General features: G+C 33.2%; 1 protein-coding gene across 3 annotated transcripts; it reads right to left on the bottom strand.

The window, feature by feature from the left end:
* Positions 1–20,299: 20,299 nt before the first annotated feature.
* On the bottom strand, positions 20,300–66,792 carry LOC143075061 (uncharacterized). 3 transcript variants are annotated; one of them, XM_076250320.1, is made up of 6 exons: positions 66,717–66,792; positions 55,590–55,676; positions 24,448–24,558; positions 22,700–23,695; positions 22,140–22,233; positions 20,300–20,582 (listed from the first exon to the last, which is right to left on the bottom strand). In XM_076250320.1, the coding sequence occupies exons 1-6, from the start codon at positions 66,739–66,741 to the stop codon at positions 20,438–20,440; spliced, it is 1,458 nt and encodes a 485-aa protein (XP_076106435.1). In that variant the 5' UTR covers positions 66,742–66,792; the 3' UTR covers positions 20,300–20,437. The 3 variants fall into 3 exon arrangements, with proteins under 3 accessions (XP_076106435.1, XP_076106438.1, XP_076106436.1); XM_076250323.1 differs by having other exon boundaries at positions 66,610–66,726; XM_076250321.1 differs by lacking the exon at positions 66,717–66,792 and adding an exon at positions 60,432–60,581.
* Between the last annotated feature and the right edge of the window lie 5,297 nt (positions 66,793–72,089).

Raw genomic sequence — 72,089 nt, 5'->3', positions numbered from 1 at the left:
TGCTCTCAAAAAGTCTGTATGTTCTAAGGATTTTGTCCAAATGACATATTTTTGTGTCATCGTTTACAGATGAATACCATAACTTATTATACTTTAATTTCAGTTTGTTTAAAATAAATCTTTTCAAGTTGGATTTCATATCAAAAACTTGCGATAAATCTATGTTTAAGTATTTTGCTTATGAACTCATAAAATTAAATTAACTTTTTCTTACTATGGTTTGATAAGGATTTTGATACAAGGAGAGCTTCAGATAATAATTTGTCCTCTGTACTTGTTAAACGTAATAAGTATGAAAACATATTAACTATAACTTCAATAAATAAAGGATATCTCCCTAGCTCACCTGTCACTGCCATATTTGTGCTTCTCTTTCCTACTCCTAGTGAAAATTTACAGATGAATTGATTCAGTTTGCAGTTCTTTACATAATTTTAAAAATAACAATCTCCTTTTTCAGTTAACTGCTTTGAATCTAGAACACCCCAAATTTCACTTCCATAAGTTAAAATTGGTTTTACTGTGTGGTCAAATATATGAAGTTAAGTTTTAATTTTGGGTTTAAGACCTTTACATATTTTATAAATTTAAAAAAATGTTTGTAGTTCTCCTCTTTTATATAGATCATGTTTTATAACATGATCAACACGATTGGTGCCATCAGTGGAACAGGATCTACTTACCCTGCCCTGCACCTGAGATCACCCCCAGTTTTAGATTTTAGATGGGGTAAGTGTTGCTCAATCTTTAGTTTTCTTTGTTGTTGTTTTTTTTTTGTTTACTTTTATTTGCATGTTTGTCTTTTTTCTATTTAGCCATTACGTTGTCAAGTACTTTTTACTGTTCCTCTGGTATCTTTCGCCCCTCATGATTGGTGTAGGTGATCAATACATAGAATAGCCTTCAAATCTTCAGAGAAGTCCTTTCTATGTTGTTATGTTACACTATTGTTTCAGGTGAATGTGAAAGTCAGTACTTATTCGTACCTATTAAAACGTTTAACCCGCTGCATCTGTTTGAATCTGTCCGGAACTTTATGTGCAGTGGTTGTCATTTGTTGATGTGGTTCTAAAAAGTTTCTAATTTCTCGTTTTTCAAAAAGATAAGCCCTTTGGATTTCTCGTTTAAATAGTTTAACACTAGTCATTGATGGGGCTTTTTATAGCTTGCTGTTCGATTTAAGTCAAGGCTTTGTGTTGAAGACCGTGCGTTGACCTGTAATTGTTTACTTTTATGAATTGTGGCTTGGATGGAGAGTTGTTTTATTGGCACTCATACCATATTTTCTTACATCTAATTAAGCATCAATATGAATTTAATATGACTGTTTACTCAGAAACTCATAATATACCTTCATGATACTATTACTGTAGAGCTCACTAATCTGAATGTGGAAAAATTCAAAATTCCATTTTGAAGAACTCCCCCGTAGTATTAATATCATACAACCACATTATTGGCTAGTTGGTTGGCCGGTACAAACTCAAATGGTTTGAAAGATATCAAAGCTTGTTATGAACTCTTTTAGTTTATTTTGTCTATCACTAAATCATTTTCATAATTAGACATTCAAATGTCTACAACATTTATTCATTTATTCAAATAAGAATCAACAGATCTTTTTGTAAGTGTTTTCTTTCTACACTAATTTTTACAATACGACAAAAGAACGAACGACGAGACAGCACTGTTCCTATCCATTTTAGACGCCGGCGATTTTCTTGTCCCTTTTGCAAACGGTTATTAACAAGTAGTTGTTTAGTATGTCACATTTGAGGAAAAAAACAGATGATATAGTGATTTCCATTGTGATTTGTAGAATTGATAATATATAATGGATAAATTACTTGTGGCGTCCGTAAAAAAGGCAATAGTTCTATAACGCTGTTCAATAGTCATAAACCGATTGAAATTAAACAAATCCGGATCACACACTGAAATTTCGACATGAGGGAAATCTCAAAGAGAAGTAGCCGAGTTCATAAAAACAGAGTTCTAATAGAGTTTCCTAACATTTCTAATTGCACTATGAAGCTTAATGTTTTCAATGAAAGGTGAAAAGTCATGACACTGCATTAAAACAATGATGAAAATTCACTTATTTTTATATTTACAACATGTGCACATCAAACTTTTCGCCTCAGCTCTAAATTTTCTGTCAAACATCCCATACACAAACGGGTTGATAATGTTATTGATAATCATCATTTGTTCAATAAACGTGATAATAATCAGCTCATCTTCCGTTCTTTTGATCCAGAAATTACGATTAAAAAATAGCGATAACAGTAAAGCTAACTGAGGAATATAACAAAGAATGAATACTACGTTTATAACTATAATCATCAATGAAAAGCGTTTAGCTGCAGAAATACGTTCTTCTGGTATTGACGTATTCGTCCGCCGTTCAGTGACATCACAATTAGTAGATCTATTTTCATTGTTAGTTCCATTGGAGGTTTTTTCCAGGTCAGTTTCAGCTAGTGACATACTCACAGAATGAATGTTGGTAAAACTTGTGTCCAAGCTGTTTCTTGATGCCGACATTTGTTCGTTTGTGGCTCTCATCCTCAAAACATTATTCACTACAGTAAACATTTTACTTGCAATTATCATTTGTCTTCCAATCAACAAATTTAAAATGATTAGCTCCAGCATAACACCAACGATGATAAAAGATCGATAGAATATAAATGTTCGATAGGCGTTCTGATCAACTTTCATTATGTTGATACCACACATATATCCTGTCACATTTAATTTAATGTTTGGAATGCGTAATTGTTCCCTTATGATAATAAACGGAGCAGACACAGTAAGTGACAAAACCAATATTAAAAGCAGTGATATACGTCTCGTCTTCAGAGCAAGTTGAGGTCCAAATGGTCGACATACTTTCAAATACCGCTGCAGGGTTATGACTGCCAGAAGCAATATTGACGAAAACCCAAACATGTTGAATAAAAACATCATAATCTGACAAGAAATTATATATGTAAATTTAACAGGCAGTAAATTTATCCATAGATTTAATGGTGCTTTCAAAATGCAGACAAACATATCAACAAATGCTAAAATTGGTATAAAGTACTTCCCTTCAGTTTGTTTCAGTCTCAATTTATAGACAACCAACACAATCAAATTGCCTACCAATCCCAGTATGAAATATAAAACGAGAAATACGTCGTGTAGTATGTACTTTCTAGCTTCTACCAAATTCCAAGTTGTCAGTCTATCTTCTTCTGAATAGTTCATTTTATTCTCCAATCGAATTCATTATATATATTAAGTTAGGTACTACAATTTGTAAGTAAACACATAACATTAAAATAGTTGATATCTCATAAAGAGTCTACATGTGTATTGTAATTGCTTTATATTTAACAGCGGAGTAAAAGTCACGGAATAGCTGCGATCAAATAGCAAATGATAATAAAAAAAAGTAAATTCCATACATCGTATTTATGTATAGCTATGTCATGTGATATAACAAGCAAATACTGTGTTTATACAATTAAAAATTAATCCGTGATTTTAATATCAAAATAACCGAACTCTTGACATTATTTTGTTTTATAAGCTTTATAAACATTTCAACTCTTTGCATTCTCTCAAATTTATTAAAATGCTAATTTTTAAATCTTATCAAAGATACCATATACATCCCGCTCAAATTAATGACTTTTTCTTATCTATTTTCTTGTGTTTTAAACCATTTCGTGAAGTTTAAAGGGTATTCAAAGCAAAATAATTTTCTAAAAAACATATAAAGATCACAATTGGTACAATATCTCTTTTGTTTACTTATTATACCCGAACGTATTAACTTAGAAGTTTTAAATATACAAACATTGATGTATAGATATATAAACCCATTTATGATATAACATATTCACAAATCTATGAAATCGTAAAAGCTTGATAGCTATATTGATAAGCCTTGTTTGATCGACAGTGTAAAGAACAGGCATTAAATTACTGCAAAAAGTAAAATCACAAAAGATACTTAACTCCGAGGAAAATTCAAAACGGAAAGTCCCTAATCAAATGGTAACATCAAAGGATTTAACACATCAAACGAATGGACAACAACTGTCATATTCCTGACTTGGTACAGGAATTATCAAATGTAGAAAATGATGTATTGAACCTGGTTTTATAGCGCTTAACCTTTACAACACTCTATTTAAATAACATTAACATACATCAAAGAATAACCATCTTATATTAAATTGTAGAAAGAAGACATATAAAGACTTTACAATCTGTGTTATTGTTAGATTCATTTCTACTAGTATCTATTTGATGAGTTAAGCCTTTTTCAACTGAGTTCTAGAGTTCGTTCTTATGTTGTACTGTTACACCACTGTCCCAGGTTAGGGGAAGGTGGGGATACCTGCTAACATGTTTAACCCCGTCACAGTCTGAATGCATGTGCCTGTACCAAGTACATTTGTAAGGAGCTCGTAATTCGCTGGTTGTCGTTTGATTTGATTTTTTGTTCATAGTTTTTTGTACGTAAATTAGGCCGTAACTTCTTCTTCTTCAGGAAGTCCACCCTATCTGCAGGGTCACCGCATTTAAAAATTTTGTTTATTTTTAAAATTGCGTTATTTAAAATTCTATCTACTGGTTAAAATTTAAAATAATAATAACAGAGTTAGAATAGGATAAAACTAAAAATTAGTTAAAAACAGGAACTTGTATGTACACTATACATTTAAAATTATAAAATGGATAAAAGTAATATCTTATCTCGCAATCATACTACGCCTTATCTTTTATATTGGTATGTCATCGCATGTGTTGAGCTTATCCGGATAATACATTTGATTAGTTAATTCTGAGAGCACCCCAGTTTTTGGTGGGGTTCGTGTTGCTTAGTCATTGGTTTTCTATGTTTACCAGAAGTTACGATGATCTGAATTGTAAATCTACAAATGTTTATTATGGATTTAATCAGCCTGAGCATTACATCGATTCTGTGACAGTTCGCATTATCGAAAAATATACAACATGACTAAAAATTCTCTCCGTAGACAAAAGAAGGTCTGCTAGATTCGACATTTCGGAACTGATACACCATATGGTTGCAAGGACAAAACTGATTGTATAGGTGTTCTATCTAGTCCTTCCTGTACCCCGGTGAATGTGATAAATATTTTCAACTTTACTCCTCGACGTAGACGCAGTTTTGGTCATCGTCAATATACATCAAATATTCTGTATGATAAAATTGAGAATGGAAAAGGGGAATGTGTCAAAGCGACAACAACCCGACCATGGAAGAATCTCTATTAATGACTTGCTGTCATTTATACAAAATTTAAAGCCGTTAGGTATTCATCACATTCGCACGAAACTTACTTCATTTCCCCATTCTCTGGTCAATTTATGTTTAGAAACTACTGTTCCAAACCCCAATTCAAAGCAATACAAACGTAAGGCTATCATTTTGGATATTGCAAGTCGCAGACTAATCAAGCCAGATCGCATTGGAAAAAATGAAAAAGAGAAAAGATATTTTCTGAAATTTTCTTTTGCATAACAAAGGTGTCGATGGCGTTAACTATCTCAATCTCAGGATCTCAATATTGACGATTTCAAGTCTAAACCTCTTAATTGAACCTGTGCTAGTTCCCGATTCACATATAATCCGGCTGGGAACGATATTACTGGTGACCTCAACGTTGTCAAGAACACGTCCTACGTCAATCTTTAAAGACCCAAATGTTGGAAAACACTTGTCCTACCTTCATGACAAATATTGTGTTATCCCCGCAGATAAAGCTCCAAACAACAACGTTTTGTGTGTAAATCTCATTGCATAAATCAATTAGATACTGACAATTCACTTGGAAACACAACATATATCCCCATGATACTTACAAAGGAGGCAATTTAACTAAAAAGACTTATTTTACCAGAAGTGACGATGATCTGAATTTTAAATCTACAAATGTCCTCTATGGATTAGAGCGTAACCGTTGAAGATTCGTATACGTTGGAGAAACAAAAGGAAGGCTAAACAAACGTATGTCCGGCCATATATCAGATTTTAAGCTCAATGCAAACGACATTCTTTACCATCATTTTAATCAACCTGATCATTCCATCGTTTCTATGACATTTTGCATTTTCGAAAAAAATATACAACATGACTAAAAATTCTCTCCGTAGACAAAAAAAAAGTCTGCTAGACTCGACATTTTGGAATTGTTACACCATATGGTTGCAAAGACAAAATTGATGGTAAAGGTATTTTATCTAGTCCTTCCTGTAGCTCGTTGATTGTGATAAATATTTTCAACTCTACTCCTCGACATAGACACAGTCATGTTCATCGTCAATATGCATCACATATTCTGTAAGATGTCTCTATTAATGACTTGCTGTCATTTATACAAAAGCCGTTAGGTATTCATCACATTCACACGAAACTTACTTCATTTCCCCGTTCAAAACATCAGTCTCTGTTCAACTGAAGTTTGGAAACCACTGTTACAAACCCCATTCAAACCAATACAAACTTACAGCTATCATTTCGGATATTGCAAGTCGCAGACTAATCAAACCAGATCGCATTTGAAAAAATAAAAAAAAAGAAAAGATATTTTCTGAAATTTTCTTTTGCCAACAAAGGTTTCGATGGCGTTTACTTAGGCAATATCCGTCATCATAAATATGTTCAGTCAAAAATACCACCTTATTATAAAGATCTGTATGTACCAATCATTGCCTACACCTATATCAAACCAATTGAAACGAACATTTTCAATTAGCAGGATCTCAATATTGACGATTTCAAGTTTAAACCTCTTAATTGAACCTGTGCTAGTTCCCACTTCACATATAATCCGGCTGGTTACGTTATTACTGGTGACCTTAACATTGTCAAGAAAACGTCCCTGCAAAATGTGTTATCCAAAGATCCAAAATATCGGGAGCCTTAATCTAATAATTTCAAATACAACTTCAAAATACTGATGGATTCATTCGAGGATTATGCCAGACAATGGGCTAAACGCGAGAGAGAAAACATATATAATCTTTTTGAATTGATTAAGGCTGTGATGACGTTGATATAAATCAGAATTTAAATAAAATTGAATGGGTCAGTCAATAACCATGCTACGTCAATCTTTAAAGACCCCAATGTTGCAAAACACTTGTCCTACCTTCATGACAAATATTGTGTTATCCCCGCAGATAAAGCTCCAAACAACAACGTTTTGTGTGTAAATCTCATTGCATAAATCAATTAGATACTGACAATTCACTTGGAAACACAACATATATCCCCATGATACTTACAAAGGAGGACATCCTGGATAGTCAAAGGTCTTTTCTTTGTTCCTGTTTCCTTTGTTTGGAATTTCAACCAAAAATGAAGATCTTGCTCTTCTATCACTGTATTGGGTACTAGTTCCTTAACTACATAAGTGTCCTTAAAAACACCGGTATATTGCTGGGATTTCCAAATGCTCCTTGAAACCTCTTTCTAAATTATTAATACTAGTTGATCAGCAATCAAAGCCGGGCTTCAAACTTATTGTGAAACTGTTTATTGTAGTGGTGGCGTGAATCAGATGTGGATACTTACAAATTCCAAAGATCTTTTAGAATACATACAATTAAGGACTCTTTTAACAATATTTTACTTTTCTTCACTTTACAGAAGTAAATGATAAATTGAAATAGTCGGTATGGTTTTGTTTTCTAAAACATCAATGGCCAACGTAGATACAAGTATCTTGTCTAAGTGAGGGATAAGTCCTACTTTGCAAAGAATAACTCTGATTTAAACAAAAAATTCTCTGAAACTGACATGATCAGGATGTTTGATTTCTTGATTGACAACATATTTGTTACGTTTGGAGGACGTGGTTTTTTCAACAGACTGTCGGCATTCCAACGGGGACCAACTGCGCCCAACTTCTAGACGACTTGTTTCTTTATTACATGTATTACGAGGCTGACTTCATAACGGATCTTCTTAGGAAGAAAGATAAGAAGTTGTCAATATCCTTTTACTTTCCGCTATATAGATGATGTGCTCTAAAGAAATAATTAAAAAATTAAATGCATCTATCCCCTCGACCTAGAGATAAAGGATATAACAGATACAGTTAATTCAGCCTCATATCTTGACTTACATATAGAAGTTGACAATGAGGGTCGGTTGAAAACAAAACTTTACGACAAAAGAGATGAATTCAGCTTCCCAATTATGAACTTTCCATTTCTATGTAGCACCATTGCAGCAGCGCTTGCGTATGGAGTATATATCTCCCAATTGATACGATATTCCCTGGTTTGTATGTCCTATCATGATTTCCTAGATATATGGTTGCTGCTCACAAGGAAGCTATTAAACCTAGAGCTCCATATTTTTGAAGTTGAAATAACCGTTTCACAGATGATATCGGAAATTTTCCTCATATCGTAACTACGTAACTACAATCCCCTTCTCTTTTCAAGAATATAACCTACAAAATTAGACTATTTACCGGGTTTGTAATATCATGAGCAAGCGACGGGGGCCACATGTGGAGCAGGATCAGCTTATCCTTCCGGAGCACATGAGATAACCCCCAGTTTTTTGTGGGGTTCCTGTTGTTTAGTGTTTGTTTTTTTTATGTGTTGTGTGTTGTTTTCTAATATTTGTCTGCATGTCTTTTTTTTAGCCATGGCGTTGTCAGTTTATTTTCGATCTATGAGTTTGACAGTCCCTCTGATATCTTTCGCTCCTCTCTTTAACGCACTCTCTATACCTGTACATGTAACTACTTATATATCTACTCTGTGGTAATGTTTGTTTTATTCACATTAAAACAATCAAGAACAACAAAGTCCATCGCCTTCATAATCACATGTCTTGCACTGGATCTGTCCTTGTCGTGTTACGGGACATACCGCTGGTATATTACACTTAACGTCTTAAAATATACAAAAATAAATAAATCACGTTTAAATTAAATTCACAGAAATATGATATACAAAATGAATTTGTTGAATCTTTTCTTTGTGCCATATATAAAGTAATGACATGCATTATTATTCGTATTGAATTGCAAAATAAAAAGTGGAATTTCATACCATATAGAAATGCAGAATTAAAAGAATTATGGATTAAAAAACATAAATGGTATTTCGGTAATTAGATTCAAGGCTGCACATCGCATACTGTTTACTCCTTAGGCAAACTAGAAACAAACTGATATTACAAATATTGGATATATTTTTAACTTTTGTCCAACTCCATTACTCAATGGAGGTATAAGAGGTTTTAGAAAGAAAAACTGAGATATGAAAAGATACATGAACTTACCAGGTACTTTAACTGAAACGATATTAATAAAAAATTCAAAAGTCAATTCCTGAACTGAACGTTTTTAAACTTTGGGAATTCTGCAGCCATGGATTAAATTGTCTGCGACTAAACTAATTTGTTCTAATGTATACTGGAAATTATAATGCAATTCCGCAGTTAATGAATATGTTCTCTCCTTTACATTAGCAGGGGCAGGTAATAACTCAGTATAATTTATCACGTTGCTAATAAACTTCACCATAGTGTCGCGAAAGCAGACTTACGTCAACAAACAATCAACAACCTGAAAAAAAGCCACATGGAAAAAACGGAGATGTGCTGCTTATAATGAATACTGTATGACATAAAGTTGCAGTTTAAAAACAGAAATTATATATTGTTGTGGTAAATGACATTTACACGATGATGTGTTGCATAAGCAAAACAAAGAGACGTTTTCATCCCTTATTAAATGAGATGAACCAATCACCATATTTTGTCTAGTAATATGCACTGTTTTACCATATGGTTAACATGTAGAATTCCGATAATTTTGTTTCAGTTAATAAAGTTTGTTATTTTGTAAATTTGTTTCTCTTGTGTAATAATACCATTATATAGTAAATGCTCATTTCCGAATAAAAATATGTTTTTTCTTCTATGTTAGAGCGAAACAGCTAATGTATGCCTCTAAAAATCGTTGTTCAAAATTTATTGGCGGAATCATAGAAAAAGTATTATAAAATATGTTCATTTTTTTATATGAATGAGGCCGTTAGATTTCTCGTTTGAATTGTTTTACATTGTCAGTTAGAGCCTTTTATAGCTGACTATCCGATATGGTCTTTGCCTATTGTGGAAGGCCGTACGGTGACCTATAGTTGTTAATTTCTGTGTCATTTTGGTCTCTTGTGGAGAGTTGTCTCATTGGCAATCATACCACATCTTCTCTCTTTTATATCAATAAGTATAACTGTTTAATCATATTGATCAAATGCATATAACTACAGTCATTAGAATTATCTCACTGTCGGATGTCTTAATATAAACGTGAACGATATGGATGGTCCCATTTGCGAACATACATGAACAAAACGATTAGTCCAATGTAAAATGTATAATAAGATACTTAATGTTTTAAACGAAAATATGTATAAGTAGAAGTAGTTTCGGACTAACGTTACTAGTTACTACATAGTTAATGGTATATCATACTCATAACATGTTATAGAAAGTGTCATAGTTGTTTTTATACTTACTTATTCGGCATCCAAAAAAAAAGAAAGTTATAGAATGAAACAGGCAATACAAATGTTGAAAATCAATCAAAACTAAGAAAAAAGTAAGATCAGAAAAATACTGAACAATAAGTCCCGAATCAAATAGCAAACTCATCGTAATACCATTTATTTGACAAGTTTGCATTCAAAGGGTTGAATAATTGTCACAATAAGAACTGCTTATGGTCTTATAATCCTTTTTCAATTGCAAGACCAAAAATCTAAATCTGAAGATTATTTTCTCGGCAAACTTTAGTTTAATAAGGATAAGCATTTGCGCTTTATTTTATTTTAATTGGTGATACATAAACAGATATATTAACAGCACAAGGTAGATCCTCGTTTTGTGTTGTACTGTATAGTTTTTTAAAAAAATCATCTATATGGAAATATTGCACATTGTTCATAAGTTTATCATCTTCTTGTTCTGGTATTAATATAAATATTTATTGTTCATGATAATATAATTCATGCATTCTCTATAAAGAGGAAATAAAAGTAAAAAACGAATTATTGAATGAAAGCGCCATTATAACCCCTTAGATATCTACAAAATGTAGACTGTCACCAGAATATCTTAATATTCTAGTGTTCTTTTGTTTAAAAGCAACAATCAAATTAAATAATTGTAGGATTTCATGTGTGAATCTGATTTTACAAATCAATTATTAAAATTGTGTTGCTGGATATCTAATTTCTTTTTAACTAAACTGCTTGACAATGTGTAATACAGAAAAAAAATGAATTTGCATCCGTAAAAATCAGTATGAATAATAACGCGAAACAAAGCTGAATGCGTAACATTGTTATTTAAACATATATTCTTACCAGATTTTTCTACATCTGAAATAAAAATTTACATTTTTCTATCTGCACATTCTTTTAACAAAATATTTAAGCGACAAAAAAAAAGGAATTATAATTGTATACAATAAATGTTACAAGAATAAATTTGTTTTCCTTCTCTCACTTCAGATTCGATTTACTTCCTATTTATCAAAACGGTGATTTCTATCTTATATATATATATATATATTTACGCACCAAACTGAGAATAGAAAAATACTCCAGCCAAAAAAAAACTATAAATGTTTGAAAATGAAACTATACCACCGTGTTTCTTGCACCCATGCTAATTAGTGGCACTCGAGTCAAATTAGTTAAAGCCCACACACTCACTTGTGTTGTAAGAGTTTTAAAAACAATTAGATTTGTTTCTTTACTGTCTAAAAAAAATTGAAAAGCTCAAACTTTAACTAAGTTTGCCTAATTGGAATGGAACGTTTTTAATGTCACACCAGGCAAACAGTAAGAGGCTACCATTTACTGACATCTGAGTTAACACAAGCTTTAAGTCGGTTGCGTGGTGATACGTGTCGAATGCGTGCTGGTACGTGTCGGATCCGTGTTGATACGTGTCGGATATGTGTTGATACGTGTTGGATGCGTGCTGGTTCGTGTTGGATGCATGCTGGTACGTGTCGGATGCGTGCCGGTACTTGTTTAATATTATGTGAAACGTTTAAGACTATATCGACTTTGCATCGTTTTTCTCGTAGGCAAGGTACTGTCTTATCTATGGACTTTGACTGACATTTGGTTCAAGTATTTCTCCTTTTCAACGATAGAGAAAACATTTCTTAGACTGACTGTGTATGGCTAAAGTATTTACCCACAGAAAAAGAAACAATAAATTGGTTAAGACTTGTTTGTGTAACATCTAGTGGCAATGAATCTTTTTTGTGCAGGACACAAGCTATTTTGAAAAGATAGACATTTTTTTGTATTATAGGCTGAGGGTTGCCTATAATTGCTTACATCCACTTCGTTTGAACTTTGGTGGATAATTATCTCATTGGAAATCATACCATATGTCCTTATCTTTTATAGTGTAAACAGTAAAGTACAGCTAGTAAGGAAGTCATACTCTGTTCAGCTAGATCTAACATTTATACGTTCATGCAGCAAATCTAAAAGCATTCGTTCATTTACATACGAATAGAGTCACGTCGAGAATTTCGAGTAAAAGCTTCGTACCAGTTACAAATAAAAGAAACTGAAACCTTTAAGATTGTTTCCTTTCATAAATTAATTATATAAACATTAAAACATTTTACTTCAATTTAAAACGAGTACGCTATTAACAAATCACGATATGAAAAAAGACTATGAGATTATTCTAAATATCCAATCGTAACCATATTATTAACATATTTAAATCACATTTGTCGTTGTTAATGATGATCGCTTTGTTTTATAGGCAAGGAGACGGCTTTTTGTAATATACAATATTTGAAAGTAGTTTTTTGTTTTTAAACTTACACGTGGCTCTAATTTGTTGGCATGCAACATTTACTTCTTTCGCTTTTCACATGTTTCAGTCAACAAATGTAAAGTTAAATATTAATATTATTTTGTTTCATAGATTTTAATTTACAAAATTCATATAATTTACCGTTGGATACCAACTTCGTGGTTTTATATGATAAAGATGAACTACGATTTTATGCGTTCAATTGAGACTCGAAATTAAACTTCGGCAAAACAATAACATCAAGTATTGATCCAATTAAAATCTTCTTCATATAACAACTGCCACCAAAATTAATCTAAATGTATTGATAAAAAATTACCGATTCCAAGGTGATGCTCATTTTCTACATAATCAATACCAATGCACACATCACAAATGGTTGGCAGTTTGGCGTATGGGACTGAAAGTGAAATACAATTTTAAAGGTCAATCTTTTGAATTGTTTGTTTCTAAGTTGCTCATTTCATTTGCTGTAAAGTTAGTTGTAAACATTTAAGCCAAAATAGATATGGTATCAAAAGCAAACTACAGATTAATAACAACGATATTCAAACCTTATTTATATGTTGCAAGCTATTTATATCATAATACAACGATGTTGTATGATTGCCAATGAGACGACCATCCATTATAAGTTCAAATGCAGGGGATTTAAGTAATTTTAGGCAACTGTACGGCCGGAATTGAACAATGTAATAAATAACATACTATATAGACGATCATAAAAGGCCCAGACATAAAAGATATGAAACAATTCAATAAAGCGTCAAATTTATAACGAAACAGATAACGAAAAACAAATATAACAAACATGAACCAACGACAACCACTGAACTTCTTGTCCCTGACTTGGTACAGGGACAAAAAGAATGTAGCTGAGCTGTGTAAACATGTCTGTGAGCGCTCAACCCTCCCCGTAACATGGGACAGTGGTGAAACAGTTCAACATAGGAACACACAGTAAAAATCAGTTGGATAGAAAAAAAAATGAGTGTACTAGCTTTTACTGACAGCAAGTTCAAAGCCAATATATAACAACTACTGAACAAAATCAATAATCTAAGAATAAAATGTCAATCAGTACACCTTTGCGTACTGAGTTTTATATATATATATATATCGTTGTGCTAATGCTTTTTGGTTTTACCAATGTGCAAGATAAATGGTATGAGAACTAAATATGTCAATCATCTCTAATTTGTTGTATGCCTGTTCAAGGTTAGAGGCATGTTTTTTTTTTCATTTTTGCATAAAACCGCTGTACATTTGTTCATTTGTATTAATTTCGATTTGATCATACATATTTTAACTTTCACTGGCTATAAATGATGGTTCTAGCCTTTTTCTAGGCAGTAATGGCAAAAACAAAAGGGTTTTCATAATTATAGGATGATATTTTTGTCCAGAACTATTCTAGAACCCTTAGAACTGAACACTTTTCTTTCTTTTTTGTTACATCCGCCTCTTATATACATAGCCATCGCATAATGTGTTTCATCGCGTGATATTTTGTAACAATTAAATACCCAAGTTATTTGAAAGATAGAAAATTGCATCTCTATTAGTTCCATGAAATGTGTCTTGAATACATTTGTACAACCAGTTGGAACCATCGAAGAACCTGTTATTTGAATATATATTGAATTTACACTGATATCACTAGTAATATTTAGTCAGACTTTATAAATTCAACATTTATTTTTGATTGGATGAGTTAAATTATACTATTTGCCTCTATGCAACAGATTTCAGTCTTTGTTTTTGTTGCTTAAAACTCGCCAAATTTGTTTAAGTATGCAAACCAATTGAAGGAGAATGTATGTTTTGCTTGTGTTACATTAACTCCCATTGTTTTGTATTTCTGAAAATATGAACTTGTATGTTAAACAAATGACTTTATTAAATTTAACATGGAGATCTATATTTTCAATAAAGTTATTAGTCAATACGTATAACTAGGTTCCATGAAGAGCATTTAGCAACATATAAGAAAAACCTATGTCTTGTTTGTCCTAGACTAGGCATACATTTGTACATGTACATGGTTTACCTAGCTATCAAACCAGGTTTAATCCACCATTTTATACATAAGAAAATATATGTATCAAGTTAGGAATATGACCGTTGTTATGTAGTCGTTTGATGTGTTTTAGCTTTTCATTTTGTCATTTGCTTGGGGACTTTTCATTTTGTCATTTGATTGGGGACTTTTCATTTTGTCATTTGATTGGGGACTTTTCATTTTGTCATTTGATTGGGGACTTTTCGTTTTGAATTTTACACGGAGCTATGTATTTTTATGATTTTACTTTATACCTAAAACTTAAATGAACTTATTTTAACGTCGGTCAATTTTTCGTTTATCCCTTAGAAATTATTCATAGCTACATTTATTTATCATTATTCTATTTCGGTGTTCCTATTTAGTTAAACGTTGATGAATTGTATTTCGACCTTAAAATGACCATAAAGATTAAGGTATCTGATATGATAGGTAATATAAAGATAAGGTGACTGTATCATAGGTTTTCAGAAACACATAAAAACATAAAGTATAGTCAATGTAAAAAGACAATGTTTGTCAATAAATGGTAAATATATTGACATTTCTCTTTTGTCAAATAAGTTATTATATAACAAATTAGTAAAGAAAATAATTGTGAAACCTATTGGTATAAATGTATGGTTAAATGTATTACCATTAAAGACAGAATTTCATTTGAAACCATTGTACAACTTTATTTTTTACTATTTAGAAGAAAATAAACTGAAGATGTATCGATGGAAACTTTTACAAAGCATTTTACCTACTAAAAAGTTATTATTTAGATGGAAGGTAACAGACAATGATTTATGTAACAAATGCTTTACTGAAGAAGATTATCAACATTACTTTATGACATGTTCCTTTTTAATCGATTATTGGAGAAAAATTCATAATTTATTGCAAAAAGTAAATATAGAAAAAGATTTCACATTGAGAGATATTGTTTTTGGCTATAAAATATCTGATAAATATTACTTTGGCTTTAACTTTCTTATAACTATTATTGGGGTTTCAATTTATAAATCCTACTATGTATCTGATCAGAAAATGAAAAGATTTGATGTTTTTTGTCTATTCATTAGAGAATTTTCAAAACGAATGTATTATTCAAAGAAGTTAAAAGAAGATAATTTTTTAGTTAATGTTAAGAAACATTTATTAGATTGATGTTTTATTTATTAATATAATAGAATTGAAATTTATATGTATTCTTCACAAGGAGCTTGGACTTGTTGAAGACAATGTAACAAGCAACTGATGGAAATAAAGGAATTTTAAAAATAAAAAAAAAACACATAAAAACAATTTAGTTTGATTCCAACATTCTATTGTCATGTTCGTTTATTGACATCCTCATTTCAGATGATTAATTTTCCGGAAACCAAACGAAATGTTGGATAATTCTAAGATATGTGTCTAGAACACAATGCAAATGTATCTTGATACTAAATGTTTTACCTGTGTCGTTTTGATAATCGGTTGAACATTTGAACTTTAGCTAGTTAGTGAACTTTCTTAACTGTGTTTCCAATAGCAAGTTAATTTGTATCACTAGCAAACCCGAATGATATACAACACATATAATTGGTAAGACTAGTCCTGCTTTTAAACAATATCAATCAATTTCTGTATTCGTGCTCAATCAATTAGTTTTGCATACCCAATAACCTAAAATTCTCCACTTCTGTGCACACATTCGAAAGTAGCTTCTACCGTGCCGTTTACTAATGGTAATATTTGCGTTAAGTTCCCAGGTGGACTAAAAACTGTTGTGTGATAGCTAGTATCAGTTCGATCCTATAACAGTAATATGGTAAACCCGATTCTGCTTACTGCATGGAAATGCACAAGAGCCTGGAACTATAAACATATATTGTTGTGATGATGCTAAATGATTAGTAAAAGGTCGAGTACATTATCACGTTGGTCAATTGCTTTCTTGCACTGAGTCAATAGATTTGACTTACCGCGAACCGACAATATAGGATGATAAATTTTTTAACTTTCAAAAAGACACATCTGTATGATTTGTCTATCTTAGAATTAAATGCTGCAAAATTCCTTTACAAAAATAGAACCGAACAGATTTCATTTTGTTAATGAACACTACATCAGCAATATGACTGTATATTAAAGTTTCCATCTATAATCTGGCCGAAGGGGTCCTGTTCGCCTAAAACACAATACATCTGTTTTAAATATATGATTTAACTAATTTGACTTAGAAATTGCGTCGTGTTGCCTATGAGATAACAAATTCGTTAAATGGTTTAATTCGGTAGGTCACATTTATGAAAGGGAAGGGGACTTAGAATAGACTGCAAACAGTGTCGTCGGGTCACTAAAGACGCTATTTCCTCGTTTTGTAAAAATTAGTTTAAACGGGAAAGTCTGATAAAAAATATATTGATTTTTATTTAAATAAATGTATGAACGTTGTAGATTATAGAATATCACATTTTGAAAATGATTGAGAAATAAATAAAAGAGTACACAATATGCCTATTTTCAAAATAACAAATAAACTTCAAGAATTTTCAAAACTTCAAAGCGGTTTGTGTTAGTACCCACCGACAAAGGAGTCAACAATGTGATGGTGGTATGTCATAAATACTACATGGACGTTCTTAAGAATGAAATTTAAAATTCATCTACATTCAAGTCCGTGCGCTCCACAGAGAGTCATACAGTGATATGATAACCACATCACAGCTTATGGCTTCTACTGATCATTTGAAGATCCCTACTATGCATTGGTTACCTAAACTACACAATAAAAACAGTGTTAAAGATCCCTACTATGTATTGGTTACCTAAACTACTATACAAACAGTAAAGTATATTAGTTGTTTTCTACTCGTTTGATGTGTTTTAGCTTATGAACACAACATAGAAAAAACTATAAACGTCGCTGTTGAAATACATCCAATTGAAATATGATGTAACTACTTGCCAACCTTGGGAAATTATCAATTATAATATAGCGACTAATTACCTAACGTCTGGGCAGTGTATGCCATACCAAAGAATATAAATGCTTCCAAATACATTTTCTAATTTTGTAATCGACTTCTTTTCTTTCTAGATCTGAAAGACATTTGAAGAACTGGACACAGCGTGTCTTAGGAATAATTCAAATACGTAGTTTTTACGACATAAGTACGTCAGATGTTGTCCAATCTATATTTTTTTACTTACATTTGAACAAGTATGCACTTGATATACTATTGATTTTCCATTTCCATTGGTTGTAGAAAAACATTGTTTTATAAATATTCATGAGAATACAATTTCCTAATCCTTTCCTGAAGAAGACTAATTACAAACGGGATAACACAAACTATTTGTATTCTGTGATGTTGTTAACGGAGCCCGTAAATATAAATACGTTCTTGGGTAAATTTATCAGTCACTTCAAACCAAACTAAGTTCATTTCGACTCTGACTGTTTAGAGTCTGTACACAAATTCCATTTGATTTTGGATATGTCTTGATGGCGAGTTAAAGTCTTAGACACATTCTTTTGGAATAGTTGTTATCGGTTGTGAACTAGCTTTCAGTAACTACATGTATAGGGGCTAGGATGACAAAATTGTCCTCATTTTTTTTATAATTATAATTTATGTCCTGCATTTTTATTTTTCACTTTATTCGGTCTTGATTTTTTTTTTACCTAAATTGTCATCGTGCCTTCATTTTGGCATTGTGTCTCAAACCTTTGCTAAAAAGTAGCTTTTATCAATTGCAATCTGATAAATTATCTTTCTGTCTTTTATTTCAATTTAATTATTCTAAAGGCAATAATATTTTGTGATAATGATATCCGTAACCTTATACTTTATATTCACTTTATTTCCTAAAATCATTCCGGTCTCTATTCCTATATAACGATTGCTAGATCTCTTTCATCACGATGAGGCATCATGTAATTCTTTCTAGATTTTAATATGAACGTGAAACAAGATATTTAAATTTTATTTCTTTTATTATCAATGTGACTTCAGAACAATAGAAACGTTCGTCTTCCATTTTAGACGTTTTTAATTTTCATTGGCAAATAAACGGATTCAAACCTAGTATGGCGTTTGGCGTAACTACAAATTTTAATCCTGTTATCTTTGATGATTTTATTTACAACCACTTGGTCAATGCCACTGCTGGTGGAGTTTTAATTCCCCAAAGGTATCAAAAGCCCAGTAGTCACCACTTATGTGCTGACATGAATTATCATTGATATGGTCATATTTATAGATGAACTGTTTACAAAACTTTTGAATTTTTTAGATACTAAGGCTTTTTTAACCTTAGGAATTGATAACTTTAGCTGTATCTTACAAAACATTTTGCAATTTTGATCCTAAATGCCCTACAACTTTGTACTTTTTTTTGTCTTTTTTTAAAATTTTTTAAAACTTTTTTGGATACGAGCGTCACTGATGAGTCTTTTGTAGACAAAACGCGCGTTTGGCGTCGATACAAAATTCAATCCTGGTTTCTATGCTGGGTTTATTTACAGTCACTGGGTCAATGCCACTGCTGGTGGAGTTTTAATTCCCCGAGGGTATCACAAGCCCAGTTGTCACCACTTCTGTGTTGACATGAATTATCATTGATATGGTCATATTTATAGATTAACTGTTTACAAAACTTTTGAATTTTTTGAATACTTATGCACTTTTATCTCAGGAATAGATTACCTTAGCTGTATTTGGCAACTTTTAGGAATGGTGGTCCTCAATGCCCTTCAACTTTGTTCTTTTATTTTGACTTTTTAAATTTTTAGGATTCGAGCGTCACTGGTGAGTCTTTTGTAGACGAAACTCGCATCTGGCGTAAAAACAAATTCAATCATGGTATCTATATATGATACGTTTATTTACAACCAATGGGTCGACGCCACTGCTAGGGGAGTTTTAATTCCTCGACGGTATCACCAGCTCAGTAGTCAGCACTTCAGCTCAATTAGCATTCATTTGGTAAGGAATTTCGTTTTTATGACAACAATGATTTGGCACGTGGAAATATAAAATACTAGCTATTAGAGATCAATGATATTTGTGTACTCTGTTGAAAAACAAAGTTTTAATCATTCCTCCGTTATATTTAGGATTTTTTTATAGACTGTCAAACAATTGAGAGGTTATGCTAGCTTTAAAACCAGGTTCAATTCACCAATTTTCTACATAAGAAAATGTCTGTTCCAAGTAAGGAGTATGACAGTTGTTATCTATTCGTTTGATGTGTTTGCGTTTATGAATTTGCCATTTGATTAGGGACTCGTTATGAATTTTCCTCGGAGTTCAGTATTTTTGTAATTTAACTTCATACATACAAAACTGAAACAATTCATAGTTGAGTATAACAATTTAATGTGTAACATCAATACTGAACTCAATTTACATTTATAAGGTAAGGAATTTCATTTAAATGTCAACAAATGTAATGAATTGGCACGTGGACATATATAATACTAGTTATAGAGATCAATTGTATTGTTGTACTCTGTTAAAAGACGAAGTTTTAATCATTCCTTCATGAGATTTAGGTTTTGTGTTCTTTGGTACAATGTCTGGATGGACCATATCCATACTGGTAATACTTCCAAACTCTTTTTTCCTCGTCCTTTTCCTAAAAAAAAAAACACAAAAATAAATGTCCATAAAATATGCTATTATGAGCCGATATGTTTAATGACGTATTTACCAGTACTTCATACCAAATGTCAACAGGCACTTGTCTCAGAAAAAAATTTCTATATACCTTAATATAACACAAATCATCAGCGGTTGGCAAAATTATTACGATTAACATACTTGGGTAGGATTGCTACGGATGATTCCGACAACAAATGTAGGCATGTTATACACCAATGTAAAGATAAATCAATTTAGATTTACGATATACCAAGTGTTAGTGGGGTTGACAGCCTAGAAAGCGGCATACAACGGAATTTCGTCACCGCCTGACATTTTTTCGAAAATGCAAGTTAAGTACCTTGTGTTATATTAAGGTATATAGGAATTTTTTTCTGAGACAAGTGCCTGTGCAAATGTCTACCCTTAGAATATGTTTGCATCTTGATGAATATATAGTATTTATTTTGACATAAATTAAAACTATTCAAAATATCTGTTCATTCGAAAACAAATAATATGCTATATCTAGCTAGGATGCAATCGACGGCGCAGAGATCATATCCGTTTCGCTCAATACTTTGTAACACTACACTCAATATGACCTCATATTAAGTGCAGTATTGCGGAGCATGTATGGAACGGATATGAACTCTGCGCCGGAGATTGGCATCTAGCTAGGATGGAAATTGTGTTCAGCACTTTTGATTCAGTTGTTATCTCTGTCCTGCCTTTTTTATGTTTCCCGCTTTTTGGTTCTGCACTTTTTTATTAGTTTATCCTGCCTTTTTATACATTAATTGGCATCTTACCGTTTTTGTATAAAATATTCCATCTTGCCATTTTTTTTAACTCAAAACTCCTGTCCTGTCTATATTTTTAAAACCCCGCCACATTATTTATGTATGTGCCTGTCCCAAGTCAGGAGCCTGTAATTCAGTGGTTGTCGTTTGTTTATGTGTTACATATTTGTTTTTCTTTCATATTTTTATATAAATAAGGCCGTTAGTTTTCTCGTTTGAATTGTTTTACATTGTCTTATCGGGGCCTTTTATAGCTCACTATGCGGTATGGGCTTTGCTCATTGTTGAAGGCCGTACGGTGACCAATAGTTGTTAATGTCTGTGTCATTTTTGTCTCTTGTGGACAGTTGTCTCATTGCCAATCATACCACATCTTCTTTTTATATTGAATATAATACGTTATTCTGATAGGTTACACTGCAATCTCTCGTTATTCCTTAATCAACCTCATTACACAATAAATTTACCATTCATAATGCGAGAGGTCCCACAATAAAGTGAACAGGTAAATCAAATAAAAACTTGATAAAAATCGTGTTTTTATGATCCTAGCAAACAAATGTAATTATAAGTATTGAATGCATCTTTTTGTAACTTCATAGGATTGTAAAAAACGTTGACCGTGCTCACATTTGCATGTTTAGAATGAAACGCTTCTGCGCTTCATGCAAAATGTACTTCGGTCAACGCTTTTACACTTCAATGAATTAAATGTGCTTATATCAAAATACTGAACTGTTGCCTCTTACCTGACGTAATGCCTATATATTATATACAAAGTCGTCATGGCAATCAAAATAATGACAGTTATAATTGCAATGACCCAATAAGGAAAGGCTGTATCTGAAATGAAAACAAAACTGCGGAAATAGAATTTACAGCAAATGTATATTATTTCTATGAAACCCAAGCTTTTAAATCACTTAAGCACGCCTCGTAAACCAGTTTGATACAAAATACTGAAGGTTTGAATCAGAATTAAAACGTGTACATTTAGTATCTTATATTGTAATAAGCAATTATAAACCCGACAAAAAAAAAAGTTTTTTTTTCGTGCGACTGTCATCAAAGAAAATACTCAGCTTTCATGCTAAGATAATGTTCTAAATAACTCATCAATTTATTGAAAAGTAAACAATATTATTTTTTTTGCACAATTAAGGCATTGTAAAAATTAGCAAACGATAGTTCAAGCAGGCAAGCGACAAGCATCTAAGTTCATCGTCCCCTCTTTGCTTTAGCAAAGTCACCGGACACAATCTAATTAAGGATTTTTTCGTCTTTTTGTATATAAAGTACGTGTACGTACCATTATCTTTTTTGTCTTCCGGAATGGTACTTTCAAATGGAGGTGTTGTTTTTATTGTTGAATGTTCTGTATTACTTGATGTACTCTCAAACAGATCATTTAATGGTATTGTTCTGTGCTGTTCAGGTGTTGTAAAGGAAGCTAACACGTCTCTTGATATAAATTTGTTTGACGGTAATGTAGTATACAATGAAGTATGTGAGCTTGGTTCCGCTGCCGAGATCACCGAAATACCTTCAGAAGTGTGAAGAACTGATTTTGATGATACAATTAGTGATGAATACAGTATATGCGTTGAAGTAACTGACTGCAAAGGTTTTGACGAGACCATTATTGAGGAATTAACAAAAACATGTAGATGAGAGTGATTATTTGTTGTTAAATCAAGTTCGGAGGCCTCAAAATTAATACTTTTGCTAGCCGCGATGGTCATCGAAGAAGCTATAAAGTTCGAGTTGATGTGAGTTTGTTTAGTTGTGTGTTTGTCTGTATATGATGATGTGATATCTGATAACTGGCCAATAGTGGTTGTTGGTTGCAAAGTTGACAAAGATACTAGTGACGTCAGACATTTGGTTGGCAGTAGATCTGATTCTCGAGATAACTTTGATGTTGTGGATGGTGTTGAATAAAGCTCAAAATACGAATACATTCCACTTGCGGCATGACTAGTTGTTGATGAAGTGATGTAGGACGAAAATGAATCTATCAATTTAGCCATCTGTTTCAAACTGGATGGGTAACTGCTTACTTCCAATATAAAAGATGAAGCATGTAGTTTTTCGGAAAATTCGGTAGATATTAGCATTGGCGTCGATTGAAAATTAAATGTTTGACTATGTATGTATGCCGTGACCGTTGAAAACAGCTGATCATCCACAAAAGATGTCGTTGACGACATAACAGACTCTGATGAAGTACATTTAGCTTTATTGTCAACACATTTTCCTGTTTCACATCGGTAGAGAGCTTCGGGACAAGGTTGAACAAATATGCCTGTAATTAGTACGAAATAATAAAAACTATAACCTGTATTTGTGCACATTGTAATTTTCAGATGGATGCAAATAATAATACACGTAGATTGTTTAAAACAAAACATAACACCTTCAAAACATATTGCAATGCAAACAACAAGTATCTTTTGAATAGATTTTGTCATTTTTCGAAACCGAAATTATGTCATAACATAATTAAATCCATTACTTAAAGTTCCCAGCCATTTATAGCTTAAGCCATATTTATATTTTTTTTTCAAATATTTTGTTTGCAATGCTTTTCAACTTCGTAATTAATTTCTATTTTACAAATGTTTTGGTTCAAGCGCAACTGATGAGTATAAGTACTTAATGCGTCTGGCGAACCACATTAATAGTCTAATATCAACGGCGAGTTATTTGTAATGGTAACATATTATTAATTGTTTGTATTTGTGGCTAATATGTCATTCATATAAAATAGTCACTTGTCATTGGAGAAAAAAGTAAAAATAAATGAAGATTAGCTACTTTTTTCACGAAAATAAAAGATGTTTTGGACACTGTAGATTGTCAAAACAGATGGAAATGGATGATACAAAAAAGCAGCTTTAAAGATATTGCTGATACATTATCTAATGAACTATTAATGGAACTATTCAAACCATTAATTTTATTTGTAGACTCAAATATATAGGTTCACTTTTGGTTTGAGTTCTAAATATTTAATAAGAACAGATTGAAATTTCATATTATAAAATACATATTTACAGTTAACTTCATCAGAATAATCTAAACATTCAAAGTTATCGTCGCATCTGGCTTTGGCTGGAATACACTGTTCATTGGTACACCTGAACTGGTCAGCATCACATGATTCAACTGTCAATAAAGAAAATCTCAAAAACAAATATTTAGTTTGAAGAAAATGTGCATGGTATACACATACATTTACACTGTAAACATGGTGGATAATTTTCACACGTGTTCGGCCGATATATCTTTATAAAATCATTACTATTTAACTTATACCAATTATAACTTATGTGTAAACACTCTCTTAACACTATCCTTAACGTTTAAATAGACTTTACAAAACCTTTAAACAAATTTATAAGGGGTATAGTTACTGTTGTTAGGTCATTAAAGATTCCATATTTTGGTTCTAATATTTTGATTCACTTATAGGGTATTTGTATCGGAATTGAACATATTTATTCTAAAACCATTTGTTGGCATGACACGGGTTATGTTCTTCTAATATATTTTATGATGTAATAAACTCCTTACGGGCGGGATTGTGCTTGATATTCATATGATGAAGACATAATCTTTCAATCAGTTTAATTGAGGTCTGGAGCTGGCGTGTTAGTAACTGTTTGTAGTCCTTTTTAATAAATCATGTATTATTGTCATTTTGTTTAGTTTCTTTTGTTGCCTACAAAAAAAATGTATTCTGACATCGGACTCAGACTTCTCCTAAACTGAGTTTTACTATACGTATTGTTGTGCGATTTTTTTTTCTACATTGGCTAGAGGTATAGGGGGAGGGTTGAGATCTCAACTAGTATACTGTGTCATATTTGTTTAGGGGCTAGCTGAAAGACTCATCCGGGTGAGTGAGTTTCTCGCTTCATTACAGACCCATTAGTGGCTTTCGGCTTTTGTCTGCTCTATTGTCGGGTTGATGTCTCTTTGACGCATTCCCCATTTCCATTCTCAACTTCATTTGGCACTGGTAAAGAATTTCCGATTTAAAAATATAGGACTTAAACTTGTAGGAAGTGTTTGATTTCATATGGATGCTTACACTATAGATGTGTTTTTATACCAGAGGGCACACCTGTACTTATCCAGTTAATCCTTTAAATAACCTGAACGTATTGCTTAAAAGTAATGGTAATTCGTAGTCCTGTCACAAAATTTACACATGGTTTATGCTATTTTATCTACACTACGATTTTTTTTATTTTAGTTTCGTGTGTATAATTCGGAGTTTAGTATGACGTTCATTATCACTGAACTAGTATACTGTGTCATATTTGTTTAGGGGCCAATATTTTGCATTGAATACACAAGTTACTGTATATAACAAAGATAGGGGTACAGTAACGTAACAATCTAAACGCGTCTAACGACGTAAACTCTGACAGTATGTCTTTTGCTGCACAATATGTTTAAATTTTAAGCACTTTTGCGTTAAATGAAAAAAAAAAATGATAAGCGCAGCTAGAACACGAAAATCAAACAAACGGTTTGTTGATGAATGTATATTAATTAATTGAATCTTGAAATATACTTGTATAATAAAAAGCTGCCGGTAAAGTAAATTGTTTAGTTAACATTTCCCCGAGATGTCAACGTTTTATAGTCATTTGAATTGGGGTTTTGCTAAAGTACGATGGACTATAGTTGTTAACTACGTAATTTGGTATCTAAAGATAGTCAAGTTGTCTCATTGGCAATCATACCAGATCTTCTTACTTTTTAAAATAACATGTATAAAATATATTTGTTATTGATCCCGGATATTTTGCATCATTAAGTACGATACAATTTGTAGTAAGGTAACTTTGTCCTAATGTGAACAATTGTTTGCTTTTGGTCATTGCTAAAGACGGTAACTTGTTTATAGATTATCTTATTACTTATTTGAAAGTAGTTGCAAGACTTAACATGAAGTTGTCAGGGGATATTTTAGTCATACTATATTATCCATACTGCTTTAACTGCAATCTAGCCTAAGTGCTCTCGTTGTAGCTCGATGGTAAAAAAGGGGGGGGGGTAATTGATTCAATCCTCGGCAAGACAAGACTAGTCTTAGATGCATGATTTGTATCAGTTGTTACTGGTTTTGAACAAACTGTCAATAACTGTGAGTACTCTCAGATCTGTGCTCAGTGTCCTTTTGTTGTCGGGATGTTCAAGGACCCGGCCACGTCCACTCTGTGTTTTTGTTAGATGTATTTGTACAGCGGATGACCGTGAGGGCATTCCGGTGTATTGCTATCGCCCCGATTTCCATTACGTAATATTCGTTTTGGGATTTTAACCGATCTATAATTATGATGAATACGTAGACATCAAGTGCAAACTGGCATGCCTTATCGCTTGTTATAAATTCATTTCTTCAATGAATACACATCAAATAATTTTTAAAGAAGATAAATTAATAATATTAAAATGTCTTGTTATATATGTATCTACATATAAGTAAAAAATCATTAATAACTATGCACACGCATATCTCAAGAACGTTTGCAATCTCAAGGAACGATAACTCTGCATGGATGATTAAACATTTTTTGCGGGAAAATACAAATTCCTACTCAAACCCATTCTATTATTATAGAAGGTTGACGTGTCCACCATGCACTTGTACTGAACTATTATTAAAAATGTAGAAAAGAATGATATTCAAATGCATGAAAATTATATATACGTGTAACTGTAATATACAAGTATTACTATAATATAGAACAATAAACCAGAGTACACTAATTTTGTATCACTACAATATAATAGTCATTACGGTGAGGATGAATTCCCTGTCATTAATTTATCATCCACGAACAAAAATAGAATGGTACATTAACCTAACTTTCAGGTAGCCTTTTCAATAGTCGTCTGGCGCGAAAAGGACGATAACTCAATTTTAGAATTTAATATTTTTGGAGACGGTCAATTTCCGGAATTCCATGCTTGATCATCCCGATTTTTTCTTTGGCCGTTGACAGCAGAATTATTGCTGCATTCTTTGACAATAAGGTATATTTAACAAGGCAGTATTATCAATGTATTATCGTGGTATCAATATATGTTAGAAATGTTAGATACCTGAATTATTTGTAATTTTGGCAAGGACAATTCATCACGTCCCCTGAAAACATGATTTTGAAAAATATCACTTATCGGCATCTCCGGGCGGCAAGCCAGATTAATTTCCTGATAATCTTTACTACAGCATTCTGATTGTTATTAATTGCTACATATTACCGCTTTTTTGTAAATCGATGTTTGTTTACATTATCAACAAATGTGAGTAACATTCTTGGTCGAGTTGTCGTTCGTGGTGTATAGTTTGTTCCAAACCATTGTTTGTTTCTGGTACAGGTTGGCAGTTGTTTATCAACAATAATAAAGTTGTTGGAACATAAACACATGTTATTTTCAGTGTGTATGTGTGTTTTTCTTTCTTTCTAATTAGTTATGATTGTTTATAAAAACAAAATGTTTTTAAATTCATTTGGAAGACAGGATTGTCATGTAATTGTTATTTCCCTTGTTTAAAAATAGAAATTGCGTGTTTCTATATTTAACGATTTGCATGACACTATTTAGTACACATTTGTTAAATAATATAGTTATTGCTGTTTTGAATTCATTGTTAAAGAGAATTATATATGTTCTAAAATTCAATATTTGCATCGTTGCTTATCATTTATAACCTTTGTTGAAAGACTTAATCATTTAAGATAAGTTGTTTGAAAATATTGTCGGTTACAAACTTCCTTCTGTTGTTTGATTGAAAGCAGTCAATGGATAAAGATAAAAAAAAAAGCAGTCAATGGCGCTTTTCAAGGACTGCCAACGCTAATACTGTATATGGTTGGTAACAACATTGAATGATTGAGATGTTTATGAACTGACATTCAGTCCGACCATGGGAAGCTGTGCTCTGCCGGATGCGTGCTCAATTATTGTAGTCATTCAATGCTACATTTCTCTACTTTAGGTCTACATATTAAAAATTGTACTTATTGAAAAAAAAAACATATATTGTTTTCATTTATTTTATTTAGATAGCGCTATCACATTCGGCATCCATCGTATTTTTATTTATCAGTTGTCAAATTAGACCAATATGTGGTCTGCATCCCCTGCATAATTGATCCTTTTACATACATTTCAGACTCCACTCCTTTATTTCTTTAATGGCTTTCAGTTATTTGGTGGACACAGGGAATTGATTCCCAGTTCCCTCCCCAAACTCCTACTTCACTCCATATTCTGTTCCTCTGCACTCTTATTTTTTCATCAACAAGAATTATCCCTGTTTTATCAAACTTTTCTCACGATTAAGACCACCCTGCCTCAAGCTCTCATCCATCAAATTCTCATTTCTAGTCCTCTTATTCCACAGTTCCCATAATTCTGTTCAATCTGTTTAAAGTGTCCAAATGACTCGCACCCATTAACAACCAATCATTCGACAAACTAGATATCATTGAGATGGGAGCCATCTCTGTGGGACCCGCTGTGAATAATATGCATTAAAAAATTGTATCTTTACCATAGGACATGGGTTTGTCAACTGAAATCAAAGTTTTTGACCTTGACCTTTGACCTAGGAAGTTGTAAATAAATTATGACACACCCTTTGGTGTTGGTTTATAAACATGTCAAGTATAAACTTTGAAATCATAACGGTTCTCAAGATATAGAGCGGACACGATCTTCACCACAGGACACAAGGTTGTCAACTGAAACCAAAGTTTTTGACCTTGAACTTTGCCCTAGGCAGTCGTTTATAAATTATGACACACCCTCTGGTGTTGGTTCATATACATGTCAAGTATAAACTTTGAAATCATAACGGTTCTCAAGATATAAAGCGGACACGCTCTTCACCACAGGACATGGGGTTGTCAACTGAAACCAAAGTTTTTGACCTTGAACTTTGCCCTAGGCAGTCGTTTATAATTATGACACACCCTCTGGTGTTGGTTCATATACATGTCAAGTATAAACTTTGAAATCATAACGGTTCTCAAGATATAGAGCTGACACGATCTTCACCACAGGACACAGGGTTGTCAACTGAAACCAAAATTTTTACCTTGACCTTTGACCTAGGAAGTTGTACATACATCATGACACGCCCTCTGGTGGTGGTTAATAAACATGTAAAGTATAAAGTATGAAATCATAATGGTTCTCTAGATATGGAGCGGACACAAAGTGTTACGGACGGACGGACGGACAGACAGACGGACAGACGGACGGACAGACTGATCACTATAGGGCGACCCGCCTTTGGCGGGGCCCTAATTATATTAAACAACCTGATTTGTCTCCTATATGCAAAAATTACGAGTCAGGTTTTTTTGCTTTAATATAAATGACAATTTTTTTTCACACATCTCGTTTTTGAACTCCCATGCGTATTTGTTACTATCAACTATATGGCATCAATGCACACAATTCAAACGATCTTTTCACAAAACCACAAAAATTGCCTAGCAAATACATTCTCAGGATTTTTAATAAAGTTTACTTTGCGAACACAAAGTGAGGAATTAATTATAAAACAATTTGGTAACGCAAAATAAATATCTAAAAGATGTTTTAAAAATAGACTATAGTGGATGAGCTACCCCTTCGTGTAACAAGATTTATCTCTCCTGGGATTTAAACACATTGAGATATAGATTGAATTGTTTCCCTTTGATAACAACCAGTTCCAAAGCAAGATTATTTGTTTGATGATTTTTAATTGATTAACAATATTTTGATAAAGGAAAAGGATAATACTTTCAATTTCGAGGTCTCACAAAGGCTTTTTCACCTTCTATTCTAATTTTACATTAAAAACCCAAATTTAGATGAAAAGGCTATTTCAGGTATAGAGATGTGATTATTATTGAGACAAGTGCTTGTCGGAACAACCACAAGAACTTGCGGTCATCCGATGTTCAGTACTTCAGAACTTTGATTGTTTGTTATTCATCTGATGAGTTAAACCTGTTTAAACTGATTACTAGTATTATAGTTCACTATCATGTTGTACTGTTAAACCATGTCCAAGGTTAAGGGGATGGTTGGGATCCTGAAAATGTTAAACCTGCCACATTCTGTATATATGTGCCTGTCCGAAGTCAGGAGCCTGTAAATAAATGGTTGTCGTTTGTTGCTGTGTTGCATATTTGTTTTTCGTTCATCTTTTGTACATTGAACTCGTTTGAATTGTTTAAAACATTTGTTATTTCGGGTCCTTTTCTAACTGACTATGCGGTATGGGTTTTGCTCATATTGTTGAAAGCCGTACGGTAACCTATCGTTCTTAATTTCTGTGCCATTTGGTCTTTTGTGAAGAGTTGTCTCATTGGTAATGATACCACATCTTCTTCTTTCAAAGATCAAAACTAGTATTTTCATTTTCCTTGAAAGAAAATGGCTCTTACAATTTAATCCAAGGAGTGATCAGCTCCAGACCAAAATTAATTATCCCGCTTTTCGTTGTCATGTTGCCCTTAATCAAAGTGTATATTTTCTTTATTCCTTTTTCTTTCACTTTCTCATTCTTAGTTTTTTATTGGGTGGAAATGAAATTAAAGAAGAAAGCTGAAAAAAAATTTGAATTTTTTATTTTAACTAATTTTCATATGGAAAGAGTGATTAGGCCAGGTGCAGAAAGGTAATATTTACAGTTTTTGGAAACATCTATAGGGGTGTGGATGTGTAATTGGCTAAGTTTGTTTGATGTAATTAAACATGCAATTAATCTGAAAGTTGATATAATTTTGGACTTCTACATTACATTACACAAACACATAATTTGCTAAAAAAAAAACAGATTTTTTTTAATGCGACAAAACGTTATAAAGAGCTTAGACAGCGTTCACACTAGCATTTTTTTTTTTTATCTTTAATCATAACGATTTCTATCGGTCTAATCTGAACCACAATTTAAAACGCAATCGACCTAACCTTTTTACCCCTAAAATTGTAAACATTGTGTATAAATAGAACTGATTTATTAAATTTATGTGTTGATACACTAATACACACACGTGAAAAACCAACTGGATAAAGTTATTGTTTCTCGTAAATCACAAGTTAAAATTTGTATACCGGTGTTATTGCAGTTTTCTTTAATTTTGAAAAAAATAACTGTAGCAACGAAGTTGCAACACTCCGCCGGAAATATTGCGGTTCCTGCAAAGAAAATAAATCAAAATAAGAAAAGAAAACAAAGATTTCGCAAATCTATGCTACGGCGAAGACAACATGTTTTTAGTTTGTTTTAAAGGTCTTTTTACAGATAAATATAGCTTAAACAACGAACCTCTGAGATAGTTTTGCCGCTATACATGCGCATACATTATTTTCGATTTAATCGTACTAGTTTAAACCGATCTCTGCGTTCACATTTAAAGTAAGATCGGTTTACTTTAGATCGATTCAAACTAAACTACCTCTTTTGGTGATTTAGTTTAGACCGATTGAAGATCTATTCAAAGCGTTCACATTAGCCCTTAAACCGATCTAAAGTGATCCAGTCTAGTTTAAATCGATAAAAATGTCCTAGTGTGAACGGGGTCTAATAATAGAGGAATCAATTGTGGTCTGTGACCATCTGGTAGACAAGACAATTGGGTTCACGATATGTCCTAAAAAATGTATTTGTACGTTTACAAATTTAACACTTTAGAGAATGTGTGTTAGTCTGATAAAATAATATGTGTTTGGCCATGAATCTGCTGGTGTGCTATTATGTCATACATTGAAATAATACAACAACATTTAATTCTATGCATATGTGTTATATTAAATGACAAGGAACAAATCAGTAAATGTTTATTTGTATGAAATTATACCGCAGAAAGTACGTTATTTTTTTTCGTACAGATAGATCTATAAAATGGGTCAGCTTATTCAGATGCACAACATTAAAAGAAAAACAACAATCGCTTGTTTAATTTTTAACCCCTCACTCAACCCGATTCTGGATAAGAACACATAAGCTTGAGTTCAAAAGGAAGGCACTACTAGGCGGGTTAGTCGAAACGAAGGACGGTAAAATCGACTTAAAAATGTACATTTGAAGTTGACAAAAAATTGGCCTTCACTTACAACTAGCAATGATCTACCGATCCAATAATCATTGTTGCATGGGATATCTAAAGTGACGGGTAGCCTACGTGACGCTCTCCTAGCATACATGATGCATCGGATGAAACTCAAATTTCAACTACACGTGGCTGTGTACATGCCAAGAAATTGCCTCCGTTGAAATTCTGCAAATATCCCATAGAGCAAATTACATGGATGATTAATATTGACCATTTGGTATATGACCGTGTTCTAAGAGACACGTACATAAAGGTCATAAATAAATTTGTTGAATGAAATCAAATCTTTAACTACTAATGAGTGCCGTAGGGGTCCTACCGGAATTTTTAGCTTAGATTTCTTGGCATGTATATAGACCCCTCACAGTCAAACGGACGCCCCTCTTTGAGATTCACTGCCGAATGCAGATGTTCTAATGGATCATTTTTATATGGTACCCTTATCAGCATTGTTTATTTCAATTTCAAACTTTACATTCAGCATCATATATATGTTATGCATATAATGGAGTTATAAAAATTTAAAAAAAATACAGGGTAGGTTTTACATGCAGCTCGTCTACCGTGACGAAAGGTTGGTAGTTTTGACTCATATAGTGAAAAAATGTCTCTGCTTTGGGTACAACTTGCCTTTCAATTACGTGTCACCTTCGGTCCAGTCGAATTGTAACGTTGGACGGGTTCTTTTACTTTCAAAGAATGTGATACTGTCTCAAGAAGAGATACGGAGTGCAATTTGTCATTTTGGGATTTGTTTACGTTTTTTTTTACTGTCGGCTAGGTAACAAATTTAATATTTTAAAAACAAAGTCAGCGACCATAAAAGTATTCTATATCATTAGAATGAAAATTTATGTATCAACAACATTTTTTCTAAGAACATCTACGAGTTTGCAATTGGAGATTTAATGATTTTATATTAATTTTTTATATGCTTTCTAAGCAAATGTTTATATGATTTGTATTTATGCAATCAGAAGTAATTCAAAGAATAAAAGAGAGAACTGTATTATTTTTTTTTTATTTTCCGTTATAGTTCAAAGTTTTATGCGAAAATTTACTATTTCCTTGACCTTAAATCAAACAGAACGACTGTAATGTAAACAGTATACATTAGCCATGCTTTATATTAATTCACACCATGCTAAAGATACCAGATTGTTCTGCAGATATCGTTCTATTGTAAATATAAATAGAGATTTCTAAACAGACAGATGGAATCATTATACTGTTTCTAAAGTATAACTTTCAAGCATGCAAAAAGGCAAGTGATAAAATTGCTTTTCTGATTAAGGGAGCTACCATTTGATTTTTATGGGGGGGCTAGGATGAAAAATGTTGTCCTGCATTTTTTTTTTAGCTGTAATCTCTGTCCTGCCTTTTTATTTTTCACTCTGTTTGGTCCTGCCTTTTTTTTTTTTAGTTTATCCTGACTTTTTTTACCTAATTTGTCGTCCTGACGTTTTTTTTTTTGCAAGTGTCTCATCCTGCCTTTTTTTTTTACTCGAAACTCCTGTCCTGCCTATTTTTTTCAAATTTCATCCTAGCCCCCCCCCCCCCCCCCCCATAAATATCAAATGGTAGCTCCCTAAACGCTTTGAATGTTTAAATATACAGTTCGGATAGTAAGAAACTGTCCACATTCGACAAAATACAGGAACATTGCATTTAAAAGCTAATTTCTCCAGAATTTATTTTTACACTACTGTCATTTTCAGAAAGTCTTTAATTTGTACTTGAAATTACAGTTAGTTAGCTTCATGTTCTGTTTCCTATGCAGTACATGTAGTAAAAGACGTAAACAAATTCACGCGATGGAGTTACGCTTATTTCGACATTTTGTGGTATTTTGGCAACAACTAGAAGTTCAAAAGGCATTTATATATTGTCATGAAACAAAGTCGGTGACCCTATCATTTGTTTGACATTGAATATTTAGAACATTAATGTGTCAAAAAAACTGTAAGATGGAGTATTTCTGAACGGGATAAATCAAAATGTATAAAAATTTCTCATCAGTCTAAGTAATATTTTTATATGTATAAAGATTTGTAAGTTGTATCAAAATTGTCTTTAAAACGAACAAATATTGCTGTAAATATAATGATTTCATCGATAGGCGTTGAACGTTGTATATATGTATAACATCTTTCGGAGTTTGATCCTTTGATTTAAACCCCGTTTCCACTAGCAAAACATGATCGATCTTTACTGAGATCGATCCTTAGTTTTTAGATCGATCTTTGGTCTAATGTAAACGGAACAGCCATTACATAAAAGAACAACAATCACAATGCATTAAACTGTACTTTGAGAATTCATGCAATTGAAATTTGACAAAAACAAAGTGTATATTTATATTAAGACCTACAATTAAAAAACAATAAATACTTGTACCCAACATGCCGATTACACCTAACTGCGACCGAGCTTAGCGAAAGGTCGTACGACATAATCAGTTAAACAAACTTTATTAGATTAACTCTTTAAGGAACGATCGTTTCATTGGTCAATTCAAACCTTCGACCTCACACCTGCGAAAACAGAACACACGTACTATAACGTTGAATGGACTGATCAATATTCACGTAGCTGTCAAGGTCGTTTAAAACTTCCATCGTCGTATTCGCGTACATGATTGTGTTCTTGATTATCCAATCACAATTTTAGCTTTTATAAATGTGCATGTGAAATTCATTGGTTTTATAATTTTCTGCAATTGATAGTGAAATTTTAAACTTTAAAATCTTAACAGTTTTCACATCGAAATATATAATTCAAATGTCTCCTCTGGATCAAGGGAGGACATCACAAGTTCAATGTAGGATAAAAAAAAAAACTCAATTCACATATTTTTTTCATTGACCCCCCCCCCCCCCCCCAAGTTGCTCATCCTGCTTTTTTCGTTTACTCAATGGACCCAATGAATTAACGTTGTACTTGAAAAATGAAACCGTACTTTACTACAAACACTTTTTACAGCCCGTAACAGAGTAGTGATCGAATTCGCGTTTCTTTACCGTCAGAATAAGTTACGTTATCGACAAACTTATTTCAGAAGTGACATAATTTAGTTTTCTTCATCGACAAAATATTTCATGTCCAACGTGTAAGTTTTCATTGTTTAAGTCGAAGTTTTTTTAACACAGTAAAACATTTTTTATAATCAACCTCTGTCATTGGCATTTTCATTTTAATGGTAAAGGATTGCTCAATGTAGATATTATATACTGCTTGCACTGTGAATATTAATGGGATTCAACACTGTAATAGTTTTTCTTTCGTCTGATACAGAATACCCCATGTCTTTTCTTGTTCAAACCTATCTGTTTATTATGTCCCCTGGGTTATGTCAATCATACATTGTTGCAATACCGACATGCTTGTACTTTGTCACAAAAAAAACTGAAATAAATTTCCTTCACATCGAAGTAAAAAATACAAATGCACCCTTTAACATTTGAAATGTAGAAGACATAATTGCTCTATATCTTAAGTTATTGACGAATATTTGAAATTTAAACCTCTATAAGATGCGATGTACGGCATTTCATTTTATCATTGGTAATGATCCATATCTGACAGAGAAGAAATATTCATAATTATCAGAAAGTTTTCATAAATATTGTTAGATACCACTAATCGTTCCAACAATCAAGACAACAGAGACAAACAGGGGAAAAAATATGAAAATGAAAAGATATGACTTAAGTGTTAGCATGTTCAGGGAGACGGCACTCAATTTACAAAAAAAATAATTGATGTTTTAAGGAACTGTAGAGGTCTCCACAGGTTTTTAACAAGGGTAGAATTCAAAACCTTGAATATGAAAGCCTCGAAATCCATGATACTTTTTTCTGTGCGGTAGTTATATCTACAAAATCCAAGCATGTACACGACATATGATATTCATACATTATATAAAAAAGAAGATGTGGTATTATTGCCAATGAGACAACTATCCACAAAAGACCAAAATTACACAGACATTAACAACTATAGGTCACCGTACGGCCTTCAACAATGAGCAAAACCCATACCGCATAGTCAGCTATAAAAGGCCCCGATAAGACAATGTAAAACAATTCAAACGAGAAAACTAACGGCCTTATTTATGTAAAAAAAGAACGAAAAACAAATATGTAACACATAAACAAACGACAACCATTGAATTACAGGCTCCTGACTTGGGACAGGCACATACATAAATAATGTGGTGGGGTTAAACATATCCCAACCCTCCCCCTAACCTGGGACAGTGGTATTACAGTAAAACATAAGAACGAACTATAAAAATCAATTGAAAATGGCTTAACTCATCAGATAGACAAATATACAAGTGGACGTGGGCCGGTATGTATATTTATATATTGGGGATTTATTTTTGTTTCCAAACAGAATTCTAAGGTTATGTATAAGTGCCTCCGTTCACTGCACAATTGTAAATTGTCTTCCTAAAGACCAGCAAAAATAAATGGCCCAAGTTCACGTAGTCATAAAAGAAGTCGTATAATTTACGATAAATCGAACAAAAAATCAGAAATACGGAATATTATATGTTAATGGTTAGGAAATCTGTTTCCCCTACATGTTTTAAAAGTCAAAGAAAAATGTTTTCCCTGATACAAGCGTTTTAAGAACCAGCTTTGTGTAACCTATAGACAAATTCGACTGGATATAAGGAGGTTTTAATATGTTTACTCTGATTTGAAATGATTTTTAGTCCTAAAAAATAAAGGACTTCATTCCTATCAAACACCTTTTTAATTGTTTACCAGTATATTTCTTTTAGTTTTGGGTAAAATTGTAAAGGAAATAATAGTATCAAGACGTCCTTCCATAAATCTTTTTTTTTTTCTGTTCTGACTTTGAAGAAATGACTACTTTTCGCCAATCGAAATGGTGCATGGACATATTTTGTTTCATATTATTAGAATTATTTTCAATATTATCGGTATTAAACTTGATTATCGACACATGAAAGTTTGTCAGCATTGTCAATCTTTTTAACGTTAAAGTACCAATAGTTCGGTCACTACTCAATTAAGTTTGTCGATAATGTAGCTAATTTTGACGGTAAAGAAACATCAATTCGATCACTTCTCTGTTACGGGCTGTATATTCTTTGCCAAGTTTAAGGTATTCGAAAAAGGGTAGTGATTTTTTTCTGATTCCGTTTACGTGAGAAAAAAAATCCCGCAATTGTAAGTAAATTCATAACATGTAACCAACCATGCTTTCTTAAGAAAAAAAACAGAGATGGCAAACCATGGCACAGGAGAAATAAATGTAGTTTATAAACTACAACGATATACTCCATGAGGTTTTGCAATTCTCGGTTGGAAAACGAACCGTAAATTGTATATTGTAAATATGTACATATAAATAGAAACAATCAGTTTAAAAAAAAAGTGTTTATTCATTAAATGTATTGATAAAAAGGTGAGTTTCTTCATGTGCATGCATTTAGTCATCCTTAATTTCTTGATATTTTGTTTATCAGTTTATCATACATGTTTCTTTTTGTATCTAATTTTAAATACGAATACATACTACATATATACTTTAGCGGATAGTTCGACAATTTTTTGCAGCTCTATTCTTATAGTATAAAATCAAAAGATAAATGTTCATCCATTTAACATCGAAAACAGTACATTTATATTTAAAAAGAAGATGTGGTATGATTGCCAATGAGACAACTCTCCATAAGAGATCAAAATAACACAGAAATTAACAACTATAGACCACTGTACGGCTTTCAATAATGAGCAAAGCCCATACCGCAAAGTCAGCTATAAAAGGCCCGAAATGACAATGTAAAACAATTCAAACGAGAATTGTTCCTTATAAACTACGACATTTCTCAAAAGTATTAACTGATTATTTAGTTCGACACATGCAAAAGAAAGGGAAGTGCTATTTTGCAGGTTGCGGGTTGCGGGTTGCAGGTTGCGGGTTGCAGGTTGCAGGTTGCGGGTTGCGGGTTGAAGTTTGCAGGTTGCAGGTCATCCATAAATATTATATGTATTTTCACGGTTCATTGCTCAGTGTTAAGTTTTTGTGTTTTGTCTGTTTTTCTTAATTTCTTAAGTAATAGGTCAACTATATTTGTTGTACTGAAGAATTGTTAGCTGTACATGTTTGTCTGTCTGGCATGGTTCATTGGTCAATGTTTAGTATTCTTGGTAAATGTTAAATTTATGTGACAGTTGTAATAAAGCTATATATATATAATATCAATGACAAGTCAAGAAGGCCATACATTTTAGCGTGTGCACTTTTGTGCTTTAAATTTGCAGAAATAAACACTTACTGAAAACTAGTGGTTAGTAGAACATATAATCCTGATACAAAAACAACATGAGTACAACACTTGTACACAAATAAGAAGATGTGGTACGAGTGCCAATGAGACAACTCTCCATCCAAGACAATGAAGTTAAAGTAAGCAGTATTATTTTACAATACAGCCTTCAACACAAAACCTTCAAGTTGGCTTATTTTTGCGTCCTGGTGAAAATTGGAAGTGCAATTCTTATATATATACATGTAAATTAATATTTTGACAATACATGAAAGACAGGACCGAATACAGAAATTTTCAAATGGGAAGACATGTCCAAGTAATCCTGGTGGCTCTACAGAGTATTTCAAATTTTTTGCGAAAAATTGAGATTTGTTTTGGCAGAAGGGGCAGCTCTGTTTGATGGTCTATATTCAGTGATTCAGAATTTTTACTTGTCTTTTGCAATTATCATAGTTTCTCAACTCTCAAGCCAAACTGAAACTTTGTTTCTTTGAAACTTTTATACTCAAGGACAGCAACAAAAAAAAACCCAGAGGTACATGTATATGTTCAGCTCACAGGACATTTAAAAAAAATAATACTTCTTAGGGGCATAACTCTTTTAAATACGTCAACCTTTTTAGAACTTGTCATAGATGTTGCTGATATTAACCTATTATAGCCTATTTATAGAATAGTTTAATAAAAACAAATTGCAAAAGTTGTACACGTGGGAGCGATAACAAAAGCCGAATCCTCACTGAGACCGGCAAAGAAAGGACTAACAGACGCTAGGTATTTCTATTTCCCCTGCAACACGTTACTAAAAAAATGCCTTTCATAGCGTATTTATAAAAATTAAAAGAGCATCAAGCGAAAACAAGACTTTTGAATAGGTAGACTTTTGAGAAGGACCTTTGCTAAGAATGCAATAGAAGTTAGCTAAAGAATCCAGAAACACTGCTAATCAAAAATATATACAATGATGTACATATATATCTAGTTTAAAGGCAAAAAGTCTTTAATTTACCAACTTAAAATTAAAACCGTGTCAAGTCTTGATGCTTAATATGTATTAGTAAGTGGTGAGAATCTACGCGTTTGTTGAAGGTTTTACTCAAATGTTTGTTAAGCTTTCTTTTTTCATACGAAAATGTGTGTATAATATTACATAAACCCATCAAGATATTGTAATTAATGTAAATTGATAGATTTCTATTTTTAGGTGTAAGATTATTTACATAAGAATGATGTGTATTGTAATTAAATACCATGCCTTAAACATTGATCATAAAATTGTTATAACAAGTGAAACAAGTAAAATTATGTAGATTACACCATTCCATGCTTATACCCTTGTGGCAACCCGCAACCCGCAACCTGCAACCTGTAACCTGCAACCCGCAACCCGCAACCTGCAACCTGCATTTTAGACAATTTCCAAAAGAAATAATCTTCGCCGATGTAACATTTCAATATATTACAACAACATGCTTTCACTGAATTCATTTAGGTGCACATATGATACGATTAAATTTATTTTGTTTCTATCTTTGGGGGACGATTTCCACCGTTCATGGTACGCTTAGCTACTGTGTGTAAGTTTTATAGCATGAAAATAATAAAAGAGGAATGTCAGTGCAACCCATCATTAATTATTGTAATAGATCAATATCATGAGATACTTATTATAAGTGACTACGACATTGCTAGGAAATTAACCTATTGTCAGTATTAAACATGTTAAAGAAATAAAAAGTGGTTCACTATATTCATCCGTATAAAAGCACTAGTGTCAAGCTATCCAGCAATTCTCATCCTGCAATTCTCTTTAAGTAAAGCTATCCTGAAATTCGTCATCCTGCAATTGCGTTTGGAAAACAACTTGGGCGACAATTTTATTTTTCTTTAAAATCATAGTTTTTAACTTTTTTGTTCGAAAACGTGATTTTATATTGAAAATCAAAGATTTTTATATCCAATTACCAAATTTTTACTACAGTTTGTAGATTTCTAACTCATATTAACGGTTTTATAATTAGCATTTACAATAAAAAAAAATATGACGACCATTCAATCAAAGTATTATGTGTTAATTTAGGATGTGATTCGTAGTAATGCATGTTAAACCAACATTTGCGATTTAAAAAAAAAAAAATACAACTCATGATTAAAACTGAAATTAAGTACTACAAATATAGAATTTTAATATAAAATAATTTTTTTAATGGTATAACTTCATATCTCACATTTCCGACCCACTGTCTCAGTAGTTTCTTATGGCTAGGCATTATAGACGCTGCCCTGAGGAATAGCTATTGGATAGGACTACAACGTGAGGCTAAAGAATTTCTGGGGTAAGCATTCTGAGGGGCCGAAAATTTCGTCCGTAACACGGAAAAAAAGTCATATTTGCTGAAATATGCACTGGGGTCACCTACTTGTTCAAACTCGTCGCCCCGGCAGTTCTGTATGGCTAGGGATTATGGAACCTGCTCTAATAAATAGCTATTGGGTGCGACTACAACGAAGGGGCAAAGAATTTCTGGGGTAAGCATTACTAATGGACGGAAATTGCTTTCGAAACATGGAAATCCAACCAAATTTGATATAATACGCATTGGGGGCACCCACTTTCCGACCCACTGTCTCAGTAGTTCCTTATGGGTAGGCATTATAGACGTTGCCCTGAGGAATAGCTATTGGACAGGACTACAACGTGAGGCTAAAGAATTTCTGGGGTAAGCATTCTGAGGGGCCGAAAATTTCGTCCGTAACACGGAAAAAAAGTCATATTTGCTGAAATATGCACTGGGGTCACCTACTTGTTCAAACTCGTCGCCCCGGCAGTTCTGTATGGCTAGGGATTATAGAACCTGCTCTAATAAATAGCTATTGGGTGCGACTACAACGAAGGGGTAAAGACTTTCTGGGGTAAGCATTACTAGTGGACGGAAATTGCGTCCGAAACATGGAAATCCAACCAAATTTGATATAATACGCATTGGGGGCACCCACTTTCCCACCCACTGTCTCAGTAGTACCTTATGGCTAGGCATTATAGACGCTGCCCTGAGAAATAGCTATTGAATAGGACTACAACGTGAGGCTAAAGAATTTCTGGTATAGCATTCTGAGGGGCCGAAAATTTCGTTCGTAACACGGAAAAAAAGTCATATTTGCTGAAATATGCACTGGGGTCACCCACTTGTTCAAACTCGTCGCCCCGGCAGTTCTGTATGGCTAGGGATTATAGAACCTGCTCTAATGAATAGCTATTGGGTACGACTACAACGAGGGGGTAAAGAATTTCTGGAGTAAGCATTACAAGTGGACGGAAATTGCGTCCGAAACATGGAAATCCAACCAAATTTGATATAATACGCATTGGGGGAACCCACTTTCCGACCCACTGTCTTAGTAGTTCCTTATGGCTAGGGATTATAGACTCTGCTCCAAAAAATAGCTATTGAATAGTACTACAGCGGAATGGTAAAGAATCTCTGGGGTAAGCATTCTGAAAGGCCGAAAATTTAGCTCGAAATATAGAAATAAAGCCAAATTCGATAAAATATGCGTTGGGGACACCCACTTTCCGACCCATTGTCTCGGTTGTTCTTTATGGCAAGAGATTATAGACGCTGCCGTAATTAATAGCTATCGGATAGGACTACAACGTGAGGATCAAGAATTTCTGGGGTAAGCATTCTGAAAGGCCCAAAATTTCGTCCGTAACACGACAAAAAAGTCATATTTGCTGAAATACGCATTGGGCACTTTCCAACCTACTGCCTCGGCAGTTCCGTATGGCTAGGGATTATAGACTCTGCTCCAAAAAATAGCTATTGAATAGTTCTACAGCGGAAGGGTAAAGAATCTCTGGGGTAAGCATTCTGAAAGGCCGAAAATTTCGCTCGAAATATAGAAATAAAGCCAAATTCGATAAAATACGCGTTGGGGACACCCACTTTCCGACCCATTGTCTCGGTTGTTCTTTATGGCTAGGGATTATAGACGCTGCCGTAATTAATAGCTATTGGATAGGACTACAACGTGAGGATCAAGAATTTCTGGGGTAAGCATTCTGAAAGGCCCAAAATTTCGTCCGGAACACGGCAATAAAGTCATATTTGCTGAAATACGCATTGGGCACTTTCCAACCTACTGCCTCGGCAGTTCCGTATGGCTAGGGATTGTAGACTCTGCTCCAAAAAATAGCTATTGAATAGTACTACAGCGGAAGGGTAAAGAATCTCTGCCGTAAGCATTCTGAAAGGCCGAAAATTTCGCTCGAAATATAGAAATAAAGCCAAATTCGATAAAATACGCGTTGGGGACACCCACTTTCCGACCCATTGTCTCGGTTGTTCTTTATGGCTAGGGATTATAGACGCTGCCGTAAATAATAGCTATCGGATAGGACTACAACGTGAGGATCAAGAATTTCTGGGGTAAGCATTCTGAAAGGCCCAAAATTTCGTCCGTAACACGGCAAAAAAGTCATATTTGCTGAAATACGCATTGGGCACTTTCCAACCTACTGCCTCGGCAGTTCCGTATGGCTAGGGATTATAGACTCTGCTTCAAAAAATTGCTATTGAATAGTACTACAGCGGAAGGGTAAAGAATCTCTGGGGTAAGCATTCTGAAAGGCCGAAAATTTCGCTCGAAATATAGAAATAAAGCCAAATTCGATAAAATACGCGTTGGGGACACCCACTTTCCGACCCATTGTCTCGGTTGTTCTTTATGGCTAGGGATTATAGACGCTGCCGTAATTAATAGCTATCGGATAGGACTACAACGTGAGGATCAAGAATTTCTGGGGTAAGCATTCTGAAAGGCCCAAAATTTCGTCCGTAACACGGCAAAAAAGTCATATTTGCTGAAATACGCATTGGGCACTTTCCAACCTACTGCCTCGGCAGTTCCGTATGGCTAGAGATTATAGACTCTGCTCCAAAAAATAGCTATTGAATAGTACGACAGCGGAAGGGTAAAGAATCTCTGGGGTAAGCATTCTGAAAGGCCGAAAATTTCGCTCGAAATATAGAAATAAAGCCAAATTCGATAAAATACGCGTTGGGGACACCTACCTTCCGACCCATTGTCTCGGTTGTTCTTTATGGCTAGGGATTATAGACGATGCCGTAATTAATAGCTATTGGATAGGACTACAACGTGAGGATGAAGAATTTCTGGGGTAAGCATTTTGAAAGGCCCAAAATTTCGTCCGTAACACGGCAAAAAAGTCATATTTGCTGAAATACGCATTGGGCACTTTCCAACCTACTGCCTCGGCAGTTCCGTATGGCTAGGGATTATAGACTCTGCTCCAAAAAATAGCTATTGAATAGTACTACAGCGGAAGGGTAAAGAATCTCTGGGGTAAGCATTCTGAAAGGCCGAAAATTTCGCTCGAAATATAGAAATAAAGCCAAATTCGATAAAATACGCGTTGGGGACACCCACTTTCCGACCCATTGTCTCGGTTGTTCTTTATGGCTATGGATTATAGACACTGCCGTAATAATAGCTATTGGATAGGACTACAACGTGAGGATCAATGTAGAATAAACAAACACACAGTAATGCGCACAGAAAAACTCACTCTGAAAGAAGTCCGATGTCAGAATAGGTAACAAAAAATCTTGTCAAAATCACAATGATACTTAGATAAACAAACGATACAGGACAACTATAGCTAGCAGCTACTGACATACCAGATCAAGAATTCATTTAAATTGATTGATAGAATATATCTTTATCATTTTTTGTTTTTATGGGAGATATTTCGCTGGATATTTTGTTAATTTTTATTGTAAAAGGGTAAAATCAAGTCATGTTACTCCTATGCAATACGTCATTAAATTATATGTAGTAATTATGCATCACACTATAGGATTAATAATTTACTCTTATATATATATATCTAACAAGACAGTAGAAAAAAACTCGGATATATAGTGTCAAATACTCCCTGAAATTCTTTTTGTCATATATATTTTGTATTTACATGGTATCATAGATCTTTATTCGCTCAGTGTATGTTCACCTGTGTTAATCTTTTTGATTGAGTGAAGCCATTTCAAATGATATTTTACAGTGTCTTTCTTTGTTGGGATGTAACACTGTTGTGTCATATAAGGGTGAAGGTTTGGTACCATTAAAACTTTTAAATTCGCTGCAATTACCCGTCTGGAATTTGATGTTCAGTAGTTCTTGTTTTGTTGATTTGGTTCAAAAAGACCACTAAAACTCATACGGCGAAAAAATTACATTGTCATTTCAAACGGTCAAAAAACAAACACCAAAATGAGAACCAATAAAATGCCAATATAAAACGTTGTTAAGTTAGATCGAAACAAGAGGCTGTCAGAGCGACAGCAAACCGGATTTATTAACATTTGTTTGTGTCCTGGCATTTTTCAATATCACAAGAACCATAACTGCTGAACAGTGAAAGTGAAAATCGTCAATATCAAATTTGACCTCCGTTTTGTCATCCGTAATATCATATTAAAATTTGAAAAGCTTTGGTTGAATGGTTTATGAGTAAATGCAACAACATCACTGGAAACACAATTTTACAATCTTTCAAGAACCATAATTCATAAACGGTAAAAGTCAAAATCGTCATTATTGAACTTGACCTTCATTTTGTCATCAGGAACAACATATTGAATTTTTAAAAGCTTTGGTTGAACAGTTCATGAGTAAATGCATGGACACGACCTTTTCACTCTTTCAAGAACCATAACTCCAGAACGGTAAAAGCCCAAAACGTCATTATTGAACCTGACCTCCATTTTCTTGTCCGTAACAACATAGTAAAATTTTAAAAGCTTTGTTTGAACTGTTAGTGAGTAAATGCACGGACAACATTAGGCTGCCGCCTGCCCGGCCGCCCGCCGTACAACCCAAAGCAAAAAATTCTACATTTTTGTCACAAAAATCCGGTTAAAAAAAGGAAATAAGTTATACTGCTTTGGCAGAAACGAAAAACAATAAAAAGACAAACAGCAGTATACAATCACAACTTATTAAACAAGAATACAGAGCAATTCGATCCACACAAAAAAAACCCGTTGTGATATTAGGTGCTATGTAATGGTTAACAGATCCGAATCCATATGCAACACCTGTCGTGACAAAGGCATAGTATAACCATATCACAATCATTGCGGGAAACAATCGAAAATTTGAAATAGAAAACTTCAATATGATTGATTTTGTTAATTTTTTCTCAAACAGAAAAAAACAGATATTATAACACAAGATAATCAAGTTGTTGATGTGGATGAAGAAACAACCAGTTCAGCTCAAGTTCACGCGTCTAATAATGAGGATTCAACATCAAGTTTATCTGGGAACGAAAGCCTTAGTTTCCCAAATTTTGAAAAAAAATCAACCCCACAGGAGATAAACTATCAAACCAAAACTGAAGGTCATGGAAGTTCTAGCAAAAGTACTATCGATTATGATGTGGAGTCATACAAATTACTTGAAACTACAGCAGAACAAATCATACCAATACCACCAACACCACTAATACCAAAAATATCAATAAATACACTTAGTCACATCTTTGGCATGGACGTGGATACTCCCTTCTTCACCCGTGACATATTACCGCATGGTTCTTTTAAACTCACAGAAGATGAATGGCATACTTTGACTTCAAAATCCCTCGGTAGATCATTTCATCGTGGAAGCTGGCAGAGTGTTATGTTAAATAGTGTCTCAAAATTAAATCCCTACTGTACCTTTATGGTAAAAATCATCAATTGAATAAATTAAGAGACAGAAAAAGTAGGAAAGCAGCTCGGATATTCTCGGCGGACTTTAATTGTAAATTCACAGACTGTACTATGACCTGCCACCTGCAAATGGATACACAAGATGAAGTGCAAGTTACATTTTCAGGTAAACTTAGACACAATATCGAGGAACAACAAGCAAGGCCCATATCCGGAGTACAACGCACAAATTACATAGAAGAACTGACGAATGGACAGAAACCTTATAAGTTTTATTTGAAGAAGTTCAGCGAAATACCAGACGATGTTAAAATAGCCGGAAACATGTCAGGAATCGGAAATACTCCTAACGTCATTCGACAAATATCATCAGAGGCCGCAAAGAAAGACATCTTGGACGACGACGAGGTTAAAGGCTTAAAGCTAATGGCGTCTGATATGATACGTTCGTCACCTAGTAATCACATAGTGAAAGGATTTATCCAACATACTAGTATCTCCATTCTACCAAATTATGTCATGTACTGGAATGAGACAGGCGTTCGTTTGTGGCATGAACTGGCCAAGGGAAACACTGTATTCTGGGATGCTACTGGATCTGTCATCCGAAACAAAGGAGAAGAGAAGAAGTTTTTGTATTATGAACTCACTGTTGCCAATCCTGTCAAAGGACAACCATCAATCCCTGTTTCAGCCATGATCAGTTCTAGTCATGACACTCCGCAAATACATTACTGGTTAGGAAAATTCAGACTAAACGAAAAAAAAAATTCGGCCATTTCAATACATCAGTTCCATCTGTTATCATTTCTGATCGATCTCTAGTCTTTCTTATAATTGCTTTGCTGGAATTCAACAAGGAAACAATGGGAGACTTTACGTCAAGAATTTGGCGAATACTTGGTGGAAACGGAAGAGAAGGGGATGATGAGAAGAAAATGATACCGCATGGATGCTTGGCGCACATGATGAAGGACTTCAAATCTCTGTGCAAAAAGACATATCAGTCAAATTTTGAATACGGAATGTACCTTCTTAGTTTACTGGTAAATGTAGATAATCTTTTGACAGCCACAAAAACTCTGAAAGCCATCATGTTTATACTACTTTCTAGTACCCTAACTCCAAAGACATTAGATGCTGCTTCATATGTAGATAGCAGAATACAAGCACTACCGGACCAAAGTGATACATCCACCGATAATGTAGATGATAGTGAAGAAGGTTGTATTTTCGAAGAGAAAATAAATCCAAATAGATACACTGAAGAACAATTCATAATGAGAGGAAAGAACGATTTTTTCAATTGGGCTACTAATATAAGAAAAGAAGTGTTAGGAGAGATAAATGAAGAAGAAAATGTACCTGAAAAAAATAAGAGACAATCTGAATCGCTTGCCGACAAACTTATTCAGAACTACATTTCATTTCTTCATTCCCGATTTGGTCTAATATCTTAATAGGCCATTTGCAGAAAAATAGCGAAGGATGCTTGCCAAATGATCCAGTACAACGAAAAACAAATGCCACAGCAGAACAAAGATTCCGTGTTTTAAAAGACGTATCTTTATCTGGACAGAAAATCAACAGGATAGATGTATTTTCACAGGAATTAAAAAACCATACCGAGGCAATTCAAAAGCTTGGCAGCCTGAAGTCTATAAAAAAACCACGTCAACCACTGAAAAAATCCACAGTACTAATTGAAGAAAAATGGGACAAAAAGACACCAATGAAAAGGGCTATTTCCGGGAAGTATCAGAGTAAACCAAAGAAAGTGATCAAAACAGTTCCTCTCATTTCAAATCTGCCATCAAATACTGCCATAAGACAAAGACGTTTCCCGAAAATTAAGAAGCAAAGTTACGAGGAAAATAGTATTTCATATCCAGACACGAAGACAAATGAAACAGAAAATTTGAATACTCGTCCAAACGTACAGGAACAAAATGAAATGACTGATCTTGGGAAACCGCCATCTTATCATAGTGCAGATACAATAAGAAACAGGGCTTTAAGGTTATACAATGAAGACAGCAGATATTTAGTCACAGCATTCAATTTGGATAATTCACCATATCTGAATGAAATTTATACACAGATGTCTTTACAGTCCTGCAAACCTTATATGATACAGTCTTTTAAAGATCAACATTCTCAACTGAAGAATACAGAAAACAACTGTTGGTTTAATTCTGTTGTGCAGTTATTGAAGAATAGCTATTTGATGATGGATGTCAATGAAAACTTTATCAATGACTTGTCTTATAGAGAGGGACAGCGACATATTTTAAAAGTTTTCCATAATGCTGCAATTGGAAACGAGATCACGTCAAACCAGCTTGAGAATGCTCTTCATGAAGCGAATTTGATATTTGGCATGTAACGTGGGAAGCAAAACGACGCACATGAATTTATCTGTAAGGCCTTCTTTGAAATGAGCGAAGAGAATGATGCAAATGTCCTAAAGGTATGATTAACTACTTTGTCGTCATTGTTTAAAAAAAGGATACAATCTTAACATAAGATTCTTCTTTTTTTATAATTATTAAAAAGTACTAGTATAACTTTTCAGACAACAGCTTTGGTGCTTTCCTAGAAATAAAATGTTCCCGGACTGGTCAGGTATAAAAGTTTTGACATTTTGTAATTTTACTCGTCCATATACCTTTTTGGAACTACACGATTATCATTTTGGGAATAAATTAAAGTATCTGCAGTATTATCACTCATTAGTGTCTGTAGATGCAACGTCAACCTTCTCTAAAACGGAACTGTTTTAAAATATACTTTAATAAATATTAACCATCTATATTTTCCTATCACTACAACTTTACAGACTGTATAATGTTGATTTGTGTACAGGTATGAATCTAGCTATATAAGATCAATAAGCATATATAAATTAACTTATGGTTTCTATTTTCAAAGATGATTGAAGCAACCATGTGCATGAACTGTGGAGATTCAATGAACAGAGAAGTCATCTATAACGATATACAACTAGAGGTTGCAAGTCACGATGTGCAAGGTTATGAAAGACTTACAGTATGTGTTTTATTCATAAATACAAATGAAGGTTTAATCCTTAATTTCTACATAAGTAAATGTATTCTTCAAGTTATATACAGGATAGTTGCTTTCCATTCGTTTGATGTGATTAAGTGTTTGATTTTGACCTTTAATCTAGGACTTTCCAGTTTAGATTTTCCTTAGAGTTCAGTATTTTTGTCATTTTTTCTAGATACATATACCGTCATATATATTCTACTTACTTTTCTTCAGTGACATGCATGGTTTCCTGTTATTGTCGGTAATAAATGTACGGTGTAAAGAGATATAGTCATTTATTTGAGACGCGTCAAAAAAAAGTTGTGGAGATAAAGATATGGTCATCGACGTAATTGACCTTAAATGTTATTTGAAAACGGTCCTGTTTAATCTTAAAAAATGCAATAGCTAAACATAAGTATAGTATCAGTTGCATCAGCATTTTTGTATAACGAGAACTTTCTGAAAAACAATTTATATTCACCACGTTGTTTTCCTTTCATGCAGGTAAAACTTTAATTTCGTTAAGAATCAATGCATATACCCATCTAAACGGGTTATGTTTGATATGAAATAAAAATATGTCTAAACTTAGTTGAAGTTACTTGAAAACGTCTCTGATCACCACACAATCATATTCCATCATTTTATCAAAAAAAAAAAGATTCAATCAATAGAACTCTGTAAGTTCCCAAAATTACTGTAATTTTCTTGTTTTTTTTTCAAATTATCGCGATGTATGTAAGAATGGTAAAAACTTCTCTAATATATGATTTACAGTAAGATCTACCATAAAGACAAATGATCAAACATTAGGACAACTCCTTATGTCCATATGTTTCTTTAATGAGGAATGTTACCAATTGTTTATGCTTTAGGCAAAATAGATATTCAATTGAGAGAAATTTTTTACAGAAAAAAATGGTAATTGTTAAAGATGCACATCTATTAAGGTGAGCGACAATGAATCCAATTAGTTGAAGCATACTGTATTGTTCATAGTACATTCAGAGATGAGACACCTTTAGTTCTATCTTTGTAACTCTTCATTTCGTTAATATTTCCGCTTTCGTCAGTTTCCATTTTACTAATCAGTAAATAATTCATGTTACAAATTCATTTTACAGGAATTACTCGACATCTACTTTACTGACGAGGAATTGGATGTTAATTTGTGCTGCGTCGGAAGCAAGAAGTTCAAAGGCTTTCGCATTGGTCGTCTTCCCCAAGAAATACTCGTGACTGTGTTAAGATATAAGATGAATAAATTAGGAAGGGCATTAAAAATATCGACTCCTATTTTGATGGAGAATGTAGTTAATTTCGGAAAGTATACACAACCACAAAGTGATGTCTTGTACAGGTTAAAGGGTGTCATTCTTCACCATGGATCTACTCCTCGTTCTGGTCATTACACTACCGTCCTCGTAGACTAGGCGAAGAAGGTTGAATTAAATGACTCGTCGTTTACGATATATGAAGGTAACAAGATAATGACCAATAGCTACATTGCCTTGTATGAACAAATTAATTCTACCGAAGACATCAGTTATTCAGTGTTATCGGATGCCACGCGTTACCTGTGTGAATTAGAGTCATTCCGCATACAAATGAATTGTGAAAGTGAGGTTGATGGAATAAGCGTCAGGAAAGTCAAAATACTACGCTCACTATCGGAGGGTCACGATGATAGCAAGTATGTCACAGAACTGTTGAGACAAGGTGTCAAAACTTTAGCCAAAAAACCTATATCCTCATCTATGAAAGATCAAATAAACTACATCTTGACTTATTGTTTTGGACAAAACCCATCTGGCTTCAAGGAACACTTTGGTTTAACTTCTATCCAAGTTCTATCCAAGTTCTGAAATGTCCAACATGCGACTTCAATGATGTTGTTATCGATTCATCGGACATTACACATTGGAACAATTCTGTTGAATCACAGAAATTATGTGTTTTATGTCGGGGGAACTTACAAACAGACAGGAAAATTGTCACATACATTGGCCAAACTTTACTGGTAATGAACTTCCCAGGATTATTGAATGATATATTTGATATCATTCCAACATATACAAATTTCAAAATATCGTTCAATCAATGTCAACAAAGCAGAGACACGTCACTTTCAGTGATGAATACAATTTTTTCTGTTCAAACAGATAATTTCACAGAATTAGAACCCACTAATTTTCTGGTAGGAAATGAGTGTATTTCACTTGCATTAACAAGCGAACAACAGAACATTATCGCACACTTTGATGCTTTTTTTATGAATCAGAAGATCCAAATGGATAGAGATGAAATGTTGAAATTTCTTTCGGGCCACTTCTCCGACAAACATATTGACTGTTTCTTTATGACAATATGTAATGAAAATCTAAATTATAGTTTTATTCCAGCAGCATGGTTCCGTTAAAAACTTCTTCAGTTTTCAGTTAACCCGATAGAAAGTAATATGTCATGGTTCGACAAAGAACTTGTATTGATACCTGTGAATACTGATAACCACTGGTTATTGTTGGCGATACAGGTACAGAACAGAGTTATTTTGTATTTGGATCCTTTGGGTCACCCTGTTCGATCCAATATCGTTAACCGTCTATACAATTTTACACTCTTCCAGAGCTTGATTGAAACAAAGGAATCTCCAAACGAAAACTGGAATGTTCTAGACCTAATGAAGAGTGGTCATTTCCCTAGGCAGAGTGATTTCTCTTCTTGTGGTGCTATGGTGTGCTTATACAGTAAAATGTTGGTATCTGGAGTCACTGTAATGGAAGCTGGTGCCTCTGGTAAGGATGTCAGGATGTTTCTTCTTAATGAAGTAATACAGTCGCTCTACAAAAACAACGAAGATAGCTTTGGTCTGCAAACTATTATGTATGCACATGATATGGATGACATAGTCCATGGTATTGTGACCAACACCGAAAACAACGAAAGGCACAATAGGTTCATGGAAAATCCTGAAAAAATGGACCTTGAATGCACAACAGGCTTTGGTTCCACATTTCTATCACGAGAAGAGTTGGAGATGATCAAGAAGCACAAGGCGCTATTTTGTACGAAAAAAGTCTGCAAAGATGTTTACATGTGATACTAGAGTTTGCACATTCGTTGATGCTACGTTTCTCAACAACAAGTAACAATCTAACATATGGACTTATATATTTGTCTGAGGTATTGGTGAAAGAAGTTGTAATAGAACTTCTACATCGTTTACACGAACAATCAAAGATTGATATCAATGCTGATTGTATAAAAAAAATTTTCTAGAAATTTTCGGCCTTTAAGAATGCTTACCCCATAAATTCTTTTCCCTCACGTTGTAGTACTATCTAATAGCTATTCATTAAGGCAGCGTCTATAAACTCTAGCCATAAAGAACAGCCGAGGCAATGGGTTTGAACAAGTGGGTGACCCAAATACGTATTTATCAAATTTTACCATTTTTCCGTGTTACGGACGAAATTTTCTGCCTTTAAGAATGCTTACCCCAGAAATTTTTTACCCTCACGTTGTAGTACTATCTAATAGCTATTCATTAAGGCAGCGTCTATAAACCCTAGCCATAAAGAACTACCGAGACAATGGGTCGGAAAGTGGGTGCCCTCAATGCGTATTTTATCGAATTTGGCTTTATTTCCATGTTTCGGACGAAATTTTCGGCCTTGAAGAATGCTTACCCCAGAAATTCCTTACCCTCACGTTGCAGTACTATCTAATAGCTATTCATTAAGGCAGCGTCTATAAACCCTAGCCATAAAGAACTACCGAGACAATGGGTCGGAAAGTGGGTGCCCCAATGCGTATTTATCAAATTTGACCATTTTTCCGTGTTACGGACGAAATTTTAGGCCTTAAAGAATGCTTACCCCAGAAATTCTTTACCCTCACGTTGTAGTACTATCTAATAGCTATTCATTAAGGCAGCGTCTATAAACCCTAGCTATAAAGAACTAACAAGACAATGGGTCGGAAAGTGGGTGCCCTCAATGCGTATTTTATCGAATTTGGCTTGATTTCCATGTTTCGGACGAAATTTTCGGACTTTAAGAATGCTTACCCCAGAAATTCTTTACCCTCACGTTGTAGTACTATCTAATAGCTATTCATTAAGGCAGCGTCTATAAACCCTAGCCATACAGAACTACCGAGACAATGGGTCGGAATGTGGGTGCCCTCAATGCGTATTTTATCGAATTTGGCTTTATTTCCATGTTTCGGACGAAATTTTCGGCCTTTAAGAATGCTTATCCCAGAAATTCTTTACCCTCACGTTGTAGTACTATCTAATAGCTATTCATTAAGGCAGCGTCTATGAACCCTAGCCATACAGAACTACCGAGACAATGGGTCGGAAAGTGGGTGCCCTCAATGCGTATTTTATCGAATTTGGCTTTATTTCTATGTTTCGGACGACATTTTCGACCTTTAGGAATGCTTACCCCAGAAATTCTTTACCCTCACGTTGTAGTACTATCTCATAGCTATTTATTAAGGCAGCGTCTATAAGCCCTAGCCATAAAGAACAACCGAGGCAATGGGTTTGAACAAGTGGGTGACCCCAATGCGTATTTATCAAATTTGACCATTTTTCCGTGTTACGGACGAAATTTTCGGCCTTTAAGAATGCTTACCCCAGAAATTCTTTAAACTCACGTTGTAGTACTATCTCATAGCTATTTATTAAGGCAGTGTATATAAACCCTAGCCATAAAGAACTACCGAGACAATGGGTCGGAAAGTGGGTGCCCCCAATGCGTATTTTATCGAATTTTGCTTTATTTCCATGTTTCGGACGAAATTTTCGACCTTTAGGAATGCCTACCCAGAAATTCTTTGCCCTCTCGTTGTAGTACTATCCAATAGCTATTTATTAGAGCAAAGTCTATAATTCCTAGCCATACAGAACAGCCAAGGCAATGGGTTGGAAATGTGAGTTATGAAGTTGTATTGTCGATATACCATGAACAAATTTATTTTACATCAAAATTCCATATTTTTAGTCGTTGATATGAGTTTTGAAAATCGCAAATGTGGGTTAAACATGCGTTAATACGAATCACTTCCTGAACTTAATAGATAATACTTTATTTGAATCATCGTCATGATTTTTTTATTGTAAATGTTAATTACAAAATCGTAAATATGAGTTAGAAATCTACAAACTATAGTTAGAATTTTGTTAATGGGATATAAAAATCTTTGATTTTCTATATAAATCTTGTTTTCGAACAAATAATGTCAATAACTATGATTTTAAAGAAAAACAAAATTGTCGCTCAAGTAGTTTTCCAAACACAATTGCAGGATAGCTTTTCATAAAGAGAATTGCAGGATGATAATTGCGGGATAGCTTGACACTAGTTATAAAAGCGACACATGTATTGTATTTTATCCTTATATTTCTCATTATGCGGTACAAGATAATTGAGTTGCTGCATGCATAAGGAACTTCGAATATTACTTTATACAAAATATCAATATATTATTTCGACCCCACTTTTTGAAGTTAATAAAACATTTATTCAATTCTTTTGTCCAAAAGTTTGTAAACTTTACAAATCCTTGTTTTTACGTTCGTAGTAACATAGTATATTCCATTGTCGGTCACCTGTGTCAATTCACGTGCACACTGACTACATTGCTGTTGTATTTGAATCTTTCGGCCAATGAAATGAAACGTTACAAGTTGTTTGTTTATGATACGCCAGAATGTTATCAATGAACTATCAAACGCTAAACTTCACTGCACTTCACTGTAATGACAAATAGTATTTTCCTTCGTGTGACGCTAGCGCTTTGCAATGTAGATAATTTCATTCCTGTAGTTCTTTTGTTATGCTATGCTATATGTTTACACTTTTGTCACATATTTTTTAAATCTATAGAATATCAATTTGAAAATCAATTTATTATGTATGTGAAGAAAGCATAATTTTTACTTACTAGGTATTGAGTTGTTGCAAATACAAAAACACACAAGTGGAATATTGTTCTTTCCTTCATGAACTCTGCACATTAACGTCCTTAATCCTAAAATTAAAATTCAACAATACTTCGGTTTATTTTTAAAGAAAATGATATCAACACATTCTTTTTAAACATGAATTCTATCTAAAAGAATAAAACATCCTTATCACTAAGATCAAAATCGCACAGCAACTTGACAGCTCTTCGTGTAGGTAATATGTATGGTTCTATCAAATTCTCGTTAACGTGTTTGATAACGCTTGTACCTCATTTATTTCCTGTAGAATTGAAAGACAGAAGAATGCACAATGTTTAATTGATAGTCTAATGACCCTGGTTACATGCATTGAGAGTTGAAATTGCGGTTAAATTTTGACACTCCAAGGTCTAAACGGTACCACTTATAACATGTATAAAAAGAACATACATAATTTTATACAACATAAACAATGTGATATTAAGAAATGCATGTTTATTTCGATGCAGTTTAATAGTGCAGTTGTAAGTGGAATACTTTACGTCTTGAATTCAATGATACTGTAAATATTTAGAGATGTGATAATTAAATATTGAAGCATGTTCATACTAACATATTTGATGCATATTTTAGATAAAACAAAGTATAATTAATTTCATTACTGGATTTAACATGTGCATGTAGAAGTGTAATTGGCTGATACATAAAAGTTAGCAGGTGCGCTAAGCAAAGGAAATGAAAAGTCAGAGAAAATAAGAATTTTTGTTTTGCTCTAGATCTGTACAATTTGTTATCGTGAGAATCTCGAAATTTGTTCGACTTTTGTTGTGGTTGTAATATACCTTTAATAACCATTTAAAATGGGTCACTGTTATTTTCCCTTCATTTTCCTATATACATGTTTTGTACATGTAAGTTTACAAAAAAATACATCTCAAAAATAAGGAAATATGATATGATTGCCAGTGAGACAACTGTCAACCAAAGTTTAAAAGGAGTGAATGTAAGCAAGTATAGGCAACCGTACGGCCTTCAACAATGAGAAATGTCGTATGGTCGGATATAAAAGACCCTGACATAAAAATACGAAACAATTCAATTGAGAAAAAAGACGGACTATATATATATATATATATATATATAAAAACGCCTAAAAAGTGTACATAACAACACCAATAACATAAAAAGGAACTATAAATGTAGTTATGTATAAATATTTCGGATAGCAGAGTATATACCGATGAAGGATATCTGTTATCCGAAATATTTATAAATAACTACATTTATAGTTCCTTTTTATGTTATTGGTGTTGTTATGTACACTTTTTAGGCGTTTACATAATTTATTTTATTGTGTACATGTATCGTTACTTGTAACGATCCAGCGACCACGTGGGAAAAATCGTTGACTATTATTCAGACGTTTTAGAATATAACTTAAACACACTAATTAAAACATTAAAAAGTTCTATTAGATGTTAAATAGAAATACGCAATATTTCGCTAAACAAATAAGCTTCATCAGGCGTGTGCATCTCTCAAGGTGAAATCGGATGCATGACAAAAAAATATTTTTGTAGCTTAATCTATACAAGAGTTGAGGAAAAGTGTAACATATTGATTGATGTTGCATAAAATATGTTTGTAGCTACAACTACATGAACTTGGAATAAAAGTTTAACACATTTATAGATGTTCGATTAATTGTATGAATTTCTATAAATTAATTTGTATGATTTCAAGATAATTATGGTTTTGATTTGTTTTTAAATCTTTTTTCGTCTCTCTCGTTGAGTCCATCAGGTTCAAGAGATCGTAAATGGTGCATCCAAAATCTCTCTCTTTTTTGTCTTCCTTGTGTATCCCAATTTTGATTTTTCTCAATGATTTGAAATGTGACGTTTTCAAAATAATGTCCTGCTCTTAAACGGTGTCTTGTAATTGGGCAGTTCCTTTCTTTTGTATAAAATGACCGATGGTTATTTAGTCGGATGTTAAATGGTGTTTCTGTTTCACCAACATATTGTATTTTGCAAGTTCCACACGTTAAAACATAAATGCAATTTTGCGTTTTGCAATTTGATGTTATGAATATGTTGTATTTTTTCTTTGTGACTGTGCTGACGAATTGGGTTTCGATAGTGGCGACTCTGCAGCACTTACAATTGCCCCTTCCGCATGGTGTATAACCTCCGATTGTTGATATCTCCTGTTCAGATACTTTGGATGTTACTAGAATATCTTTGAGGTTTTTGGGTCTGAGGTAAGCCATAACGGGAGGTGATGAAAAAATCTCTTTTAAGGACGGATCATTTTCAATCAGACGCCAGTGTTTGTGGACAATTGATGAAAGATTTGTCAGGTCAGGATGAAAGCTAACAACAAACGGGATTTTATTTGTCTGGGCCTCTTTTCTTTGTATTCAAGTAGGTTTGTTCGGTCTTTTTCTTTTGCTTTACCGAAAGCTTCTGAAATATTTTTGTTCTTATAACCTCTTGATTTAAGTTGCTGTCTGAGTTGCCCCAAACAATGGTTTGATTTTGATTCCGATGAACAAATCCGTTTTAACCTGATGGCTTGGCTGTACGGAATGCTCCGGGAGCAGTGTTTCGGATGGCAACTCTTCGGAGAGAGAAATTGGTGTTTATCAGGTTTTTTTGGTGTGAAGGTTGGTTGTCATGACTCCGTTTTCTAAAGTTATGGTGGTGTCGAGAAACGCAATTTTCTCATTTGAAACTTCAGATGTGAACTTTATCGATTGATGAAAGTTGTTACAGAAATCGAGAAATTCTTGCAGACGTTCTGCAGTTTCGTTCCATTTGATGTCGATGTCATCAATATAACGGAGCCAAGACAAGGGTTTGTATGGTACATTCGAAAGGATGCGTTCTTCGAGACTCCCCATGAAAATGTTGGCAAAAGAAGGTGCCATTTTGGTTCCCATACTGGTACCGTCAACCTGCAAGTAGTGCTGGTCGTTGAATACAAAATTGTTGTTTTCCAGCACTAGTCTCAGCAACTGAACCAGACAGTCTGTTGGGGATGTTTATCCTTACGATTGTTCCATACTTGTTCACAAGCGACTATTCCTTCATTTTTGGGAATATTTTTGTATTCTTATAGACTCTATATACTCTCTATATATATATAGAGTCTATAAGAATCTACCAACCAGTAAACTTAATAGGTATTGGATCATCAAAATTGACAATACTACAAATGTACACAAACAGGAAAAATTATATGAGTCTAAAAGATTGTGTAACAATACCGATAAATAGATGGAAAACAAAACACTAAACAGTGTTGAATATCATCGCACAAAGATGGAAAAAGTGAACAGATGATATAAATTATACAATAATTGCAAATATTTCGGCTCAACAAATGGCCTTCTTCGGTGCAAAAGTTTTAACAATACTGATATATAATGTATAAGGTGTAAACATAGATCAGTAATAATACAGGTAAGTTTTGGTCGATTGATTTTAATCCAAAATCCTGAATATAATATAAACACTAGACTGTAAATTTAAATGTGTCGGTTATTGTATAGAAAGGTATATAATATGAAACTTAGAGCGAGGGGCTTGCCCCCGAGCTCTTAGTTTCATATTATATACCTTTCTATATAATATCCAATTTAGCACATATTTACAACTTGAGTAATCCTGTAATTAGTGTAATTTTCATGTTTTGGCTGACTAGATGTAGCTCATTAACGTAGTTTTGTAAATCTACTCACTAGTATCATTGTAAAAATGGGATTTCAAAAGACCCTTGACTTTAGAATGAAAAGAAGCTAGGTAGCTGCTGGTGTAAGTATGTTTATTGATATAAAGCGGTGTTTTACTATACATGTACTTGTGTACATGGTAAGATGACAAAATAAATTGAACAAGAGCAGACAATTCTTAAATTGCAGTGAAAGCTTTAACTTCTTGAAAACATTTTTTAAATTCACGTAAAAACTAAAACTATATTGAAAATGCTTTTGAATGAGTACAAACAGTTGGGTCCCCCTCCCATACATTTTTTTTAATCTTTGGTTGAAACACCTTTTAAAAAAGGCTGGATCTGCCCTTGGTATGTACCCATAGGTAGTCCAGTGGATAGTTTACATTCATGAAATATTTGTCACTGGTCATTAGGCAACCAATAATCGACCAATTTATGACGAAATATATCAAATTGCTTTATTAATAATTTCCCTTCAAAAGATTAATGGTTGACTCGTTTTGTGTACAAAGTAATTGCATGGAAGATAAAGGATTACAGATTTTAGATGGAGTTGTATTTTAATCAAGGTATAAAGAACCATAAGTGTTACTCTTTATTTTAATGAAAGAAACTTTTAATTGTAAAAAAAAAAATGGATCAAAAGACGATTAGTAGGATGTTAAGAATCTGTTTGAAAACTAATTACAAACTATTTAGTTAAATTTGGAACACAGAATTTTTTCAAAATAGCCAGTAGCAATTGTTGTTCTAATATCTTGATTACGATACAATGAAATCTTACCCTTGTGGTCATTCATGCGTAGTTACTTAGTAAACGGAAAAAGTATGTACTATGAAAATCAGAAGGCAAATTCAAGCAATTTGATTGGACGAGAAGTTGTAAGTATGTGCTAAATATATATATTAAACTTCGTATCCACTTCAAAAAATAAAAGCAGTGATATATGCGTTCATTTTCAGAAGGTTGAATTGTCAACTAAAAAATTCAAATTCGTTTCCTATCAAACGACAGTAAAAACCTATAGCGTGATCGTAAATTATTTTAAAATCATTAACCTATTATTTAAGAAACTTCTACGAATGAATGCTCATCTACATACCTTTAAATCACGTATATAATCCGACAAGATACAAGGTTTCGTCTAGGTTTCAAAAGTTAATGCGTAATTCGAATTAAATTGAATCTCTCATAAATTCAATAACATCATTAATCATTTGTGTTAGACATGTTTTCAAATAAGGTAATGTGTATTACCTGTTGTGTTATTTCAAATACCATACCATGACAATATTTCAGGATACCTTATATTAAACAAGTTCGGTAAAAAAAAAACTGTGTATGGCGAAACACGGTTTATTGCGGATTCCGTCGTTAATTTACTGTCAGAGGAAATTCTTTTGGTCCAGTATTTATACATTATTTTTTTCTGTTGAAAGTAGCATACCCAGAATTATTCAAATAGCTAGGTTTGTGGGAGAAGAATTCAATCTGAAATTTAATAAACTGTTTTAGGCATTGCTATCATGATATCCCAAAGCCCACTGAATAAGCACAGAAATAAGATATCGGAAGTATTTATCGAGTGACTCACATTTGCAAATGTAAAATGACTCTAGTACCAGTTCAGCGTGGATGCCGATGTCGATAATCCTAAGGATATTACAGTTTCAATCTATGTTGAATATAGAAAGTTCCTTTTTTGTGTCAATTTACAATGCAATAATTCTCTTCATTCAATACCAAGATGGCGCCTCCATGGACTCCCAGGAATTTCAAACCAAATACCTCAGTGGCGCTCCTGTGCTCAATCACGCGACACTTATGAGTAGGAGAAAATGCTGTTCGGTTAAGAGTCCGCAGAATGTGTCGGGTGACATGTTTTCCTGTGGACTGTTACATTGTTGAAAAGCACTTCTAAATCCTACTCAGCATTTATGTTCTCGATTGCATGTTATACTTCCAACTGGACGTTTACCATGCATTCAACCTATTTGAGATTTGTGATCCATATGGTATTCTGTTAAAGTTTAATTTTCTTTGTGCTGAGTTGCTTTTATATTCCTCTATTCGTTATACTTTGTAATAAGGGAAAACATTTGTTGTATATGTAAGAAAATGAAGAAAATTAGTTATCAGAAAACAGGAGCGATGAGAGATAGGTTTTTAATTAGATTGACGGGTGTTACACGGACTCTTTTTAGACGATACACGGACTCTTTTTAGTTGTTACACGGACACTTTTTATGAATAGAATCACTCGTACATGAACAATGAGTTCATGGGCACTTTAACTTTCAATTAGATTTGAACTTTTTGGTTCACCGACATATTTCCTGTCTTTTTTTTTAATAAAATATTAACGTTATCGTCAATATTTAAAAAAAAAAAAATTCCAGTAAAATACTATTCAAATCAGTATACTAAGAGATTCGTACATTTAACTTCAAAAAAAGGGGGGGGGGGGTTTTCTCCTACTAGAAAAAGATATTTTGATCCCAAATTTATGAGAAAAAAAAATACTATGGTCAAGCAGATAACAAATTAATGATCTGCATGATGCCTGATTTTTCGAATACCGTATATATAATAGTGCTAATTTAAACAAAAATATACATATATATTTGGGTGATGGTGTTGTAAAGGTAAATAGTTAATATATTCAGAAAAGTACATACCCCTCCCCCTTTTTATGGGGGCATGGACATGAATAATAATTTTGGATAATGTTGGAAGTGAAGAAATGATGATACCGACGTATATTTCAATTAAAAAAGACAGGAAATATGTAAATAAAAATCAAATCTCATCAAAAGATAAAATCCCTATCAACTCACCAATGCACGATTGATCCTATAAATAAAAAGTGTTCGTGTAATACATGTCCAAATAAGCAGCAACTCTTGAAGAAAATCATTCAACAGTTATGTCCTCAATTTTGGACGGTTGTCTGCGATTGGTCATATAGCAACACGTGTTTAATTAATCGCGATTAAACACTTGCAGAGACCGAGCATGATTTTATTTTTTTAAGTATTTATTTTTTTCTTAATATATACAATATTAAACAGAACAAAATCCTTTTTTTCATAACACTTCACTCACTAATGAAGTAGAAAATTCATTCTTTTGATACATTTATTTATATTGTTATTGAATTTAATTATTGGTTGAATTCAAATCTATCAGGGGCAGATCCAGTCATTTTAAGAAAGGGTTACCCAACCCAGCAAAAAAGAGGGTTCCAACTATTTATCCACATTCAAATGCATTGATCGTCCAAAAGATGCGATTCCAACCCCCGGCACCCCTCCGCCCACTGAATATTAAATTCATGTATTTGACAGCAAACGTGCGATTTTCACGAAATGTTTAAAGGGGGAATGGGGAAATAAATTCATCAAGGTGAAGATCACAGCCTAGTTTATTTCAAATCAATTTAGGCCCCCTCCCGCTTTCCGTTTCACCCTTAAAAATTAAACGTTATCTTACTTACCACTAAAATATTTCTTTAATATATTACTTTTTAACGAAGTTGCATTTAAAAAAAAGTCTCAAACGTGATAACATTTATCTTATACTTGAAATGGTTCTTTTGTTTTTATCAAATTATTAGATTCCTGATTTTTTTTTCTAGAAAAAAACTCCGTTGAAGGGAAATGAAAAAAAATGTGTTTATACTATAACTTACATTTATTAATTTGAGGCCATTTAAGTTTCTCAAATGTTTAGTCTTGCAAAATGTAATACTTCTTCCTTGAACGTTGTACAAGTCGGATACAAAACAAAAGAAACAAAAAAAAAAAAAAAAAAAAAAAAAAAAAAAAACAGGCCAGAAACAACCTGCCGTATAGTTTTTCTGCACTTCGGACCTTGACCTGAATACTCGTGCAGAAAAACTATCCGGCAACGGTTGTTACCGGCCTGTTTCTTTGTTACCTTTGTATTGTATCTAATACTTAGGTATGTATATGTTTAGAAATAAATAATACTAGTAAGACAATGTAAGAGATGCGAACCGGGTTTTATCGCGCCTAAAGCCATCCAGCTGTGAAAAATATACCGGAATAGGTGAATATTTAGGACATTTCACCAACATATCGTGCAGGTGATTTAAAACTAGCAGGTAAAATGGTGTTGCAGAAAAATATTTATTTCAACAAATTATTAAAGCCGACTTGCTCAAACAATAGATAAAGTAAGAGAAGGATTTGATAAAGTTTAACTTGCGGAGGAAAGTTTAGTTTAACACTAATAAATTCAATAGAAATAACTTTTATTTCAAATGTATTCCATTTAATTTCTTATAAATTGTAGGGATTTTTATCCTCGGTTTTATTTATCCATTTCCATGACGCTTCATCACTATTTAATTACGTACATCTTGATATAGATTAAACCATTGGTTTTCCCGTTTGACAGGTTTTACACTGGGGCCCTTTGTAACTTGCTGTTCGGTGTGAGCCAAGACTCCATGTTAAAGACCGTATTTTGAACTATAATGGTACTACTTTTATAAATTGTGACTCGGATGGAGAGTTGTCTCATTGTCACATGTGACATCTTCTTATATCTCAGTATCTATGGCTCAAACCGAAACGGAACGGGATGGAAAAAAACACACTTCTTTTCTAATATATTTATAATATAAATTTCAGTGAACGAGATAACCTGAAGAGTATTAGGTTGATACATGTATCCTGTATAGCTTAACTCTTTTAAATGTCTCAAATTTTATTGAAACGGTTGTAAAAAAATGATGATAAAAATAAGAACTGGTTAATAGATAAAATGTAAACGTGTCTCCAAGTTATTATGTATAAATGACAACATACATCTTAAGTAAGTACCAGAGAGAGCTATTATATATTGCAATGATGGTCCCTCTGGTATCTTGCGTCCCTCTTTTATAGTGCTTACCTGTCAATTTAAATTTCAAGTTACTTGTATTTTATAGTTCCTTTTATTACTTTTTATGAAGATAAAATTGTTGTTCCATGCACTACGTTTATTGATTGTTATCGTCAAACAGATTTATTGAAATTTTCTCGTGTCTTATGCACCCAACATCAAAGTTTATAAATAGAACGTACTGTTGCAGAACTAGTATCAGAACTAGTTATAGTAGTTCCCATCTATATGAAATTACTACAAAAAGCAAACGGAAACCCCCCAGTTTCAAACAAAATGAAAAATATATAACTTACATGTAGATATAATTTTTGCGTGTTTGAAATACAAAATTGAGCAAAACTTGTGAATACTTTTCGATGCCCCATTTGAATTGAAGGACATTAATTTCCTCCCACCAACCATTCAGGTTCAAAAATGACCAGTCTCTTATCAAGATTTATCATGGTTTTCTATATATCCAGTAATTAATTGTTTAACAAGGTGACTTTTACTTTTAAATAGTGCAAAGGAATCAGAATTTCCTGAGATTATTAAAAGTATAAAAAAAATGTCTAAAATTTAGCTTCTAGCATGATAACCATCGAATATATTTTTAAAAAATAACATATTTTTTAGTACACTATCACACTATTTTTATTCAAAACTATTATACAATTGTTGGGTGCGTGAATAGAAGACCATAATCTGAATTAACCTTCAGGAGAAAAAAACATAATTCAGAAACTCAACTTACAGGTATGATATATAGTAAGGAAAATGGATTGATATTTAGGTGTTTAACATACAGAAGCAAATATTTCGTCCATTTTTCGGACGATTTACAGGAAGAAGGAAAACCTTTATAAATATCTAAAAAGCAAATATATATATATATTTGAATTCAGCTAATGTCATACTGACAAGAGAAGCTCCAAGTGACGAGTGAAGTGTGCGAAACAAACTCAGAAGAGTCATACATGCTTTGAAAACAAGAAGATGTAGTATGCTTGTCAATGAGACAACTCTCTACAAAAATCAAACGACAAAGACATTAACAGACGAGTATAGAATAAGAAGATGTGGTACGCTTGACAATAAGAAAACTCTCCACAAGAGACCAATGACATAGAAATAAACATTATAAAAATAAGAATATGTGGTACGCTTGACAATGAGAAAATTAATCACAAGAGATCAACGACTTAGAAATTAACATTATAAAAATAATAATATGTGGTACGCTTGTCAATGAGAAAACTCTCCAAAAGAGATCAATGACTTAGAAATTAACATTATAAAAATAAGAAGATGTGGTACGCTTGACAATGAGAAAACTCTCCAGAAAAGATCAATGACTTAGAAATTAACATTATAAAAATAAGAATATGTGGTACGCTTGACAATGAGAAAACTCTCCAAAAATGATCTATGACATAGAAATTAACATTATAAAAATAAGAATATGTGGTACGCTTGACAATGAGAAAACTCTCCAAAAGAGATCAATGACTTAGAAATTAACATAATAAAAATAAGAAGATGTGGAATAGTTGCCAATAAGACAATTCTCTACAAGAGACCAATGACATAGAAATTAAAATAATTAAATAGTTGGTACTAATATATTAACTACAATGTATGTCCAACTCAGGAGTAATATCATGTACTCCAGAAGGAATGAACACACAGAAATACCCAGTAGAATTCACTTCGTAAATCAGTAAATTAAGTCGTGGGATTACCAGCGATTCTTGTAACGCACTTACTAGGCAGCGAGTAAAACAAGAAGGACTAGTTCATGTGCTAGAACTACTGCTATTTTAATACTTATAGATTATCGTAAATCATCTCAACGAGATTGATTTTCTCGCTTGAGCAGGGACGACGAATGCAAGAAAAGCAATCGAGTTTAGATGACCAATGATAATCTGTTTGTAGCTATTTTATCTATTTTACCTATGACGACGTTGTCAATTTCATGAGTAACACCACGTGTCTCCTGAGTTTCTAGCGATAATTTTCCATCTCAAGCGAGACCCTCGGTATTAATAACATAAACGGTACCAATTTTTTCTCTTACTACAAGATGTATATTTCAATAATAAATGTCTTTTTATTGATGCTTGATTCATGACAATCACAAAACACTTGAAATCTGAGCAACATTTAGATTATAAATAAGTGATGTAATTGTATATAATTATCTTAGTTCGGTACACTTTTACCTAATCCAGTGTAAATTTGAAAAGCCTACTGACTATTCCTTTTTAAATTCGTTAGTTATTTGCAAAAATGACGAGATATTCATTACAATTTTGATATGTATTTTCTACATTTTAAGGCATGTCACACAATAGACAAAAGAAATTTTGTATACAAGAACTTACCTTCGGTAAAATCTTTAAGGAAACAATATATCGAATATTTTAATATTTCAATATTTTGTTGCTGATAATAGATCGAAAGTCAGAAAATTTATTTAAATCTGTTTTACCTGATGTAATAACTTCAATAGCCATTCCTTGAATACACAAAATAATATACACTAATTGACAGTTGTTTATACAGATAACGTTATACAAAATCAAAATACTTTTTGCGTTCTTTTAATCTTTGGGTCACTGATTGCACTGCAAGTATTACGTAACACTTGCATTGTTTAGACTACCTTTTTATTCATTTTAAATACGTGAATCATGGGATATCTACATGTAAATGTATATGTGTAGATCTAGTTATATAAAGGTCAATAAATAGGAAATTCATTACAATTGAGAATGGAAAAAGGGAATGTGTCAAAGAGATAACAACCCGACCGAAGAGAGGAAACAGCCGAAGACCACTAACGGGTCTTCAAAACAGCGAGAGATCTGTACTAGTTCAGTGATAATGGACGTCATACTCAAGTCAGAAATATATACGAGAAACTAAGATTAACAAGAATGTGTCCACAGTACACGGATGCCCCACTCGTACTATCATTTTCTGTGTTCAGTGGACTGTGAAATTGGAGTCAAAATCTAATTTGGCATTGCAATTAGAAAGATCATATCATAGGAAACATATATACTAAGTTTCAAGTTGATCGGACTTCAACTTCATCAAAAACTACCTTGACCAAAAACTTTAACCTGAAGCGGGACAGGCGAACGAACAAATGGACGGAAGAACGAACGAACAGACGCACAGACCAGAAAACATAATGCCCCTCTACTATGAAACATAATGCCCATCTACTATGAAACTGTGTAGGTGGGGCAAAAAATCATAAAAGACTAACAAAGGCCAAAGGCTCCTGACTTGGGTCAAACCCAAACATGCGGCGGGGTTAAACATGTTTTATGATCTGAAACCATCCCAGCCCCAAACCACCCCACCCCGTCCATCTTACACCTCTAGCCAATGTAGAAAAAACGAACACATTTACAATACTCATAGCAAAACTCAGGTCAAGGAAGCCCGAGTCCGATGTAATAGTATAGTAAGTAAACAAAAAACAAAAAAACTAAACAAACTGACAATGATAGATAAATTAACAAAGGACTACTAACAGTTATTTGCATACCAGCTCCAGACCTCAATTAAACTGATTGAAAGATTATGTCTCCAACATATGGATATTAAGCACAATCCCTCCATTTTAAGTATTAGTATCATACCGTCATAAAAATATGAGACTAACATAACACGTATCATGCCAACTACTGGTTTTAGAATAAGTGCGTTTATTTCCGATGCGAAAATCCTATAAATGAATCAAAATTTAAGCCAAAATGTGCCATATTCAATAAACTGACAACAATATCGTTAGATAGACAGTATATAACATTCAATATCCTTTACATTTAGCTGTCAAATGCTGGTATAGCAATCTATTTGCACACATTCAATCATCAATTTCTGAAATGTATATAAGCATACGATCTCTATTAACACTCGACAGCTGTAAGCTCTAAATAGTCATAAATCTACCATAGATTTTTTTTTGGGGTTTGTTAGTCTGTTTGGATTATGTCTCAAGAACGTTTTTGACAGATTTTAAATACATGTTTTAACGTTGTTTTCTGTTTTTGAATGGAGATAACGCGTCGCCAGTAAACTTAATTTGCGACCATCAAATCCCCAATTGATGCCGTCGGAGCTTAAAATACAATACAGTTATCTCCTAATTAGTCACCAGAAACATCAATTCAACAAAAACACACACAATTGTATATATACTTACAACAATCAACAGAACAATGTTTATATTCAGTCTGAAGCCTCTGGCCCTTGTTAGTCTTGCACGTTTTTGTTATAACTGTTGTTTACTTATATGTTTCTGACTTTAATGTGAGGTCAACTCGATGAACTAGTACACTTATTTGCTAAGGACCAGTCGAAGCCCGTCTCCGTGTACGGGATTCCCTCGCTGTATTAAAGACCCATTGACAGCCTTGGGCTATTTTCTGATCTTTGGTCTTTGGTCTTTTGTAATTATGATATACAAGTTTTTTTCCTGTTTCCATTCTTATCTTTTCTAGATAAATAATTTACTCACGATATCAAGCTTAGGCAACTTTTTATGGTTAATTTCATATGAAAAAAAAAACATTAAATGAAGGCGCATGTTAGCGCCTGTCCCAAGTCAGGAGCCTCGGGCCTTTGTTAGTCTTGTGTAATTTTTAATTTTCTTGTGTATAATTCGGAGTTTAGTATGACGTCCATCATCAATGAACTAGTAACATATTTGTTTTGGGGCCAGATGAAGGACTCATCCGGGTGCGGGAGTTTCTTGATGCATTGAAGACCCATTAGTAACCTTCGGCTGTTGTCTGCTCTGTGGTCGGGTTGTTGTCCCTTTGACACATTTCCCATTTTCATTCTCATTCTTTTTAAAGTATCATATATGCATAATATTCGACTTCTTTTAATGACATAATGGTGAAATAAATAATTGCAGGCGAATTCAGGTCCAACACGTTTTCTATATGGATTATATTTGAACTAGTGTTGACAGAATAAAGGAAAATATCACATACATGTACCTTTACTATGCAATGCAACGTAATCATTAGAAATATCTCATATCATATCCTGTTACATGTACCAAGTCAATTAACAATATTCTCCAAAGGTATGTGTATGTAAATAAGGATTTCAGCATTATAAATGGGAAAAGAAGCCTAATGTCACGATCATTTTCTAACATTGTAGGCATTACAATATAATATAAAAGTAAAAATAAAATTGTAAGTCGCAAAATATTTAAATCGTCTGTTTTAACAATGCATAATTGAAGTGGTAATGAATAAACACATTTAAATTCCCTTGTTGAAACAGTAAAATGGGTTAATTTGTTTATGATTTAATATGTTTTAAAGTATGGGAACCTGTGTGGGACGTCCCTGTGTCTATCATTTTTTATGGAACTTGTTGGCAGTACTTTAGACCAAAATGCATATTTATGTTTACATTGTACTGAATTTTAATCAATTTAAATATCATTGGGTGTGTTGTAAATGGTTATGCCTTTCCGAACTAACATACAATTTTAGGACAGGTATGGTATACACAATGGGTAGCAATCGTTTGACCATTATTGAATACTAGTATGTGTTCCAGATAAAGACGTACGTATTCCTTATGACGTTGACACAATCCCATCCTGTATTGCACGGATCTATCCTTCAAAATTTTGCTCACACAAATTTCATTTGAATCTCGCGTAACATTCACACCTTGAACGAGCTAATGCGTGTACGTAAAACTCTCGTGAAATGTTTTGATATATTTCACGGAAATTGAGATTGAAATAGATCTCACGAGAATTTAGCAACAACATAAATGAAAATTAAGATGTTATTTGAAAATCTTCATTTTGAAAATTTATGTGAATTTCAGTTGAAAAAATTCCTATTATTTTCACGTAAAAGTCATGTTATCTTTACATAAGATAAACCTGAAACTCACGTGAAATAATATTCAGATCGTGAAGATTTGTTTTTCAAAAACAGCTTTAATTATGTCAATTTGAACTAATGATAACATCCCCATTAAATGAAAACGCAGCATTTTAAACTGTACAATATTTGAAATTTGATATTTAAACCTGTTCAAATCAATAAAATTTTAATATATATATACAACAGGCAATTTCATCTCTTTTAAAACATTTTCATAACCTTTCTTATCTCTAATATTATATTGGAAAAATACATACATGCATGCATTATTCCGTCTTTCTGATAGCACGTTATAATGTAATTAAAAAGCTGATTACACGCATAATACATTGCATTCTTTGTGATCGCATCCTGGTATAACTTAAAATTCGACAATGATACCTTCACCGTTCACAAAGCAATTACATACAATAGTAGTGCCGGATTCCATTTGTTACTATGTTACAACAGTACAGTAATGACACCATCATCGTTTTTTCTTCATTCAATGTAACTCAAGATTTGTACATCAAGGACACTCAAGTTGAAATACCACCAAATTATGTTACGTCACATCCGGTTGTATACGAAAATAGGTCGAAAAAAATATTCCCTTGAATTTGACAGTTGTAGGTAATTAATCCTACATTTTATTGCAGTAAAACATTTCCGTGTCATAAACATATGTCTTGTGTATTTCAAAGCACCATTTTTTTATTTTGGGTTTCTATAGAATATTTTGTAAATTTGAGGTTACATGGTTACTAAATCTTGTACACAGGGTAAATAAGGAGAGAAATGTGATTGGTTAACTTCCAGTGATGGTTATTTTCTTATATGCAATGCAATGTAATGTGATTTTTTTCTATAGTACTGGACAGGATAAAACTTCCCTTTTATACCAAGTAGTTCTTTATTTGAAACAATGATAAATTCTGCACCCTTTTTTGAAAAGTGCCAATTTAACAAAGACTAATTGGGAAAAATCAATGGTGGTATTTTAACAGCTAAACGGGATATATTCAAAATATATAATCCCCTGCATTAATGTGGATTTGGAGCCTAAAGACTTAAGATTTTGTGTTGAATAAATTCAGTGTCTTCCTGACTTATCCGAGGTAATTTATTGTAAGCTCTTAATGGTTAGGTTGTTCATTTTCAAAATCCTACTGCCAATCTCACACATAAACTCTAATGGTCGTCTAATTCGTCCTTCTTCAAGGTATTTTTTGAGTTTCTATAGAAATAAGAATATGTGGTATGAGTGCCATTGAAACAACTCTCAATCCAAGTAACATTGTGTAAAAAGTAAACCAGTATTGACCAAAAAACAACCTTCAACAGAGCCTTGGCTCATACCTAACAGCAAGTTATATAGAACTCCAAAATACATATATGGAAAATGAATTTAAAAATTACATACATGGCATGTGTTAATTGTACATTGTACATTCTAAAGTCTGTGAACAAATTGTAAATTTTAAATTAAGCGAAAGGGTAAACCACATGTCTGTCCTTGAAAATACCACGTTCTTTGCAAGTTAAAGTGCTGTTTTTGAAGAAGGAGCCCATGCACTAGTTAACAATTTTAGCCCAAAACGGCCATTTTGTTCCTAACATCATCTGAAAAGTTAGAACAGACAATTATCAACTGATGATAAGACCTTTATTCTAAGTTCAAACTTATCAATTGCGGGAAAATCAGTACAGAGTACCAAAAAAAACTTTACAGTCTGAATATAGACCAAACAGAACTTAAACAGATTAAGTAAGTCGAGGATTATGATTTTTTTGTCAAATCTTAGGTCACTATAAAAAAGAAGATGTGGTATTATTGGTATTATTGCCAATTAGACAACTCTCCACCAGAGACCAACATGTCAGAAATTAACAACTATAGGTCGTACGGCCTTCAACAATGAGCAAATTCCATACCGCATAGT

This window comes from Mytilus galloprovincialis, chromosome 5 (assembly GCF_965363235.1).
Source record: "Mytilus galloprovincialis chromosome 5, xbMytGall1.hap1.1, whole genome shotgun sequence".
NCBI classification, from domain to species: domain Eukaryota; kingdom Metazoa; phylum Mollusca; class Bivalvia; order Mytilida; family Mytilidae; genus Mytilus; species Mytilus galloprovincialis.
This window is presented reverse-complemented; position numbering and strand designations above follow the sequence as displayed.

Coding starts and splice junctions, on each gene's coding strand:
- LOC143075061 (XM_076250320.1), bottom strand. CDS start 66,741: ATGGCTATTGAAGTTATTACATCAG. Junction 55,677..66,716: donor TATTGAAGTTATTACATCAG/GTAAAACAGATT, acceptor TTTTAATTTTAG/GATTAAGGACGTTAATGTGC. Junction 20,583..22,139: donor ATATATAGGCATTACGTCAG/GTAAGAGGCAAC, acceptor TTTTTTTTTTAG/GAAAAGGACGAGGAAAAAAG.